This window comes from Aquarana catesbeiana, linkage group LG05, assembly GCF_042186555.1.
Source record: "Aquarana catesbeiana isolate 2022-GZ linkage group LG05, ASM4218655v1, whole genome shotgun sequence".
In the NCBI taxonomy this organism is placed as follows: domain Eukaryota; kingdom Metazoa; phylum Chordata; class Amphibia; order Anura; family Ranidae; genus Aquarana; species Aquarana catesbeiana.
In genome coordinates this window covers 182,164,105-182,236,193 of record NC_133328.1, presented here as the reverse complement: position 1 = coordinate 182,236,193, position 72,089 = coordinate 182,164,105, and the positions used below count along the sequence as shown (strand labels likewise).

The window sequence follows — 72,089 nt, the reverse complement described above, 5'->3', positions numbered from 1 at the left end:
GTGAAAATGTCCAAATTGGGCCCAAAGTGTCAATATTTTGTATGGCCACCATTATTTTCCAGTACTGCCTTAACCCTCTTGGGCATGGAGTTCACCAGAGCTTCACATGTTGCCACTGGAGTCCTCTTCTACTCCTCCATGATGACATCACGGAGCTAGTGGATGTTAGAGACCTTGCGCTCCTCCATCTTCCATTTGAGGATGCCCCACAGATGCTCAATAGGGTTTAGGTCTGGAGACATGCTTGGCCATTCCATCGCCTTTACCCTCAGCTTCTTTAGTAAGGCAGTGGTCATCTTGGAGGTGTGTTTGGAGTCGTTATCATGTTGGAATACTGCCCTGCGGCCCAGTCTCCGAAGGGAAGGGATCATGCTCTGCTTCAGTATGTCACAGTACATGTTGGCATTCATGGTTCCCTCAATGAACTGTAGCTCCCCAGTGCCGGCAGCACTCATGCAGCCCCAGACCACGACACTCCCACCACCATGCTTGACTGTAGGCAAGACACACTTGTCTTTGTACTCCTCACCTGGTTCCCACCACACATGCTTGACACCATCTGAACCAAATAAGTTTTTCTTGGTCTTATCAGACCACTGGACATGGTTCCAGTAATCCATGTCCTTAGTCTGCTTGTCTTCAGCAAACTGTTTGCGGGCTTTCTTGTGCATCATCTTTAATAGAGGCTTCCTTCTGGGACAACAGCCATGCAGACCAATTTGATGCAGTGTGCGGCATACGGTCTGAGCACTGACAGGCTGACCCCCCCACCCCTTCAACCTCTGCAGCAATGCTGGCAGCACGCATACATCTATTTCCCAAAGACAACCTCTGGATATGATGCTAAGCATGTGTACTCAACTTCTTTGGTCGACCATGGCGAGGCCTGTTCTGAGTGGAACCTGTCCTGTTAAATTGCTATATGGTCTTGGCCACTGTGCTGCAGCTCAGTTTCAGGGTCTTGCCAATCTTCTTATAGCCTAGACCATCTTTATGTAGAGCATATTTTTTCAGATCCTCAGAGAGTTCTTTGCCATGAGGTACCATGTTGAACTTCCAATGACCAGTTTGAGAGTGTGAGAGGGATAACACCAAATTTAACACACCTGCTCCCCATTCACAGCTGAGATCTTGTAACACTAACGAGTCACATGACACTGGGTAGGGAAAATGGCTAATAGGGCCCAATTTGGTTATTTTCACTTAGGGATGTACTCACTTTTGTTGCAAGCGGTTTAGACATTAATGGCTGTGTGTTATTTTGAGGGGACAGCAAATTTATACTGTTATACAAGCTGTATACTCACTACTTTACATTGTAGCAAAGTGTAATTTCTTCAGTGTTGTCACATGAAAAGATATAAAAAATGAGAGGTGTACTTACTTTTGTGAGATAAGTTCATACCCTCACCAAAAAGATCCAGATGTGTTAGGGATCTGAAATTTAGTCCACTGACTCTTCCTTCTCTACATATCCACCTCCTATGGTTACACACTTCTCACATCTGTGTAACAGACCTTTAATACCATCTGCGTAGAAGTATGCAGATTTGGAGGAAAATCAGCTATCAACTTCAGTAATGACTGCCTCATCATTGTGGAAACGTCTTCTCTGTAAATGTTTCTTCAGATTTGGAAACAGGAAACAGGAAGAAGTCCAAAGGTGCCAGGTCAGGTGAGTAAGGTGGATGGGGCAATGGCGAACAAAATTGACAGTTTCTGCAGCTCGACATGCAGGTGAATAATCCGCTATCAGCAACACACCTTTTGATAGCAAACCTCGTCTTTTTCTTTGATAGCATCCTGTAGCTTTCGTAGTAAGTTCCTGTAGTATGCTCCTGTTATTGTAGACCTTTTTTGTAAGAAATTTGTCAAAATTATATCCTTGCAATCCCAAAACACTGACAACATGACCTTTCTGGATGAATGTTGCGATTTAGCCTTTTTGGGGGTGGGTGATGAAGCATGTTTCCATTTTTTACTAATTTCTTTAGTCTCAGGATCATATAGATATACCCAGCTTTCATCCATGGTCACTAATCTGTTATAAAAGTTCTCCTCATCTTTGTGGTAGAGGTCCAAAATGCTTTGTGCACATTCTATGCTGTTTTTGGAAAGATGTCAGTAACCTGGGAACCCGACTTGCAGCCACTTTGCTCATATGTAAGATGTTATGTAATATGTTGTAAACGGACCCCCTACTAATGTTCACCTCCCTAGCTAAGAAATGAATAGTCATACGTCTATCTTCAATCTTCAAGCACTAGCTGCTCAACTTTCGCCATTACACTTGGTTCTGTGGCAGTTGACAGACGACCTTCCCTTGGGTCATCCTGTATATTTGTGTAACCACACTTGAATTCTCTCTTCGGTCATTTGACAGTCTCATATGATGGACAATCCTCTCCATACACAGCGAAGTCTCTTCATGGATTATTTGGGCAGATTTCCCTTGAAGATGGAGGAACCTAATCATGGCTCGGTATTCAACTTTGTCTGGCATGACACCTACTCCATTCCTCTTGGCTCTAACTATAATTCACCACAACCTACAAACAAATTGGCATGCATATTACTAAGATATCCACCTATAAACCTGCAAAATTTCAGATCCCTAGCACATCTAGATCATAGTGAGGGTAAGAACCTATTGGCCTCCCCGTGTGTGTGTGTGTGTGTGTATATGTATATATATATATATATATATATACACATACACACACACACACACACACACACACACACACACACACACACACAGTTGTGCTCATAAGTTTACATACCCTGGCAGAATTTAGGATTTCTTGGCCATTTTTCAGAGAATATGAATGATAACACAAAAACATTTATTTCAATCATGGTTAGTGTTTTAACGATTAAAACTACCCAAATAACCCTGATCAAAAGTTTACATACCCTGGTGATTTTGGCCTGATAACATGCACACAAGTTGACACAAAGGGGTTTGAATGGCTATTAAAGGTAACCATCCTCACCTGTGATCTGCTTGCTTGTAATTAGTGTGTGTGTATAAAAGGTCAATGAGTTTCTGGACTCCTGACAGACCCTTGCACCTTTCATCCAGTGCTGCACTGACATTTCTGGATTCTGAGTCATGGGGAAAGCAAAAGAATTGTCAAAGGATCTGCGGAAAAGGTAGTTGAACTGTATAAAACAGGAAAGGGATATAAAAAGAGATCAAAGGAATTGGGAATGCCAATCGGCAGTGTTCAAACTCTAATCAAGAAGTGGAAAATGATGGGTTCTGTTGAAACCAAACCACGGTCAGGTAGACCAACTAAGATTTCATCCACAACCAGAGGCGGCTCTCTAATTAGGCAAAGAAGGCGGTCGCCTAAGGCCCCGCTCTCCAAGGGGCCTCACGGCTGCCTTATTTGCCTGATCTGCGTGTGGAAGAATGGGAGGGAATGTCCCCGGCCAGTGTCCCCAAGTTGGCAGGGTGAGCGGGGTGGGATGGTAAAGCGTTTAGTAAACAGCGCTGCTGCAGACGAATTGTAGAGGAGGCTGAACCCGCCAGGAGGGCAGGGGGGGGCCCTCGTAAAAATGGCGCTTGCTCTGCACCGCTGCAGACAGCCGTAACACCCGCCGGCCGCCGCTGCACTGTGTTAAATCTGCAGCAGAGTGGTGCGAGTATGCTATGGGTCCGTCCAACCGACGCATTAACTTCCCTGTCAGTCGGAGTGATCTCCGCCCGACAGGAGCTTCCTAGTCCCGCCCGGCGTGATGTCATTCACAGGCCGGGAGGCGGGATGAAAATGCAGAGGAGAGTGCTTCTTCCAAGACCTGCGAGGAGCCAGTGAAGCCCCATGCAACAGTGCAAGTAAGTTTGAAGTTGGTATTTGTAATATGCAGCATGGAGGGGGTTAATGCATTAGTATACATTAGTGGCCAGTGGAAGTTAATTAACCCCTTTGTGCTGCATTAGTGACAACAGTATCAGTGTTAATTAACCCCTATATGGTGCAGCATGAAAGGCTTCATAAACACTGATACTGTTGCCACTAATGCAGCACAAAGGGGTTAATTAACTGCCAATGGTCACTAATGCATCAATGGTGTATTTGATACTACCCCCCACCATTCACTCCGCACCCCTCTCATGTACATACCCCCCACCATACACTCCGCACCCCTCTCATGTACATACCCCCCACCATACCCCCCACCATACACTCCGCACCCCTCTCATGTACATACCCCCCACCATACACTCCTCACCCCTCTCATGTACATACCCCCCACCATACACTCTGCACCCCTCTCATGTTTATACTACCCACCTCCATACACTCCGCACCCCTCTCCTCTATATACTACTTTCCTCCATAGACTCTGCACCCCTCTCATGTACATATTACCCGCTGTCATACCCTCCACTTTCCTCTCCTACTGAAATTTACCGCCATTGTATACTAGGGCCCCCTACCAGGGAGATGGTGACCCATGGCATACAGAAAAAACAGTGAGTGTGGATAAATTATGCTACCTATTGGGCATGGCTTTTTAGTTTGATTAGAAATTTTAGTCTGTTTTTTTTTAATATTCTTTACAGTTTTATTTTTAATTTTTTTTACAATCTTTTTTTTTTTTTTTTAACGTTTTTTGGTGAGAGTTTTTGGTTTCTTTGGTGAGATATCAGGGGTCTAAACGGACCCCTGAAGTCTCACTTTTGAGACAGAGAAAGGAAATGAGGAAACACATTCCCCAGTTCCTTTCTCTATAGCTCAGCTGCACTGCAGATGAATGAACAGGAGACAGAGGCTCCTGTTAATTCATAAACTAAAGCATAGTATGCTATGAATGAACACAGTGAGTGATCAGTTCCAACCACTCACTGTGTTCTTTTGGAAAAGGTAGGGGCTGGTAAATGTAATTTACCAGTCCCTTTTCCCGGCCTCCATCCTGAAGATCCCCCCACAGCAGTCAGCTGGAGAGCAGAGGAGGGAAGTCGGCAGGGCTGTGGGGGGGGGCACACCGTTATTTTTTATCGCTTGAATTATTTTTCCCTGAATGGGCATGAGTGGGGCCTAATGTCTAAGTTTTGCCTAAGGCCTCACAAAACCTAGAGCCGCCTCTGGCCACAACTGCCAGGAAAATTGTTCGGGATGCAAAGAAAAACCCACAAATAACTTCAGGTGAAATACAGGACTCTCTGAAAACAGTTGTGGCTGAAATTGTAGTTGGTCTACCTGACCGTGGTTTGGTTCCAACAGAACCCCTCATTTTCCACTACTTGATTAGAGTTTGAACACTGCTGATTGGCATTCTCAATTCCTTGGATATCTTTTTATATCCCTTTTTCTGTTTTATACAGTTCAACTACCTTTTGTTGCAGATCCTTTCATGATTCTTTTGCTTTCCCAATGACTCAGAATCCAGAAACATCAGTGCAGCACTGGATGAAAGATGCAAGGGTCTGTCAGGAGTCCCGAAACGCATTGGCCTTTTATACACACACACTAATTACAAGCACACAGATCACAGGTAAGGATGGTTAGGATGGTTACCTTTAATAGCCATTTAAACCCCTTTGTGTCAAATTGTATGCATGTTATCAGGCCAAAATCACCAGGGTATGTAAACTTTTAAACAGGGTCATTTGGGTAGTTTCTGTTATGATTTAAAAAGAGTAAACACAGTTGATTGATAATAAATGCCTTCAGGCCAAACACTAACCTCGAGTGAAAGAAATGTTTTTGTGTTATTAATAGTCTCTGAAAAATGGCCAAGAAATCATAAATTCTGCCAGGGTATGTAAACTTATGAGCACAACTGTATATTAGAAGCTAAAGCCATTTAGCTTGGAAAATGTATTTATCAGCCATGTAACCATAGTGGTCTCAGGGCACTAACTAAATCCGGCCATAAACAGTTTGAATCTTGGCCGAATCTCGGTTCGAACCACGTATGGGCAGGCTAAATGTACCCAAGTTTATCAATCAACTTGGGTACAACTAGTCTGTCAGATTTTACATGTGATTATTGCTAGCAGAAACCATAGTAATCACAATGGCTCCGCAGGAGGTTGCAGGAAAGAAAATCGCTCCATTTATAGCAGGCTTAACTCATTAAAGCCAGCCATAGATGCAGCAATTTTTCTTCCTGCAACCACGAGTTGCAGGAAAGAAAATCGCTTGATTCCCCCATTATCACAGTCTGTGTTGATGGGGGAATCTCTCCCGGGGAGCTATTGTGTTCTCCCAGCGGGGGCGGGGCACAGGGAGCTGTCCCCGCCAGGAGAACAGTGATTATCGCTAGCGGCTATAGCTGCTGGCAATAATTGCATGCTGAAAATCCAACATGCTGGTTGTACCATGCTGGTTGTACCATCAATCAACTTGGGTACAGCCAGCATGTTGGATTTTCAGCATGCGATTATTCAGCCTGCCAATAGATGGTTCAAATCTCGTCCGGTCCCTGCTGAACCAGCTGAGATTCAAGCCATCTATGGCCGGCTTAAGGATCCTCTCTCTAGCCAACCATCCAACAATGCTGCTAGCAAGAAGAAGGCTGCTTTGACAAATAGCACTTTTATCTTTTTTCTAAACATCTTAGCACCTTCCCCCTGCATTCCTTGTGGGGCCCTTGTCTCAGGCAAGTGCCTGGAGATAAAGAAAAATTCAGTCTTTTAAAGTTGCCTTCTCCTTCCTAGCTGTGTTGTCGGATGGCCATGTAAGAAAGAGGGGTGCCCTGTCCAACCACAAGGAAAATAGGAAAAAGTACTACGTGTACTTTGTCCCCTGGAGAACAAAACACTTTAATAAAAACTGAAGTGAGACCTCTTCTTTAGGGAGCAACTAATACTTCAACATTTGGCACTTTGTAAAGTATATTTCAGGGCAAAATAAAAAATATTGTTTCATGTTAAAGATAAGAAGTAAAGGGGAACACTAAGGGCTCATGCACACAGGACATTTTAAAAACGCCAGTGCTACAGTCAGGGGCGTACCTAGAGTATTTAGCACTCGGGGCGGATCCTATATCTGGAACCCTCCCATCTGGCACCCTCCTTCACTGATCATGCCTGTACACACTCAACCCCTTCGTCACACCTCTACGCACTCAGTCCCCCTCACACCTCTACGCACTCAGCCCCCTCACACCTCTACGCACTTAGTCACCTTCACACCTCTACACACTCAGTCCCCCTCACACCTCTACGCACTCAGTCCCCCTCACACCTCTACGCACTCAGCCCCCCTCACACCTCTACGCACTCAGCCCCCCTCACACCTCTACGCACTCAGTCCCCCTCACACCTCTACGCACTAAGTCCCCCTCACACCTCTACGCACTCAGCCCCCCCCACACCGCTACGCACTCAGCCCCCCTCACACCTCTACGTGTACTTTGTCCCCTGGAGAACAAAACACTTTAATAAAAACTGAAGTGAGACCTCTTCTTTAGGGAGCAACTAATACTTCAACATTTGGCACTTTGTAAAGTATATTTCAGGGCAAAATAAAAAATATTGTTTCATGTTAAAGATAAGAAGTAAAGGGGAACACTAAGGGCTCATGCACACAGGACATTTTAAAAACGCCAGTGCTACAGTCAGGGGCGTACCTAGAGTATTTAGCACTCGGGGCGGATCCTATATCTGGAACCCTCCCATCTGGCACCCTCCTTCACTGATCATGCCTGTACACACTCAACCCCTTCGTCACACCTCTACGCACTCAGTCCCCCTCACACCTCTACGCACTTAGTCCCCCTCACACCTCTACGCACTCAGTCCCCCTCACACCTCTACGCACTCAGCCCCCCTCACACCGCTACGCACTCAGCCCCCCTCACACCTCTACGCACTCAGTCCCCCTCACACCGATACGCACTCAGCCCCCCTCACACCGATACGCACTCAGTCCCCCTCACACCGATACGCACTCAGTCCCCCTCACACCTCTACGCACTCAGTCCCCCTCACACCTCTACGCACTCAGCCCCCCTCACACCTCTACGCACTCAGCCCCCCTCACACCTCTACGCACTCAGTCCCCCTCACACCTCTACGCACTCAGTCCCCCTCACACCTCTACGCACTCAGTCACCCTCACACCTCTACGCACTCAGCCCCCCTCACACCTCTACGCACTCAGTCCCCCTCACACCTCTACGCACTCAGCCCCCTCACACCTCTACGCACTCAGTCCCCCTCACACCTCTACGTACTCAGCCCCCCTCACACCTCTACGCACTCAGCCCCCCTCACACCTCTACGCACTCAGTCCCCCTCACACCTCTACGCACTCAGTCCCCCTCACACCTCTACGCACTCAGCCCCCTCACACCTCTATGCACTCAGCCCCCTCACACCTCTACGCACTTAGTCACCTTCACACCTCTATGCACTCAGTCCCCCTCACACCTCTACGCACTCAGTCCCCCTCACACCTCTACGCACTCAGTCCCCCTCACACCTCTACGCACTCAGTCCCCCTCACACCTCTACACACTCAGCCCCCCTCACACCGCTACGCACACAGTTCCCCTCACACCTCTACGCACTCAGTCCCCCTCACACCTCTACGCACTAAGTCCCCCTCACACCTCTACGCACTAAGTCCCCCTCACACCTCTATGCACTCAGTCCCCCTCACACCTCTACGCACTCAGTCCCCCTCACACCTCTACGCACTCAGTCCCCCTCACACCTCTACGCACTCAGCCCCCCTCACACCTCTACGCACTCAGCCCCCCTCACACCTCTACGCACTCAGCCCCCCTCACACCTCTACGCACTCAGTCCCCCTCACACCTCTACGCACTCAGTCCCCCTCACACCGCTACGCACTCAGCCCCCTCACACCTCTACGCACTCAGTCCCCCTCACACCTCTACGCACTCAGTCCCCCTCACACCTCTACGCACTCAGCCCCCTCACACCTCTACGCACTTAGTCACCTTCACACCTCTATGCACTCAGTCCCCCTCACACCTCTACGCACTCAGTCCCCCTCACACCTCTACGCACTCAGTCCCCCTCACACCTCTACGCACTCAGCCCCCCTCACACCGCTACGCACTCAGTCCCCCTCACACCTCTACGCACTCAGTCCCCCTCACACCTCTACGCACTAAGTCCCCCTCACACCTCTACGCACTCAGTCCCCCTCACACCTCTACGCACTCAGCCCCCCTCACACCTCTACGCACTCAGCCCCCCTCACACCGCTACGCACTCAGCCCCCCTCACACCTCTACGCACTCAGCCCCCCTCACACCTCTACGCACTCAGCCCCCCTCACACCTCTACGCACTCAGTCCCCCTCACACCTTTACGCACTCAGTCCCCCTCACACCTCTACGCACTCAGTCACCCTCACACTTCTACGCACTCAGCCTCCCAACACACCAGTAGACACTCAGCTGCCCCCTCACACACACACACCTGTACACACTCAGCTGCCCCCCCACACACACACCTGTACAGACTCAGCTGCCCCCCCACACACACCTGTACAGACTCAGCTGCCCCCCCACACCTGTACACACTCAGCTGCCCCCCCCAACACACCTGTACACACTCAACTCCCCCCCCCACACACACACACACCTGTACACACTCAGTTTCCCCCCACACACCTGTGCACACTCAGCTTCCCCTCCACACACACCTGTACACACTCAGCTGCCCCCCTAACACACACCTGTACACACTCCACACTCAGCTGCCCCCCCCACACACACCTGTACACACTCAGCTGCCCCCCACACACGCCTGTACACACTGAGCTGCTCCTCCACACACACCTGTACACACTCAGCTGCCCCCCCCAAACACACCTGTACACACTCAGCTGCCCCCCCACACACACACCTGTACACACTCAGCTGCCCCCCCACACACACACCTGTACACACTCAGCTGCCCCCCCCCCACACATACCTTTACATACTCAGCTGCTCCCCCCCCCACACACACACACACACCTTTACATACTCAGCTGCCCCCCACACACCTGTACACACTCAGCTGCCCCCCCACACACACCTGTACACACTCAGCTGCCCCCCCACTCACACCTGTACACACTCAGCTGCCCCCCCACACACCTGTATACACTCAGCTGCCCCCCCCACACACACCTGTACACACTCAGTTGCCCCCCCACACACACACACACACCTTTACATACTCAGCTGCCCCCCTCACACACACCTGTACACACTCATCTGCCCCCCCACACACACCTGTACACACTCATCTGCCCCCCACACACACACCTGTGCACACTCATCTGCCCCCCACACACACACCTGTGCACACTCATCTGCCCCCCACACACACACCTGTGCACACTCAGCTGCCCCCCCCACACACCTGTACACACTCAGCCTCCCCCCCCCCCCCCACACACACACACAAACCTGTGCACAGTTTGGCCGCGTTTTTACATTAGCGTCATTGCGCGTTTTCCCGCATTTTTTGGCGTTAGCTTTTTTCATTAAAAACACTCCCTATAATGTAAAAACGCCTAAAAACATCAAACGCAGCTAAACTCGTTTTTTGCCGTTTTTCCAGCTAATTTTTACTGCTCCTGGAATCACAGGCTGTCGTTTTTTTAATAGTGCTCCTAAACACTTATGCCTCCAAACGCCTCTGACAGTTTATGGACACATAGGCTAACATGGAGGGGCTTTTAGAGGCAGTTAAAACAAACGTCAAACACCCCTAACAGCAGATGTAAATATGTCCTGTGTGCATGAGCCCTTAGGCCCCTTTCACATGGGACGGATCCGTGTTGATCCGCCCCGTGTTTATCCGCTGCTCAGCGGGGATCGCTCCGTTCTCCCCAGCTGCGCAGGCAGATGACAGGGCGGGACCCGCACACTGTGCAGGGACCGCCCTGTCAGATCTCCGCTCTCTCCTATGGGGGATCGGAGGAACACGGACCGTCTGTCCGTGTTCATCCGATCCGCTCTGCAGACGGATAGAAAAATAGGATTTTCTTCCGTCCGCAGAATCGGATGAGAGCGGAGCAGGACGACATCGGGTGTTTGGGGATTTACATCCGCTGACACCCGCTATCCCATAGGGATGCATGTATGTCCGTATTTCATCCGAAAATGGATGGATGAAATACGGACATACTGTCCGCATGTGTGAAAGGGGCCTAATGTGTAAAAAAAATTCCGAGCTCACATGCACAAAGCTGGAATAGAAGCTCTGTGGGTGAATCTTTTGACAGCAGTCATTAACCACAGGATATCAGAATGGGGTTGTAAACCCTCGTTTTTTTTTTTAAATAACAAACATATCACACTTACCTCCACTGTGCAGTTCGTTTTGCACAGAGTGGTCCTGATCCTCGTCTTCTGGGGTCCCCCAATGGTGCTTGCAGCTCCTCTCCGCATTGGCAAACTCCCTAGGAGAAGCGCTCTCCCTGGGGGTTATCGTGCGGGGGCACTCCTGAGTCCAGCATTTGCGCCTATAGACACAGAATGCCGGACTTGGCCCCGCCCCCGACATTGGATTTGATTGACAGCAGCAGGAGCCAATGGCTGCACTGCTATCAATCTATCCAATCAAGAGCCGAGACCCCAGCCAGAGAGGGTGTGCGTGTCTCCAGCGTGGGAACGAATGGGCTCAGGTGAGTAAAACAAGGGAGCTCAGGGGCTGGTCAGTGACAGAAATGTTTTCACCTTAATGCATAGGATGTATTAAGGTGAAAAAAACACGAGGGTTTACAACCCCTTTAAGAGTGGATGCAACATTTGGCCAATGAGTCAATGCAGGTGTCTTGCCGAGAATGTTCCCTCAGCGGATAAGTTCCCCCCCTGTACTGCGCAGGCGCAGCGCCTGCGCAGTACATACTACTCTCAGCCGCCGGAGATAGCCGAAGCTCAAATGCTTCAATCAGCTGTACACGGCGCCTGCGCTCTGGGTCCAGGTTCCTTCCCCACCATCCAAGTGGACCTAGAGGGGGGAATCTAAAAGTGCCGAGCGCAGCGAGGCCGTGCCCGAAGCGTGGCGAGCGAAGCGTGGCGAGCGAAGCGAGCCCGCGAGGGGCCCTCTTACAGGCGCCGTGTACAGCTGATTTTCAGCTGTTCTGCTTCGGCTATTTCCGCCGATACCTACTGCGCAGGCGCAGTAGAGGGGGGAACTTATACGCCGAGCGGAACTTTCTCGGCAGAACACAGGAATAACAATGCACAGTATGTTAGTATAGAACAGTGGTCAACCTTTCGGAACTCACGGACCACTAAATTCACACTTTTGAATCCTGCAGACCACTAACATGAATTTTACATACCTTATACACACAATGCTCCGGCTCACTCTCCTACTTCCCCTGGATCACACTGCTGCTTTATACACACAATGCTCCGGCTCCTTGACCCCCTCTGACTCCTCCCCATCCCCTCGCACTCTGCATCACACTGCTGCCTTACACAGACTAATCATTGAATCTCACCTCCTTATCCAGCCATGTGCTCGAGCTCCATGCTCCTTCCCACTGTCTGTGTTCAGCGCTGCCATTGGTGGTCCCCTCCTTCACCTCCTGCTCTCTGCACTACTCTGGCACCTCCCTCTGAGTTCACAGGAGCCAGAACTACAGAGGAGGCATCATGTATCAACGTGCGCTGACAGTTTTGACTGTCAGTGCGCATTGAGAACAACACTGAAAACAACATTGGGCGGTACAAATATTATTAGTAAGAGCTTACAATAAAGTAGGGGTGAGGCAAATGGTACAAAAGGATATAACTGTGGGGGACGAGCTGGTGGAAGTGATATAAGATTAGTTGGTGGCATGATAGGCTTCCCTGAAGAGATGAGTTTTCAAGGATCGCCTAAAGGCCACCAGAGTAGGAGATAGCCAGACAGATTGAGGTAGAGAGTTCCAGATAATGGGAGAGCCTCTGGAGAAGTCCTGGAAATGAGCATAGGAGGAGGAGACAAGAAAGCTTAAAAGCAGAATGTCTTGAGAGGAGCGGAGAGGACGGTTCAGGTAATATTTGGAGACAGGATTGTTGATGTAGCTCCGGGCAGAGTTGTGAATGGCTTTGTATGTTGTAGTTAGTATTTTGAATTTATTTGCTTGGCAATCAGAAGCCAGTGTAGGGATTGGCGGAGAGGGGCAGCAGACACTGAGCGGGTGGTAAGGAAGATGAGTCTGGCAGCAGTTTTCATGATAGACTGAAGAGAGGACAGCCTATGAAGAGGTAGGCCTATGAGAAGGGAGTTGCAATAGTCAAGGCAAGAGATAACAAGGGAGTGAATGAGTAGCTTGATTTTCGGCAGAACTGCTAGGGACCACCAACATTTTCTCATGGACCATCAGTGGTCCACGGATCACTGGCTGGCGACTGCTGGTATAGAGAGAATGGTACTGGGTCCAGTGGTGAACATGAAGAAACAATGGAATGGATGCCAATAAGACTAGTAGGCAGCAGACAGAGGAAGGGGGGGGGACTACATTTTTAGATTAATAAGTGCAATTTAGATTAAGAAGAAAGAGGAAGGTCAATTTAAGAATCATTGGTAAAGAGTCCAAGTTGATACCATTGAGCATTTGTGTTATATTTAATCACCGCTGAGATAAAGTTTATAGTATAAAAAAAAAGATGAACTATCACTTTAAGGCATTTTTCTTTTCATCTGTAGCAATCCTTTTTCCATAGAAGTGGATGCAGACACAGCGGCTGCATGGACACAATTGCAAGGTTGAAATCTGACATGCGGGCAGGAGCCGCTGCATGGATCGCAATGCACAGTGTATGCATTGAGACTTGTGCACCCGCTCCTGCCCACATGTCAAATTTTGACATGTGACTGTGTTCAAGCAGCTGCTGAGTCTGCATCCACTTCTATGGACTGTCCGCACGTAGTTCCAAGGGGGATGCACACGCAGCAAAAAGCAATTCAGCACGAAGAATGAGTCGCAGTGCCCATCTGAATGAGACCTTAACACCTTCCCGCCCGGCCTATAGCAAAATACGTCCGGGCGGTGGTTCAGTTATCCTGACTGGATGTCATATGACGTCTTTCAGGATAACAGCCGGCGTGCGCCTATGATCGGTGGTGCAGCGTATCAGTCTGGGTGACAGCGCTAAAAGCTGAAAATTTACCTGGGAAGGAAGGGTGGAAAGTGCCTGGTATTGAAGTGGTTAATTAATATTGGTCCCAACTGAGAAAGCCTCCTATGTACCTAAATAGTGCTGCCTACCATGGTAAAACTGCCACAGTTCTGCTACTTTGGTGCCATAACAGCTTAGAAAGTGAACTAGACATAGAACCCTCAATATATTTTTACTCTTTAGCTCTCCTTCTGTCAGCAGAGGCTGACTGACAGTACAATACTAGTGTCATGTGACTACATTGCATTACCAACCTTAGCTTCTGCAGTGATCTCAAATAGGAAGCAGACCAGCAGCATCATTTGACCTGATTTTAAAAGCAAAATGATGGTACTTTCATTATTTTTAGGAGTGAAGATTTTCAATGCATATATCAAGGGTTTCTTTGCTGACTTACGCCTTTAATATGGTGGCTTGATTTCCAGTTTAAATAATTTAATAACAAAGATAAATTGGCTTCTCCCCAAACTGTCCCACGGTGTTTGTTTGCCAAAGTGTTTTAGAAATTAACATGAATGGTTCCGTATTCTCTGCTGTTCTATTCTATACGCCGCCGGTGCTTCAAATATTTACTCAGCTTTGCCCTAGCGTTAATAAATGTGTTCTTGGAAGGACAGGCAGAAGAAATCCAGGTGTATGTGGCATGCACTTTTCTAAATGGACACATTTTATATGACACATTTCCATGAGTCATTTGCAAATAGTACGAGACGATTCCGGTTTTCCCAGACTGAAAAACTGAGCTGTAAAAAAATAGGTTTATGGCATTTTAGTGCAACAAATGTGTACAGGCATGACAAAGAAAGCATAGATTGTGAAACGAAAGCAGTGCATACAGTGTCCCCCTGAATCGTTTAGCTAGTGTGTTAAACTTACTGATTACAATTTACAAGTGTTATTTTGTGTCTTGTTAGCATTACATGTGTTTATCCTGCCTTGTTATAGCCCTAACATTATGCTTTATAAAATAGGCTACATGTGTTAGAAAAGCCTATATTTAAAGCTGAACTCCTGGATAAACAAATATTGTTTAAACACAAGTGACGTGTATTATCACTTGAATCTTGGTGTACTTGTGCATTGCTTTCAGATCTGTGCAGTAATCCAGCATGGAACTTTACCTCTGTGCAGAGGTTTCCTTTAATAAAGACCAGCCACTGCTGCCCTCTCCCCTTGTGCCAGGTGATTGGTCTTATCTCCGCCCCCTGTGCTTCTCTGTAGGCAGATCAGGTCCCGCCCACAGCTCTGCTCTTAGCACACGCTATACACAGCACAGTGATGATGTCACCATTAACCACTTCAGCCCTGGAAGATTTTACCCCCTTCCTGACCAGAGCACTTTTTGCAATAGGGCACTGAGTCGCTTTAACTGACAATTGCACGGTCATGCGACGTTGCTCCCAAACAAAACTGATGCCTTTTTTTTCCCACAAATAGAGCTTTCTTTTGGTGGTATTTGATTACCTCTGCAGTTTTTATTTTTTGCACTATAAACAAAAAAAAAAAGAGCGACGATTTTGAAAAAAAAGCAATATTCTTTACTTTTTGCTATAACAAATATCCCTAAAAAATATATATAAAAAATAAATTTTTTCCTCAGTTTAGGCCTACATATTTTTGGTAAAAAAAAAAATCGCAATAAGCATATGTTGATTGGTTTGTGCAAAAGTTATAGCGTCTACAAAATAGGGGATAGATTTATAGCATTTTTATTTATTTTTTTTTATTAGTAATGGCGGCGATCTGCGATATTTATTGTGACTGCGACATTATAGCGGACACATTGGACACTTTTGACACTATTTTGGAACCATTGTCATTTATACAGCTATCAGAGCTATAAAAACGCACTGATTACTATATAAATGACACTGGCAGGGAAGGGGTTAAACACTAGGGGGCGATCAAGGGGTTAAGTATGTCCTAGGGAGTGATTCTAACTGTGGGGGGATGGGCTACCTAGGACATGACATGGATCACTGCTCCCGATGACAGGGAGCAGTAGATCTCTGTCTTGTCACTAGGCAGAATGGGGAAATGCCTTGTTTACATAGGCATTTCACCGTTCTGCTGTTCCGTGACACGATAGCGGGACACCGGCGGACATCATGTCCACGGGTCCCGCAGGCACGTTCACACGGTACGTGGCGGGCACTAACCCCACCAATTAAAGGGGACGTGCAGGTACGCCCTTTGGCAACTGCTGCCATTGTGCCGACGTATATCGGCGTGCAGTGGTCGGCAAGTGGTTAATAAAGACCAGCTACTGCTGCCTCTCCCCTTGTGCCAGGTGATTGGTCCCACCCACAGTTCTGTTCTTAGCACACACTATACACAGCACAGTGATGATGTCACCATTAAGGTATAGTGTGTGGATAAAAAAATAAAAATAAACATACAAACTCACTTCAATGGCCGACTCCAAGCCCCAGAACTGAGTGATCAGATGACTGCTGATCGCTCTGTTCTCAGTCAGCTCTGAGCACAGAGCGATGGCTGTCAGTCATTGCGCTCTGCTCTGCCCCTCCAGCGCTCACACAACAGCGCAATGGGAGGCTGAGCCAGCTGCCGATCAGGCATCTGAGTGGATCCCAACATTAATGTCAGGATCCTTCCAGAGTCTGAAGCAGTTTTGTGATGTCAGCTGACAGTGGCTTTAGCCAGCTATCGGCTATTTCTGGGTCACAAGTGTGCAAAAGTAAGTACACTCCCGTGACCTAGAAGAGGAGGAGTATGGCCAGACAAGTTTTGGTCATACTTCTCTTTTAGGCTCATAAGGTAATAACTGGGTATACAAAGGCATTTGGTGCAAAGCTACCATATGTCTATACATATTGGGGTTGATTTACTAAAACTGGAGAGTGCAAAATCCGGTGCAGCTCTGCATAATAACCAATCAGCTTCCAGGTTCTTTTGTAAAGCTTCAGGCGGTTTACACTATAGCGATGTCAGACATCGCTTTTGATTCTAGGGTTGCCACCTCATTCCTTTACACCCAAACACATATGAATTACACAGGTTATGAGGCTAATTTATTGCAGATAAGGCACCAAGTGAGTTTAATTACCATCTTAAGCAGCCACAGAACCTGTGTAATTAATATATGTTCGGTTTTAAAGGGATGAGGTGGCAACCCTATGTGATTTGCACTGAACTGCTATGCAGATCACATGCGATGTCTGTGCGATGCAAATTTAGCCATACAGATTGCATGGCTGAATTTGCATCGCATTCGGACCAAAATGGCGCACACACCACACTGAAATCGGATCACATGGGTGTTCACACCACATGTGATCCGATTCCTGTCCAAATTCACAGTTTGCACTGCACTCTGGGGGTGTCATTAAACTTCGTATTGACACCCACAGCGTTTCGCATAGGGCAGTGTGAACCACCAGCGATTCACCCGCACTGGGTTTGTAGGGTTTCCCACATCGCACAAGTGTGAACCAAGCCTAAATAATGATGCCGAAGTTAGATGCTGATTGGCTAGCATACACAGCTGCACCAGATTTTTCCCTGTCCCGTTTTAGTAAATCAACCCTATTGCTGTTATTAAAAACAAAAAAAGTCCTGTTCTAAATCTGGGTGATCAAATCACCAAAATGCGCAAAAAGATCAAACATAATTTATAATGATTCAAAGACAACACATATCAAAATAAATATGTACCAAAATATGTGCAGGGAAAGATATACGATTAACAAAATATGTTCAGCTTGTGGGTCAGTTTAGTTCCGCTTTAAATATCAATATAAAATGGATTTACCCATCTTATACTCTGACAAAATATGATTTTACTTTGCTTTCAGAACAAAACATGCATTTAGAATTGTTCCAAAAAAAAAAAACAAAAAGAAGAAAAAAGAATAACTAAATTTCCTGCAAGGATAACACAAGCAAGTGGTCCAACAATCTACTTTTTATTAATTTTCTTTATTTGTAACATTTATGCTTGAAGATGGGCCTGTGTTTAATCCAAGCCTGTTTAACCACTAGCCGACCAGCGCACGACGATGTACGTCGGCAAAATGGCATGGCTGGGGAAATGGGCGTACAGGTACGTCCCCTTTATATCGCGGCATTGTGGGCGTGCCCACCGCATGCTCCATGACCGTGCCCGCGGGCCCCGCAGACTCGATGTCTGTCGGTCTCCCAGCGATCGTGTCACAGAGCGGAAGAATGGGGAAGTGCCTATGTAAAAAAGGCATTTCCCAGTTCTGCCTTGTGACATGACAAGGATCACTGCTCCCTGTGATCGGGAGCAGTGATCGCTGTCATGTGAGTGGTAGCCCATCCCCCCCACAGTTAGAACACCTCCCTAGGACACACTTAACCCCTTCATTGCCCCCTAGTGTTTAACCCCTTCCCTGCCAGTGACATTTACACAGTAATCAGTGCATTTTTATAGCACTGATCGCTGTATAAATGACAATAGTCCCAAAATGGTGTCAAAAGTGTCCGATGTGTCCGCCATAATGTTGCAGTCAAGCTAAAAATCTCAGATCGCTGCCATTACTAATAAAAAAAAATTAATAATAAAAATCCCATAAATCTATCCCCTATTTTGTAGACACTATAACTTTTGTGCAAACCAATAATATGCTTATTGCGATTTATTTTACCAAAAATGTTTAGAAGAATACATATCGGCCTAAACTGAGGAAGAAATTTGTTTTTTAATATATTTTTTGGGGATATTTACTATAGCAAAAAGTAAAAAATATCGATTTTTTTTCAAAATTGTCGCTCTTTTTTTGTTTATAGCGCAAAAAATAAAAACCGCAGAGGTGATCAAATACCACCAAAAGAAAGCTCTATTTGTGAGAAAAAAAGGACGTCAATTTTGTTTGGGTGCAACATCGCACGACCGCGCAATTGTCAGTTAAAGCGACGCAGTGCCGTATCGCAAAAAGTGCTCTGGTTAGAAAGGGGGTAAATCCTTCCGGGGCTGAAGCGGGTAAAGAGATAGTCATCTTGCCCATATAAAAGGGACCCCCCTTCCCCCACCCTAGAATCCACACAAGCCTCGGATTTTTGGCCATTCCTACTGAATTGGCTGAACATCGGTTCTATCAGATGCAATCACTGAAAATATCTACACATGTATGGCTAGCTTTATACTCACAGTACCTGCACTCCCTTGCAGCTCCTTCTCTTCTCCACAGCTATTAATACCTGGCACTTCCAGGTACTGGAAAGAATCAGTTAAGACGGCTGCCATAGGGAAAGATTAAATTTGACATGCCATGCGACTTGGGGTCTCACAAGTCAGATCCCATGTTGCAGAGGTGTGAACTGAGCCAATAGTCAATTCACAAAAAAAAAAAAAAAAAAAAAAACAACACCCATATCATGGTACAAGGCAGTCAAAATTTTAGGAATGCAGAAAATAACAATGAGAACTCTGAACTGAAAAGAATACAATGTATCAATGTTCTGCCCTGAGCTCACGAATGTAAATAAATTGTAACATTTTACTACAGGGAGATTAATCTGCATAAGAAGGCACACCAAGAATGTTTTTATAGTTTTACAGTATTTCTGGGGGACTTCATTCATAGAAAAATCTTACTCTAGTCAGTGCCTGTGAAAAAATTTCAAATAAAATGTAAAAAATAACACTAGATTTTAAAGTGATATTACCTACTTGCCTATGGGGCATTTTTACCCCCTTCCTGCCCAGGCCAATCTTCAGCTTTTAGCGCTGTCATAATGACAATTGCGAGGTCATGCAACGCTGTACCAAAACAACATTTTTATCAGTTTTTTTTTAGGCAGATAGAGCTTTTTTGGTGGTATTTAATCACCACTGGGTTTTTTATTTTATGCTAAAAAAATTTTAACAGAACAGAGAAAGTCTGAGAGCAGCTCCCTAACATGAGACAACTCCATCCCTAATATTCACAGAGAAACAAAATTCGCCCGTGGGACTTTAAATGAAGTGTCCATGGTGATCACAGATAAGTAAGTAAAAGGAGTATAGAAATGACAAAATTTATTGAAATAAATACCATCCAGTACAAGTCATGAACATGGTGATAAATACATAAGAACAACAGCATGATACATTGGTCCTAAAAACATAGCCATAATGACATAACATCAAAATATGAAAAGTACAGATATATATAATACATCTCTAACTGACGCGTTTCGCGAGCTCTCCTCGCTTCATCAGGGGCTGATGTGTATATCTGATGTCTGTAACAAGTAAAATGTATTGGAGTATAGGTTATGATTGGACAACAACATGAAGCCAGAGCTGGTAATCTGGTACCTACTTGTCAGGTAGAAGGCCCCAAGGGGGTGGCCCCAGGCAGGGGGCAGCGGAAAATACATCTCCCCCGGGAGCCGAGGGGGAGGAGACTATAGAATGGAAGCCCAGGGTCAGGCACAGGGCAGGCATGTCAGAAGAACAGAAAGGAGAGAGATGGACCCTACTGTCACCCATAACGGTTGCAGCGCGTACTCACTGTAATGAAATACATATAACAAAAATATATATGTATCTGAGATAATGGCTATGACCATATCTTAAAAATAAAATAATATTCTTGAGTATGAAGGGTGCAGGGTGACCAACAAAGCATGAAAAAGGGAGCAAGAACAGAGCAAAAAGCAGAGAAAAGGTGAAAAAAATGTGAGCCCAAGTGTTACCCATGAATCTGGCAGGGCATGCTCCCTATAATGGAATATATAGATGTATGTATATATATATTAAGGTAGTGGATGACACGATCTCCTAAATAAGCCATAGAGTCTACATGGCCTGTACACCATGGTAAAGGTGCCTGAAAGTGCAAAAGTAAGTGTACCCCAGTGACCCTGAAGAGAAATCTGGCCAAAAAAAAGCTTTCTCCAAAAGCTACCTTCTTTTATTTCCAAACCTGTTGACTGATGTCGTTTTTTTTTTTTTTTTCAGGGAACCAGTACTTTGTTTTTGATGGTATCCACTCCCCTTTCCTCATTCCTTGTCTAGGCCAGGATAATAATTATAATGGAAAGGCGCTAAATCCATATACAATAAATAGTGCTAACATATAAAATATACATATAAGATGACTTCAAGCATGTAAAAAACACAAAATGAATATCACTTATGAGTGATTAACATAAATAAAGTTCCAGTGAGTAGAATACATTACAAATAAAAGTGTCAATATAACTAATCAAAAAATCTTGGTATTAAAGTAATAGTCCGAAACATCAAAGTGTTCACAAAATAAGCTGAGTAGTGGTGCTAGGAAAAATCACATATATATATATAATATGTGTCTTAGAAATCCAGTGATGGAAATTAGCGATCGACCTATATAGTTTTTTCGGTGCCAATACGATACCGATATTTCGGCCAGCTCTCAGGCCGATAGCCGATATTGTCTGACGATATTCTGTACATTTAAAAAAAAAAAAATTTACATTTTTTTTAAATCATTGTTATTGCTGTCATGAGGAATGTAAACTACAGCCCCTGATGAAGCGAGGAGAGCTTGCGAAACGCGTCAGTTTAGAGATGTATCATATATATCTGTACTTTTCATTATTTGATGTTATGTCATTATGGCTATGTTTTTAGGACCAATGTATCATGCTGCTGTTCTTATGTATTTGTCACCATGTTCATGACTTGTACTGGGTGATATTTATTTCAAAAGGGGCGGAGCCACCAGTGCATCGGCGTCATGCTGCATGCTACAGTGGGAGACTTCCGCATGTAGCGGTGTCCCCACCCCTTGAGCACAGTAAACATCCGGGTGATGGGCAGGGACCTCTGCTGCGTCCCGCCGCACGCTGGCGGGCGCGATGTGAGCCATCCCCCTCACCGACAATTGCATGACGTTGGGGGCGGAGGCTTTGGCGGATGTCCGGGTATTTAGGCGGGGGGGTCGGGCATGGTCAGTTTCTTTCTCATTTGGCTCCTTCCACACACGGGCGAGAGATTATACTGGTAGGCACCATCTCATACTCACATTCATATATGTCACCCCACCAGTGCACCTATCATTCATATAGGTACACCCCGGAGAATCACTTGCATTTGATCACTTTTTATTCATTCAACCATTTTTCATGTCTTTGGTTGTCTGTCTTTCTCTCTTTTCTTCCCTCTGCAGCTTCCTTTGTCCTCTTTCTTTGCTAATATTCCTCCCTTTTTTCCTTCTCCTTTCTCTCTTCTTCCCTTTCCTTTTTTCTTTCACCATTCCCTCACTCTTTCTTTCACATCCTCTTTCTCCTCACATCACATCTCTCCATGCTCTGCAGGACACTCAGGCATTCCCTGCACCCTAGCCCATTATTCTATATTCCTATTACATTATGACATTAACTATTTCAGTTCTACAATACACATACTCAGGCATGATGGGAATTGTAGTTCCTGAACAACTGTAAGGCCATAGTTTGAAGACCCCTGGGCTGAGCGATCATTGGTCATGTGATCGCTCCATTCTCTTGTCTTAGAGGTGGTGGGGGACAGCCGCAGAATTGAGGTGAGTATGGATGTTTGTGTTTATACATAGATTTCAAACTTCTCCTTTCATTTCCACGTAATCGTCCTCCGGTCGCTCTTGATGTGTCTCATCCGTCAGGGCTTTGCACCATTTTCTGAATCCCTTCAGAAGTGGACTAAATGAGGTCTCTGCAGCTCCCTATGGATGAATTAGGAGCTCCTTGTGGCAATCCATCCAATGATACACCCCTACAATGTAAGTGACAGCAAGGAAGGAGGCTGTAGACAAGATGGCTGGGGGTTACAGACAATGCTTCTTATCATTTGGAGTTGTGTGTGGACAAGGGAAAAGTTTGTGTTGGTGTCGGAGGGGTTAATGTTCTCCCCATCCCCCCTCCCTCTTTGTTTCTGGCTCTGCCTTCCTCCAGCTCACATTCCAACCCGGGGGAAAGGTGCGTGGGCCGCATCACCAGTCTGGGATCACTCCGCCGGAGAGCCGGCTCTCCAATCCTGACAATGAGCGGCGGGTACAGCGCACACCGTGTTCCTCCGCCCTTCACCTGAGAGGGAGCGAGCTGTGTGTGTGTCTGTACCGTGTATACTCAGCACTGCGCTCCGTGTATTATATCACTTCTATGTGCTCACCACAACTTCCTATATTCTACTCGTCCCCTACATGTATGTGTCACTCAGTAACCCCTCATGTAGTGCACATACAATAGTATACTGCCTGTAATTATGTATGATTCCTCGGCAGCCCTCCCTTCCTTCTCCGCCCTATAATATATTCATCCCACACCCGGACCGGCCAACCTGCGCTATACTTACCAGCGCTCAGCCGCAGAAAGCAAAGGTAGGCGGGACTACTTTTCGTATCACTCCGCCCTCCTCGCCGTGCTGTGTGTGTGGAAGGCAGGAGGAGGCGGCGGAAGGATACACGGAGCCGGCGAAGGGAGCTGCTATAAAACTAGAGTGTACGGCGCCATTTTAAGCCTGTGTGTCGCGGTGTGGAGAGGGAGTGAAGGCGGAGTTGTGAGTGTGTGTGGCCGGGCGGACACAGGGGGAGAAAACGCGGACATATACTGCTAGACTGACGTACCTGTTCGGTACAGCACAACGCGGGACGTCACCCGTATAGGTGGTGCGGGGATTACGGAGAACGGGGGTTGGTGGAGGAGGAGGAGGCCAACACCGGACGACATTGTTTTATAACAGCGGAACCAGGACACCGCCACCGTACGGTACGTATACTGTATGTGTGGGGGAGGGGAGGTGACCCGGGGTGTGATCGGTGCAGGGCGGCCTCTTATATAACGTGCAGGGTGTGGAGCTCTCTCTCCAGCTTCCTGCCGGGGTCCTGCAGTGCGGAGGGGATCCTCCCGGGGATCGGATCAGCCCCCATCATCGGACTGCAGCCCCCCGATCTCCTCCTCCTGCCCATCCGATCGTGTATGGAGGAGCCCAGGACTTCCTCCGAAGGAGACCACCCCATGGCCCTTCTATAGGGAGGACACCAACTCCCCTCTGTTTTCCTTGTGTAATATCATCTGATTGCGGCTGAGCGACTTTGTTTCTATTTATCTGACGATTGTAAAGTGCTGCTGTCCCTGACATCCACGTCCTGATTACCAGATCATAGCCATGGGGATCTGTATTTACAGACATCTATGTCTTGACTGCCAGATCATAGAGCAGATCTATATTTACTGACATATACCTCCTGATTACCAGGTCCAGATCATAGCGATGGGGGTCTGTATTTACTGACATCTATGTCCTGATTACCAGATCATAGAGCAGATCTATATTTACTGATTACCTGATCATAGAGGGGAGGGGGGGGCTATATTTACTGACACATACCTCCTGTTTACCAGGTCATAGAGATCTGCTGACTGCTACCTCCTGATTACCAGGTCCAGATCATAGAGAGTAGTGGGATCTGTGTTTACTGACATCTATGTCCTGATTACCAGAACATAGAGCGGATTTATATTTATGGATTACCAGATCATAGTGGGGGGGGACTATATTTACTGACATCTACCTCCAGATTACCAGATCATAGATCTATAGTGACATCTACTTCCTGATGACCAGATCATAGAGATGGGGGAGTCTATATTTACTGACATCTTTGTCCCGATGACCAGATCATAGAGATCTGTATTTACTGACATCCATGCCTTGATTACTAGATCTATATTTACTGATTACCAGGTCATAGAGCAGGATCTGTATTTGCTGACATCTACCTCCTGTTTACCAGATCATAGAGATCAGTATTTACTGACATCATCTGATTACTAGATTCAGATCATAGAGATGAGGATCTTCACTGAAATCTACCTCCTGTTTACCAGATCAGAGGGAATCTGTATTTACTGACCTATATGTCCTGTTTACCCATCTTTTAGGTCCAGATCATAGAGGAGGGAATCTGTATTTACTTATGTCTGGTTTACCAGTCTTTAGCTCCCAGATTACTGAGATGTTGTATCGGTTATTTTAGCCATGTGACTTTACCATTTGAATTTTATTGGCAGATAACTTTTTGGTCTCCTTTAGGTCTGGAGTGGACCATCGGCATCCTGCTAGCTGGGGTTTTTTTTATATAAAAAGCTCCCTCTGCATCTTCAGTTATAGAGCTTGGTCCTTGCAGACTGCTAACTTTTCCTCCTATTGTGTGCTGGAGGACTGTAATCCCATAGTCCTACTGAAACTTTTTTTTTTTTTTTTTTTAATGGCTTTGTCTAGGGCGGAGGTGCAGACAAGTCAGGATATCCCTCCTCCCCCTTCCCTTATATAGAGTTTCTTCCCAAACTGAGAGAGTAGACTCAGGCTTTTGTCTTTTGAATCGCTGTGGAGTCATCTATGGAATGTATAAGGAGGGATGTTTAATGGAAACTTGAAATTTTAAAGTCTTGTCTTAAAGCTTGGTGTGTAAACTCCCTGGACTGTGTTTTGTTAGGAGAGAAGTAGTGGCAGATGTGGTGGTTTATGCCATTACTTGATGTAAAGAAGTTGGGTGGTGGTGCTATGTGAAGCTATACAGAGAATTGTGTGTACTCAGATTTCTAAGTTTCATGTCAGTGGAGGCGTTCAGAGGCTGGGTTGATGCACTGATTTTGTGTGTGGTTTTTAGTTCATGCGTATGTCTAGGAGACATCCGCCATCCAAGCTACTTTAGAGAGCACATAGTGTTGGGATAAGCTGCAAAGTTTTAGCTTCCTCCAATATCAAGGGTTTCCTTGTTTGTCATCCATTTTCCTCTGGACAGGAAGTGTTCTAATTGCATTTGAACCAGAGTGCAGTAAGCTTTAGTACATCAAGAGACCTGCCAAGACTACTTTACAGCTGCCCCACACCCTCCAACAACATCCTCTCATTTAATAGAATTAGGGAATTCAGTGTGTGGCATGCTTTTAGGTTGTCTACATGGAGTATTGAAATGCATTTGGTATACATGCTATCCTCTTTCCCCGGTGGTATATATTTGAATCTGGGCAGGTTGCTGTATTTCTCACTTATCAGTAGTATCTCATCCGGATGCTGCTGATTACCTCTCTGGGATATTTGGGGTGCATAGCTGGCAAGAATTCAGCTACAGTTGATTTGCTTGCAGTGTAGAAAACTGCTTATGTGAGCAAATGTGAAATTCCATTCCTGACTGCTGAGAATGCAGAGAGACTCAAAACCTCATTGTGTCTTGTGCTGTAGCCTGCTATAAAAAAAAATATGCAACTGAGTTTTTGGTCAAACCTAGTCGCTGAAATGGCATCTGGTTGCTTTTAATTTTGTTTGTATAGCTCTTCCCTCTAGCAGAAGGTGTTCTTATGTTCAACATAGTAAGTAAATATTTTTATGATCCATATCATATTTTGTACATGGAAAGGTAATTGTCCTTAGCAGATTGCCATAGACAGTAACTTTTGATCAGTTATTAGACTTGTGCTCTGACATTTGTCTGCATAACATCCGGTGCTTTGCATTGGCTAAAATCTGTGGTAAAGTACGTCTGATAGGGATGATTGTATATGAACAGCACACCCGGCTTGGTTTCTACTAGAATTCTGCAATCTCTCATTTGCAAGAATGTTTGCTGGTTCCTGAATTTTTTTTCCCCCCCCCCCCCCCCTTGCCAAAGCCTCATTTGGGAAAATGTGGCTTCACATTACTGAAAGTGGACTAGTCTCTAGCAGTTTGCCAGAGCATTGACGGATGAGTTTCTGTGGCTGTAAAGAGTAGTGCTGTCAATGTACCTCATATACCGATTGTACAGATATTTTATTACACTAGGTTTGGGTTGAGCACAAGAGAAGTGGTTACATTTAGAAACTTGTCTACATGGATAGCTCTGTGATAAGTGTGGCATTTGTAGGAAGTACACTACTGACATTGCAGCCTGTGGCCTTTTCACAGTATGTATGATGGCTTGTTACTGCATAAGAATGAATATTTCCAACATATGAACTGTTCTAGTTCTGGAGCAAAAATATTCATTTTTAATGTTAAATGAAGAAAGTTTCTAAATCAATGGGTCTCATGATGTGCTTCTGTTATTGGGGTGGATTTGATTTAAATCACTAGTAAAAAGGCTTGATTTTAAATAATTCTTAAAGAGCAGCTGTCATCTCTGATCGGCTGACTCCCTGACAGTCCCATTCACTTTATTGCAGCTGGTGATGTGCCGGTGAGGGACGTGGCAGCAGGTGAGTGGATGCCCGCTAACAGGCGCTGCCATGATGGCTCTAAAATGACAGGTGCTCTTTAAATGTAAAGACTTATTCTTGCTGGTAGTTAAAATATTCAGTATTTGCAAACAAAATTAAGGTTTCCTATTTAGAATAAGCTGTCAGGTTAGTAAAACGGCTAGATCAGATTCAATTCAATCATTCAGTTTGTAGTGTACATAGATTTGCAAAATAATAAAGGAATATTCCTGAACTTTATTTTTTCTCATGGTTACTGTGAAATTGTGTGAATGCATCAATGCAGTGCACGTTATCTCAGCTTGCTGAGCTTGGATTAATTGAATGAGTTTACCAAAAAAGTAAATATTGCAGAATATTATGCTACACGATCCAGTTCATGCTGAATAAACTAAATTAATGTATTTTGAATGGAAAACTATCTTTTTTTTTTTAGGGTTTTTTTTTCTTTCCTCAAAGCATTTTATTAAAAAAAAAATGATCAAAATCTGATTTAAATTAAACACTTTTTTTTTATTAAAAAGCAATATAATTTTTTTTTTTTTGTATTCACCCTAGTTCTTATGGAGTTCCCCACCAACAAGTCTGTTTAGAGACTGATACTCGGTGGTGGTTCACTTTGGTAGCGGTGTACAGGGCCTGGATGCTCGGGTAACCGTTTTGTAGCCTAATCAAATCCTAGTATAAATAGCATGTGGTTTTGGGTTGAGCATTTTATGCCATTTACAGCAGACTTGTGTGGCAGGCAATCCAGTGACTTTGCAGTTGGCACTTGCATTGTTATGATCTAGAGTTTTTCCTATTGATGCAAACTTGTAGCTATATGGTCTTAGTTTTTGAATTCTAGCAAGAAGCAGAACAAACTTCCTTGTAGGTTAATGTACAGATTGAAGAATCCATTTCTGACTTTTTTTTTTTTTTTTTTTCATCACTAGTTCCCTGGCTGGCATGAATACATTAGAACACTGACTAAACTGCAGGTTGTTTTTGACTTCAGAGATGATGCCTTTAGATTGATAGAACACTCACTCTTTTTTCCTTGCTATGAGCACATCAGTTTTGGGTAGGTATGGATACAACTGCATAGAAGTGGTTACATTTTAGTATTCGAGATTTAATTGCCTATGTAGCCCTGTGTCATGGGTAGGAACTGAATGGATTGGTAAACTCTGCAAGTAGTTTTAAAAAGCCATATGTGTAATGTATTTCAATGGCTTCTTGCTATTCTAATTCTGGTGTTTGCTCATGGCAACCAAATATTTAGCTTTCATTTTACAATTTAATCCATCATGAGACCTGACTGCTATAGTCTACTTTTTTGTACATCCATTGACTGTACTATTTTCTAACAAGTTACTGTAAATTTTCAAGATAATGTCCTGCAGGTGTGACTTTAATTCATGGCATTAGCTAATTGGCTAGAAACCATGCTAGCCATGTATGAGCAGAGTTTGGGGTTTGACCTTTAGGAAGCATACATTAGTTGCTATGTGTTTCCAACTTGTACTACTGCATACAATTTGATACTTTTTAAAAAGTATAGCACGATTTGATGTCTGTTTCAGATTTGTCAGATATGCAGTGTTATCGCTAGCCTTTGGATTTTGAACAAAACTGCCAAATAGAACTAGTGAAATGGAAAACTTGTTCAGTTGTCTTGGTAAATTGTCCTGTTTGGACCACTAGCTGGTTTAAAAGAGCAGATTTTACACATGTAGATTTTCTTCACATCCCTTGCCAATAACCAGTAATTTTGGGGGATAATAACTTTGCATATGCAGAGAATGTTTCATCTATACACACAATGAACCATCAATGGGGATGCATAGCTTAATGTGTAGATGTGACCAACAGCTCTGGCATTTCCATTGCCATTTTAGCAAAATCTTGGTGTTGGCTTGACTTAATTTCTGGTTTTGGCAATGCTGCCTTTTTGGAAGTTGTTTTAATCATAACCTGACTCTGTATGCATGATAGTGCTTGGCATTTGGTTTTGGCTAAGCCTACATTGTAGCCCAGATAGCAGTGTTTCTCTGTAGTGATTTGTTTGGCACAAACTGTATACAGATAGCTGTGTTTAGCCATTGTTGAAAACTGCATGCTGTCTGCTCTGATGGGGAGTAGCTGAACTACTGGATACTGACATCTGAATTTTTTTTTTTTTTTTTTTTAATGCATATAAGGTGTGTGGTTTTTACTCCCCCCCGAAGGATTTTAGTTTTGACCCAGACCTTGCTTTTCACTATTGTAAACAGTGGGCTTTACAAAGAAAATTAGAAGCCATCTTCACTTCTGCAATAGATGCTTTGCTCCTAAATGCGGGCCATTTAATGCCAGAGTTGAGCATTGCATTATCACACTTAAAATTCATTGACCCTATATCTTCCTACAGGGCCAACTGATAAAGGTGGGGCTTTTGACCATAGCATGGTTTCCTTAGAGTGGTGTGGGGTTTTTGAGGTTCTAGTCTCAATATTTCAGGAAATAAAGGTAACATATGGCAGCTCGCCCGTCCTTGGATATGGTGGCTGCATCAGTTTTTCTTAGCATGCCTCCACTTTGGATGAAGCAGCACTTTTTTTTGGACAACATCATTGTCAGTCTAGGGGAGTATTGGATGTACAAACTGATTTAAAAAAAAAAAAAAAAAAAAAAACTTACAAATTGAAGTCAAACTCCAACTAATACTTCATAAGCAGTTTATAGCAAACTTTTTTGGGGGGGTTAAAGGTTTTGCATGAAAGCTGATCATTTTAAGCATACTGTCAGCAGTAACTGGTTTGTCTCAACCCTCTGATTGCTACACCTGCAGGACAGCTTTTTCTCTTGCAAAACAGACTTATGGCAGGATCATCAGGTGAAAATAAAAGCCTTAAGAAAACAAATCGACCATTTTTTATCTAAAAATGTATACGCTTCCTTCTGTATGGTATGCTGCAATGGGTTTGATTTTTGGTTGTAATACCGCTTTAAGGCTTTTATCACTTATAAAGGCCCTGACAAGTGGCGCTTTGTCAAAAGGTTATTATTGCTATAGAATTCATTCCCTTCCTCTATCTATAATTGCACTTTGGACAGACTTCAGCCTCATATATACTGTTTAGTGTGCATATGGATTGCATGTGGCCAGTTGTCAAGCAGGCGTTCAGAATTTTTCAAAACTGGTAAATGAAGTTGCTGGGATTTTTTCCAACATATGGTTACAAGAGCGGATGTAACCAAGGAGATGGGTTATTGGTTCTAGATCTCCACCTGGAAATTGTAAATGGGCTTTCCTTAAGTATTGGTAAATTGATGGCTACCTCTTAGCTTTCTGAAAGCTGCTAAATATGTGAGAATGGTAATGGTGTACATATTTGTCTTTAACCCAATAGTAAAGTCCAAAGAAATCAAAACAGACTGTTGGCTCCAAATAGTTCTCCAAAATGTAGTCTGTTAATCCTCTTCCGGCTTATAAAGGTATGCTAAATGAAGCCCAGCAGTCAAAAATGAGCTTGCTTTTAATGCCATCTTTAGGAAGGGCGTGGGGGGGTTTATCTCTGCTTTAATATACATAGATGCTGATGGCAACACTGCATTTAAATTGCACAGCGTTTAAACAAAAGTTGGTTACATTTAAAATTTAGGAGTGAGGCAGTTGTATAAACTTGCCATAAAATAAAAGGTGGGGAAGGGCAGATAGTAAAGCCAGCCATAAATTATGTGACCACGGATTGCAGGATATAAAATCCCATTGGTTCCCCCATCTACAGTTGGTGTAGATTGGGGAATCCCTCCTGCAGCACTATTGTGTTCTCCTGGCGGTGGGAGGGATGAGTGTGGTGAGCCTTATTGCTGGGAGAACACTGATTACTGCCAGCAGCTATGGCCACTATTTGTAATCACATGCTTTAAAAATACAACATGGTGGTTGTACCCAAGTCAGTCCAATCAATCTGCCCATAGATCCCTGCTGAACTGACTGACAATCGATCCATCTATGTCCAGCTTTAGAGTCGCTCAAATCCAGGAAGGAGCATTCATTCAACAGCTGAGCCTGAACTTTGTTGTGGGATTGGCATATGCACATCGGTATATGTTTAAATTGTCAGCCCCTGTGCATCAATTCAGCTAGCCCATATTCTATAAATTGTGTTGACAACTTCACCTGGAGAATGTCAACTTTGTATATAGGTAGAACCCTATTGTCACTGCCCATGTGTATCATTATGTGAGTGGGAAGCTTCAATTTTAGCAATCTCCCATTTATCTTAGAAAGCTGTATAGAAAATAACTTGCCAGCCATGGTATGCTATACCTATTAGCATGATTGGGTTCATTCCCAGTGTCAGACCTTCAACTGTTTATGGGGTCAATCATGTCTCCCTAAAAGATCTGAAGTAGGACAAACTTGTACCGCATGGGTGACGGTGTCTACCTACAGTGCCACACTGATGTCCTGTTGCCCCAAAGGATAGGAAATGTGGGGTATAGTAAGCTTGATGCCAGAACTTGAGCTGTATAATCCTGTCTCTGGCAAAAAAAACAAAACTCCTGCTTCTGAAAGATTGCAGCCTAAGGCTCCAGGCACACTGGGTTAAGACTCCCTATAGTGTTCTTTGTACACAGTTTAGGTGAGTTTAATGTGGGGTGTTTTTGCCAGAAACACAAACCAGAAGGTTTTTTTTTCTGCCTCTAAACATTGAGCTTAAGATTCCTGTAATTGTCCTAATGTGCATGGGCATAGGATAACATTGAGCTGCTTCTACAGGCAAAACACACAACTCTTGTAGAAGCAGTGATTTTTTTTTTTTTTTTTCCCTTCCTTTGTTTCATAATGGGAATTGCAATTCAGTCAGTTTCTGTGGTACTTTTAACATCTTGGTAAAGTAAAAGTTGCTATCTGATGAAATTGTGTATTGGTTTCTAGCACCTTTTACTTTTGTTTTACCATGCATTCAGCTATGTTTTAAATGGACAGCTACTACTCAAAATCATCACAAATAAAGTGATCATCATAACTCTAAAGTGCACATCCTTACCGATCAACCCACCTGAAAAGTGCTTCTGCTAGGGTCAATCAGTTTGTTTAGTAGATGTAAGCACCTAAGCTGAACCCTATTCATAACACTTGTGTTGGTGGCAGTTTCACGTTGCTTCTCTTTTGTTGTTGCCTAAATTGGGAACTGAAGTAAATCTGTCTAAAGAGGCTTGAACATTTCTTTTTTAAAGGGGCTGTAAACCCTCATAAAACCAAAAAACCTATCGTACTTCCACTGTGCAGTTCGTTTTTCAGAGTGGCCCCGAAGAGAGAATCTTTCCACTGTGTCACTAAATTCTGACAGTGGGGAGGGAGGCTCGATAGGAAATTTCCCAGCGGGGCGGTTGTACAGAAGCTGATTGGTAGATCAACATCTACAGTGCCAGTATATGGATCGAAATTTATCTGGTCTCTACTGAACCAACCAAATTTTGATCCATTTATTCAGCTTAATGGTGGCCATACACGGTTCAAATTTCGAAAATCGTATTTAAGAATTTTCATACGAATTTTGCTGCAGCAACAGCCGATTTTTGTGCGGCAATCAAATTTGAGGAATCGGACATGTTGGAAATTTTTAGAAAAACGAAAAATTTTCTAATGGAAGAATCGTGCGAGAAATGTAATAGAAAAAAAATTTACAGAGATTTCCGGCCACAAATTCTATTCTGTAGCAACATGAGGTGAAATTGAAGGCTTGGTCGGTCGAATTTTGAAAATCAATGGTGGCATCTTATCACGAAAAAATCAAACTTTCTGACTTTGAAAAGAAAATTTGTTTGAAATTCGACCAAGTATGGCCTGCTTTACTCTAGAGCTGGACTTTAAAAGTTTTCAAGATGCATGTGCTTCATCATAGGTGTGGTGGTCAGGTCACTAAGGCCTAGTTTCTGGCATGTCAGCTGCATGCCAGGATATAGGCAGAGCAAGAAAAGCAAACGTGCAGCAAATTTCAGTATGTGTGTGTATAGAAGGACTGTTCACATACCAATCGTGCAGGTTGCCACTTTTCTTCCCATCTCTGAATGTGCCATGCAAGCTCAGGCATTGATCAACCTCTGGCTCTCAGCTAATGTGTCAAGCTTTTTAAAAAAAAAAAAAAAAAAAAAAAAAAAAAACCAAATGGGAGTAAAGGTGTGACATTTCTAGTCTAAACAAGTTTTTAAGACTAGGTTTAAATATTTAAACCTAGTTCTTGCACTTCTGTCCCTCTGATATATATTTATATTTTTCCCTTTCTCTCACTACAGCCATGGATGTCCTGCTGGGTTCTTTACTTTTGATAAAGAATGTAACTGCATGAGAACTTGGACCATAGGTTGATCTCTCTCCAGCTTGGTTTTAGTTGGGTAATCCTCCTAAGGGCCTGCATATATTAAAGGGAAAATAAATTGCAGTTATGTAAATTCAAAATCCAGTAGTTTTTGAACTTTTATGGCTCCTTTATCTGTTCAACACTTATGAGATTGGTATTATTCTTTAACGTGAAATCTGCTTCTTGTGGTGTGTTAATCATTTGGGTTGAGGTGTATTGAGCAGATGGATGATAAAAAATTTGTAGCAAACGGTTGTGTGCCTCTGTTTGCATAGTCTTTGCAACAGGTTTGTTTTCGTGTGATTGATTTTTTTTTTTTTTTTTTTGCACCAAGAGCATTGTGCAGATCTGTGGCAGTAATAACCCTGCAGTTGAGACAGATTTTCAACACCATTTCATGCAAAACAAATGTGTTTTTTGAAGTTAGTCTTTTTTTTTTTTAATTCTCCACCCCCCCCCCCCCCCCCACCACCACCACCACCACATATGTGCACTGTTCACATTCCTGTATTTGTCTGCTTGCATTTTAATTAATGTCTGTATTGACTATGGTCTTTGCATTTCAGGTTCTTTGAAGCACAACAGTGGTTGCTGAACACAGAACCATGGCTACTCAAGGTATGTTTTTGATAAAGTGAATATTGATCTGCAAATGAAACACCGGCTTTAAATCTTTGGAGTAAGGGATGGTCGACACTCTGGATGACATCCAAAATGGTATTCCTTTTTATTAAAAACATGTACAGAGCTGTAAAATGGCCGTGACTAAGGACTAACGTCAAACATGTAGGCTGTTTTATTGCTCTGTATATGTATTTAATAAAGGAATACTATTTTGGATGTCGTCCTGAGTGCGGACCATCCCTTTCCTTTATTCTGGTACGTTGGTGGTGCCAGCAGCCTCAAGGTCTGAGCACCGGGCGGGGCTTTTATGTGGGAATGTGTTGCAGCACCTATACACTTTTTCCACAAATCTTTGGAGTGAAGAACCTGAGTGGTTCACACAATAGTGTTGGCCTTCAGGAATTATATATTGTAGCGATTTTGGTGCCAGCCCCTTGATGGGTTTGTGTGTGATTGAGTAAAGATGGTTGCGCTATGAATTTTGAGGGGAAAACTTGACTTGTCTTTATAGTTTATTTTATATTTGCTTTAAAATGGCATTTTTCAGGTCTTTCTTTCCTCTCACATCTATTGTAATCTGTCTACTAGATGTTGCGTTTTATGAGCACGTACTACTTCCAGAACTTGACAAAATGGTGACCTGTAATCTGACGCAGGTTTGATGTATGCTTTACTTTTAATGGGGTAATTTTGTTCTGTTTTAGCTGACCTAATGGAACTAGACATGGCGATGGAGCCAGATCGCAAAGCAGCAGTCAGCCACTGGCAGCAACAGTCTTATTTAGATTCTGGCATTCATTCTGGAGCCACAACTACTGCTCCATCTCTGAGTGGCAAGGGAAATCCAGATGATGAAGATGTGGATACATCCCAAGTACTGTATGAATGGGAGCAGGGATTTTCGCAGCCTTTCACTCAAGATCAAGTATCTGGTAAGCACTCATCTTGGCAAAAATGTATGCGGTGGCAATGTTACTGAAAATTGGTTTTCATTTTCTTTATCTTCCCCTCCACAATAGATATTGATGGGCAGTTTGCAATGACCCGAGCTCAGAGAGTTCGGGCTGCCATGTTTCCTGAAACCCTAGATGAAGGCATGCAAATTCCATCCACACAGTTTGATTCTGCCCACCCCACAAACGTGCAGCGCTTGGCTGAGCCTTCACAGATGCTTAAACATGCTGTGGTGAACTTGATAAACTACCAAGATGATGCTGAGCTTGCAACCCGTGCTATCCCAGAGCTAACCAAACTACTCAATGATGAGGACCAGGTATGATTTCGAGTTCTAAACTTTTTAATCCATTGCAGCTTTATTTAAAATGTCTAATCTAGCTAGCATTAAAGTGGGGTTCCACACAAAAATACCTGGAAAAATTCTAAAAAAACAAAACATTTGGATTTTTTTTTCCCACTTACCTCCTAAATGCCTGTTGCTAGGTGGTCCCTCGTAGTCTGCCTGTTCCTTTGCCTGGGCTGGTGACATCACTCCCCCCCCCCCCCCCCCCCCCGGCACAGGAAGGGCTCCGCTCTGCACCCTCCCTCCTGTCATTCTGGGACCCATTACAGGTCCCAGGTGATTGAGCGGCCAATCACGGCGTGCCGCTCGCGCATGCGCTGTGGGTGCCAGGCTGTGAAGCCACAGCCCGGCGCCCAAAGTTGAAATGCCGACGAGCGTAGGGGGGGACGAGCGGGGCTTCGATCCCCCGCATCGCTGGACCCAGGGACAGGTGAGTGCCCAATTAAAAGTCAGCAGCTGCAGTATTTGTAGCTGCTGACTTTTAATTTTTTTTTTTTTTTTTTTTTTTTTTACGGCCCCCCTGGGTGGAACTCCTCTTTAAGTATCGCTTTCTTTCAAGTGTTTATTGGAATGGAACATCTTGCATTGTTTAGAACAAACTTTTTTTTTTTTTTTTCTCAGGTTGTTGTCAACAAGGCTGCAGTTATGGTTCATCAGCTTTCCAAGAAAGAAGCCTCACGCCATGCCATCATGCGCTCACCACAGATGGTGTCTGCAATTGTTCGCACAATGCAAAACACAAATGATGTTGAAACAGCGCGGTGTACTGCTGGAACTCTCCACAATCTTTCTCACCACCGTGAGGGCTTATTGGCCATCTTTAAATCTGGAGGCATTCCTGCTTTGGTCAAAATGCTTGGGTATGTGTACTAGTTCTATGAAGGATTGATGTTGTATGGCAAGATGTTTTTTTTTATATGTTATAATTTTCAGGAGCTTAATGTGATCCATATTCAAGAATAAGGCAATGCATATGGCACATCTTCATATGATCTGCACAAACTTGAGCTGTTTAGAAGATCCATTAGGATTTTTACTGTACAATGATTGAGATGCATGATGTCTATCGCAGAGCAGTGGGCGAAGACAGATTGCTGCAGCATAAGAATCCTTGGACTCATCACCATATCCTGTCCTCCCAATACTTTAGGGAGGAAGATGGTTGTCCAGCATGGGTCTGGGTAGAGCGATCTGTAAACATGGGCTTCACTGCTTATTTATACAAACAACCCTTTGCCAGTAATGGATGGTTTGCAAGTCTATGGCATGTCACTAATTCAATTGTACTTTAACGCTGCTATGTTGAGGGGAGGACTTGTGTTTAACTTTATAATAGAAATTATGATATCTGATTAGTAAGTTCAGATCTTCTTTCACTGAAGTGGAGAACCTTGCTTTTCATGATAAAAATGACAAGATTTTCTAATGCTGTGCATGACTTACAGGTCACCGGTGGACTCTGTGCTGTTCTATGCCATCACAACTCTGCACAATCTGTTGTTGCATCAAGAAGGTGCCAAAATGGCTGTCCGTTTGGCTGGTGGTCTTCAGAAAATGGTTGCCTTGCTGAACAAAACAAATGTAAAATTTCTAGCCATTACTACAGACTGTCTTCAAATATTGGCTTATGGAAATCAAGAAAGCAAGGTATGTATCATCTATAATTGTTATGCAACTTAGGATTTGGAGAATGGCAGCAGATATAAGGTAAAGTTGTGCAAATAGCAGGTGCAGAAACTTAAAGCAGCGCTCCATCAAAAAGGGGAAATTCCACCCTTCTGTGCCCAATTAAACGACACCCCCCCCCCAGCCTTCTGAGACACATCACAGGTCCCAGAAGACTGCGAGAACAATCACAAAGCACGGCTCACACATGCAGTTGGAAGCTGGCTGTGAAGCTGCAACGCTTCTCTGCTGGGTTTCCTTAGTGAAGATGCTGGCGCCGGCACCTAAAGCTGATTGAAGAATCAGCTTGGGTGAGTACATTGCTGGATCCAGGGGGCAGGTAAATGTCCTTATATTAATCCCGCAGCTACAGCATTTGTAGCATGTGTGGTTTGTTTTTTTTTTTTTTTTTTGTTTTTTTGGGGGGGGGGGGGATGAAGAGAGGCTAGGCTCATCCTTTAACTTGGCAGGGGGTGCCTAATCCAGCATATGTAGATATTTGGTTACCTGTTTGTACAAGCTTTTGGAAAATTAAGGAGAGTTGTAGTAAAGATATGACTGTACTTGCAGTAAGTATTCTATGTCAAATGGGCTTTATTTTAAATAACTAGTTCCATTCAACTCTAGACTGTCCAGTAGAAGTTATGCTGCCAGGTGTGCTTAAGCAGTGACATGAAAACTAAAGGTTTGTTCCAACCCATTGTTTGCACCAAAAATAGAAAAATCATGTGTTTTGGGGGGCATTTTTCCCACTTTTTTTTTTTTTTTTTTTTTTTTTTTTTTTTTTTTTTAGCAGTATTGATGAAAGTTGTTGCATAACACTAGTGTGAAGCAAGGAATCTGCTTCCATAATGTTTTTGCGTCAGAACAGTCCTGTTGTGTGGGCATGTCTAATATTTCCATTTTAGTCATAATCCTCACTGAGGATGAAATTGAATGAACCTTCATCTTTTTCTGCAGTTGATTATCCTTGCAAGTGGGGGACCTCAAGCCTTGGTGACAATAATGCGCACTTACAGTTATGAGAAACTTCTGTGGACCACAAGCCGTGTACTGAAGGTTCTTTCTGTATGCTCCAGCAATAAGCCTGCTATTGTTGAAGCTGGTGAGTTTTGCATTTAAATCGAACATGGCAAATTTCCTTTATAAAAAGGGAAAAAAATTTTAAAAATGGCCAATTGAATACTCAAGCAACATGCATAACAATTTCTGCTCAACCAGCGTGGCATCAAGTGACTAAACTGTAGGCAATGTCTGCAAGCTGGTGTTTTGAGGACGCATCCCCCCCCCCTTCTGAGGGCTGAAACTATTCCAGAGGAAATCTAGATCACACATATTGTCCTGATCTGGTGACCATCCTTTTGAGCACTGGAGTGTTGGTAGTTTTTCTATGTCCCTCTTCTGGTAATGGTGTCAAAAGAATGACAAATGGTATTCAGATTTTGCTTTGCCCCACTTTAAGATGAGATTACATTCTATGCGTTTAAGATAAACCTGTGTGCAGGTGCCCCATCTAGATCCAGTGTTGCAGGAGTGTCTCTGCTGCCCAGGACTCATTTGCTGAGACGGCGGCGTGGTGCCATTGGCTGACTGAGAGCAGCAAGAGCCATGAGGAGAAAAGGGGTGGGGCTGAACTGCAGCTACATGTCTGGGCACAGGGAGCTGTGGCTCGGGTGCCCCCATAGCCAACTGCTTGTTATGGGGGCACTCAACAGGTGGGAGGGGCCAGGAGCACAGAAGACTATTTGGGCTGCTCTGTACAGAGCAGGTAAGTATGATATATTTAACAAAGAAATTTAAGTATTTTAAGGATCCATTTCAGGCTAATAAGTACTTCAAGTTGCCAGTCACTGCACCTAAAGGAAATTTGTCAAAATCGCTTACTGCTTTTAAAAAGCTGTAGTATGGAAGTGAAGATGTGCTTCCAATAAAGTTTGAGGCTGCATTTCAAAGCTGCGCAGTTTTACTGGGATTTTGTACAAGTCACCAATGTAAAAGTAAAAAGCAGAAATGCATGTAATCTGCCCCAAAGAAGCTAATGTTGTTTTTGAGTTTAAGGCGTTTTGCTTCAGGTGACACAATGCTCAGATGTGAACAGGTGCCATTGAAATTAATGGGATTTTGATTGTTGGGCTTTTTTACAAGCTGAATTCACTCAGGTGTGAATGCATCCTTGGGTTTTAAAATGTGTAATGTATCATTGTATTTTGGTAGGTGGTATGCAAGCTTTGGGGTTACACCTCACAGACCCAAGCCAGCGTCTCGTTCAAAATTGCCTCTGGACTCTAAGAAATCTTTCAGATGCTGCAACTAAGCAGGTAAGTGTGGTGTTCTTTTTTTTTTTTTTTTTTTTTTTTTTTTTTTGTTTCTCTTCTCTCTCCCCCCCCCCCCCCCCAAATGTAGTTTGGATAACTGACCTAACGCACTTTGTTTCCCCCTGCAGGAGGGAATGGAAGGTCTTCTAGGAACCCTTGTTCAACTTCTTGGATCAGATGATATCAATGTTGTAACTTGTGCAGCTGGTATACTGTCAAACCTCACATGTAACAATTACAAAAACAAAATGATGGTCTGCCAAGTTGGTGGTATTGAAGCCCTGGTCCGCACAGTTCTTCGTGCTGGTGATAGGGAAGATATTACTGAACCTGCTATATGTGCCCTTCGTCACCTTACCAGCAGGCATCAGGAAGCTGAGATGGCACAAAATGCTGTTCGTCTCCACTATGGACTACCAGTTGTTGTAAAGCTATTACATCCGCCTTCCCACTGGCCGTTAATCAAGGTAAAGCTCTTTTTTTTGTTGCCAATCCTTTGGGTAAATGCACACTGGCTTAAAGATCAATGTTATCCTGCGTCAATGCACATTAGGACTTTTGGAGGCATATTTTGAGCTCAGTGTTTAGCGGCAGGAAAACATTCTGGTCTTTTTTTTTTTTTTTTTTTTTTTTTTTTTTTTTTTTTTTTTTGTTCTTAGATCACGATTCTCGTGGTGTAACATCTTTTACATTAAAGCAAAAAATAGGGCTAACTTTTTTCTTCCCCAAAAAAGCGTTTGAAAGACCGCTGGGCAAAATGCAAATACGGTGACATAAAGTATTGCAGCAATTGACATTTTATTCCCTAGGGTCTCTGCTAAAAAAGTGTATGTATGTGTCAGAAAAAGATTTAAACTTTAAGTGGTTAAACTTCCTGCATTTACACGTTTAAAAACTAGGCAGACTGCCTGGATTTTTTTTCTATGTTTTCTTTTGACAGCTGAGTGAGAAGATAAGTCTCTCCACTTGTTATATGAAAGAATCGGCAAACTCTGCAATAGAGATGGTCAGGGGGATGAATTGAGATCATGATTTTTTTGAATGATTGTGCAGCTCTGCTTTCTGACAGGAAAAAACCCATAAACTCCCCTAAATATGTATACAAAAATGCTGTTTGGTTTTTTTTTTTTTTTTCTCCTCTGAAAGTGGGCTGAATTGTGTGGTGTTCTTGTCAGCTAATGGTCCAGCTTTCCATTAAAGGCTTGTAGACTTGATGTGTTGCATGCATATTTAACAGTGTTTTTTTTTTTTTATTTTCTTTCCTTTTTTAGGCCACTGTTGGATTAATACGTAATCTGGCACTTTGCCCAGCTAATCATGCACCTCTACGGGAACAAGGTGCTATTCCAAGACTGGTCCAATTGTTAGTTCGTGCACACCAAGACACACAGCGCCGCACATCCATGGGTGGAACACAGCAACAATTTGTGGTAGGCTGTTAGTGCTTATTCTAATTTTGTAACTTTCATTTTGCCCCTCCTTGGACTGGGTTCCATGACCTGATAGCATTTTGGGCTAAAAGGTAGTCACTCCAGTTTGCACAGTGGGTAATCGGACCAAATTGGGAAAACTGTGTACCATCCTGGTTACACGTGTGTGTGTGTGTTCATTTTATGCTAAATGTCATGTTTGACTGACCTGTTAAAATGTGCTCCTTGCGGTACTTATTACTAAGGATAGTTTGGAACTTCTTATTCCTTTGGATGGCCGTCCCTGCTTTTAACTGGTTCCTGACTGGCTCACTCAGATATACTGTGGCAGAATGGCTCTCCTGGGTAAACATATTTATTATATTCTCTTTGCCCAAGTGAGCCACCAGAGGGCCTGCGAGCGCTGCCAGAGGCGCACACACGGTCACCCGCTACACAGCGAGGGTGCCGGTGCAATCGTGTGTACACACAAATCCCTGTGCTGTCAGAGAAGACTGATCGTGTGTTCCTACAAAGTAGGGACAGCCATCTGTCATGTCTCCTAGTCCCATCCCCCACACAGTGGGAGCAGTTAACCCCTTGATCGCCCCCTAGTGTCAACCCCTTCCCTGCCAGTGACATTTATACAGTAACCAGTGCATATTATAGCACTGATTGCTCTATAAATGTCAATGGTCCCAAAGGTTGCCAATCTGTGTTTCTCTTTCTCTCTCTCTCTCCCCCCCCTTTTTTTTTTTTTTTTTTTTTTTTTTAACATTTTGGTGATATTTTGAGGTTCGTATCTTCGCTGGTCTCACGATTCGATTATGAATATCTGGTTAACTATTCGATTCCGTGATGCATCACAATTACTGATGAGCTTCTGCTTGGGCTGCCTAGGCGGCCCTTCCTCCTTGCAATCTTTTACAGGTCCCAGAAGATTGCCTGGTCATTCAGGACCGCGCAGTGAGACATGAGCAACCTGCTGTGAAGATGCAAGCTATCACAGCCGGATGCCCACATTAGTATTGCTAGTGCTGTGGACAGGCGGAGGGAGGGTTTGGGTGGCCACGTCGCTGGCTTGTGGGACAGGTGAGGTTTTTTTAAGTCAGAAAATGCACTTTCGTAGCTGCTGACATTTAATAAACAAAATTGACTGGAACTCCGCTTTTAATTAAAAATAACCTCACTCCTTTTAAAGTGCACTACTGGGATTCACAGGGAATGTGCAAATGGGGAAGCTGGGGAACTATCAGCACTCAGTTTACTCATATGGAATGTGGCTAAAAGATGTTGGAAAGACTCAAAATGGGTTTAAGTGTATAATTGTAATTTTTAAATTGTGAACTTTTCAGAAAACCTGGGCCCCCCCCCCCAGTACAATAAACTTGGTGGTTTTAAAGATGGTTTTCTTATCTTGATTCAGTGCTGTCCCTGCTGCAGGAGCTCTTCTCCCTGCTCACGGGCTTGGCTGAGAGTCATTAAAATCTGAGGGCCAAGCTGCACCCTATGTCTATGGACACTCGCACGCAAATATGTCAGCTCTCCTCCCCTTGCTGACCTGGAAGTGATGTGTAAGTCTCTTCTGGGTCCCCCTTTTTCTTTCCTGGGGAAAGAATTGCATGTCACACTAAATTTAGACATTGGAGAACATGTGAGAAATTGGGTTACTTTAGACCCCAGATTGTCTCTAAGAAAACCTTTCACCAAAATCTTCCAATGGGAACTTTTTCATGGGTAGGCGCCTGCACCTGCTATCACTTGTTGAAAAGAGCAGGCTCTGCCCACACACTGCCTTTTAGTTGGAATGACGAGGCTAACTGCTTATGGTTCTTAATAGGATGCTTGGGCATGGAGTGCTCTCATAGTCTGACACTACTTCCGGCTTACAAACCAAAACCTCCTGTACAGGCTGAATCACACCTACTGATTGGTGTAATGCTTTCCAGGCTCCTGCTGGGGAAAAAATGCGAATTGCTTTGTGTAAAGACATGTTTTCCATACAGGTTTTCCATTGATGGGAAAACACAAATATGTAAGTACTGTTCATCAACCCAACCACATCTACTACTAAAACCTTTCACATATCAAGTTTTTCAGCTTGCACCCCAGTGTCATATTCAAAAACCTCCCATCAATTTACCAAGAAGTTATGCAGGCGTCAAGACATTCATTCTTATCCAAAACATCAGATAAAAGCATTGGGTGAAAAGTTATGAAATATTAATACATTTCTTGGACCAACAGTAAATTTGTTTAGGAGGCTGACAAGTTTGTGTATCATAAAATGGTTAAAGCCATCAGTAAGGGAATACTTATATATATGCTGGGGAATCTAAAATCTCATTGGATCCTATCGCCACTAAATCCTCAGTCCACCTGGAACTTTATCACCCCCAGGTGAACACAAAGGGCATTCTGACTTTAAACAAAGTATGTTGTCCTAAGTTGTAATCTAAAATTATTTTGGTTTTGGGTGTAGCATTGGTGCCCCCCCGAGCAGCCTTTTCTACTAGGCGGGAAGGCTTTTCTGGGGGGAATACTGAAGCTGCTAATGCTACACCTAATATCAATTTATCCCATGTTTAACTTTTTTGGATGTTCTTATAATAAAGACGCATCCATATGCACATGTGTATTGTCATTCTGTAGTTTTGAAAAGCAGGCTTTTACTTGGTTATCTTTTTGCTTTTACAGGAAGGTGTGCGTATGGAAGAAATTGTTGAAGGATGCACAGGAGCCCTACACATCCTTGCACGTGATGTACACAACAGAATTGTGATCAGAGGCTTGAATACCATTCCATTGTTTGTACAGGTAAATGGGGCCACTGGTTCACCCTTAAAGCGGGGTTCCACTCAAATTTTTAACTTAATCTTACCCCCTTCAGTTAATTGAATAGATGTTCAAATGACACACACAAATTTTTATCGCTGTAATTGCCTTTTATATTGTACTTTATTGTGGCACTTCCTGTCTCTCCTCCCATGGGAGTAGGCGTGTTTATTTCCTTTTACCGGCGCCGCACTGTCTCCTGGGAGCTTAGTGTCAGGCTTGCCAAGATTCAGTGCGTGTGAACAAGCTGTGAATGAACAGCATTCACCGCATCCAGGAAATCAATGGTTGTGGGCTTCACATACCCACAAGCAAGATGGAAACGGCCAGCATCACATTTTTTAAGTTATTCTTCAGTACGAAAACAGACAGAGGGGGAAATATTACACCCAAACTGTATTTTGGGATTAGCAAAGTGTCTCAATGACCTTTAATAAAAAAAAAAAAAATAAATAAATTGGTCGCCAGACTCCTGCTTTAATATAGCATAATCTTTTTGAAAGACTTTAATTTTGTTTTTGTTTTTTTTTTTTTGTTTTTTTCCTCCTAGCTGTTGTACTCTCCTATTGAAAACATCCAGAGAGTTGCAGCTGGTGTGCTTTGTGAGCTGGCCCAGGACAAGGAGGCTGCAGAAGCTATTGAAGCTGAAGGAGCTACAGCACCACTTACAGAGCTGCTTCATTCACGAAATGAGGGAGTTGGTAAGATATTTTATTTGGGTCTTGAGCTCATCAACAATGTGTTTTGTTTTTTTTTTATAAATTGTAAGCCACGGCTTCAACCGTAAGACTATAGAGATTTTTGTGACAACTACCCAAAAGTGTATTTTTGCTATCTATGTAATGGTGTTCCCTTTTGGAGTATAGCCTTTAAACCAGGGGTCTCAAACTGGCTGCCCTCCAGCTGTTGCGAAACTAAAAGTCCCATGAGGCATTGCAAGGGTGACAGTTACAAGCATGACTCCCACAGGCAGAGGCTTGATGGGACTTGTAGTTTTGCAACAGCTGGAGGGCCGCCAGTTTGAGACCCCTGCTTTAAACCAATAGACCTCAATGAAATGACTTGTGCGATAAGAGGCAACAAACGGCCAATCCTAAAATTTTATAGCAGTTTTTAAGATGGGTTTAGTTATTGGTTCCATTTACCACTGCTCTAACCTGTAAAGCATAACTATGTTATTTTTCTAATGTTAACTTTATTCCCTATGACAGCAACATATGCAGCAGCTGTGCTGTTCCGCATGTCTGAAGACAAACCTCAGGACTACAAGAAGCGGTTGTCTGTTGAACTGACCAGCTCTCTGTTCAGGACTGAGCCCATGCCTTGGAATGAGGTTGGCGCTTTCAGCTTTTTTTTTTTTTTTTTAAATATATCTGCTCTGAGTCCATCACTTAATTACTTTGATCTGTCTTTCCAGGCTGGAGATCTCGGTGTAGATATTTGTGCCCAGGGAGAGCCTCTTGGATACAGACAAGATGGTGAGTTTCACTTTTAGAGAGGTACTAAAATGTAATCTTGGCTATAAATTTGTAAGAGCTGCCAGGAGGGGGAGGAACATCAACTGCTTGGTAGTACATGTCAGGAGTCCAGAGGTCAGGCCCATTCAGTTCTGGCATGTATGGCCCATAGGTGCTTTGGCATGCAATGCCTAGGTTCATGGGCCACTTAAACATCACCGTTAAGTGGGTTCACTGGGCAAAGATCTGAAGCTGCTGACAAGTGTGCAGTTTACCAATGTGTAGTGTTTAGAGTAGGCAACAAGGTAGTAAAAGCTGGGATAGCAGTCAGTAAAGTTTTTTTTTTTTTTGTTTTTTCTTAAAAAAAAATTGAAATGCAGGTTTTCATTGAAGTATCTGGAGGTCCTAATGTGAGGCATCCTCCTTGCTTTTTAGGGGCCTTGCGCAATGGGCAGGCTCCATTAAATCTGTCAGCTGATACCCCCCCCCCCCCCCCCCAACTGAACAGGCAGATGGCTGGCCCAGGGCTACTCTGCTTATGCAGAGGACAGACACAATCCACTCATCTATGGGCAGACTGATGTAAATGGGTCACCTGTCAATTTACACCTGCCTGCCCAGCTGATCCACCAGATGGATGGGGAACAGGTCTCCATCTGTTTTTAGTGGACAGGGTCAGATTTTGGCAGGACACCTGTCTGACACCTGCTGCTCCATAGAGGAGACTGGATGGTCTGATCAGTCCACCTGGTGTGAAAGGGCCCTTAAACCTAGTACACACACACCTTTTGGACAAATGTGCATATCCAAAAAGTTTACTAAAGCATACATTTTTGCTTCCAAAAAAATTCGGAAGGAATGTGTTTTGTATTGTATTTTCAGACAAACTGTACTGATTCAAACCGTACAAGAAATTTTCGTGTTTGTCCCTTTGGAAAATTTTGGCCGACAGCTGTGTAATATCAGATTATCGTACAATTGCTTAGAAAGCTTTTTTTTTTTTTTTTTTTTTTTTTTTTTTAACGAGTTCTCCTAATCCTTGCCATTTCTGTCCAGCGATGTCCACGAGTGTCTTGGCCGTCCGACTCCCCTTCCTGATTGGTTCCTGCTGCTGTTAACTTGGTCAGCCAAGAGAGGGGGCCGGGCCACAGCTCCATGTTAATGTTCAGGGTTTTTAAATAGTCATACTTGCCTCCGCTGTGCAGTTGGTTTTGCAGAGTGGCCCCAATCCTCTTCTGGTGTCCCTCAGCGGCGCTCCTGGCCCTTAAGTGCCCACTTTAGAAGCGCTCTCCTTCGTTGACACCCATGCGGGCACGCACCCATGTCCTGCTTCTGTCTATTCACACAAAGCAGCACTCGGCCCCAGGGCCTGCATCATTGGATTTGATTGACAGCAGCAGGAGCCAATGGCTGCACTGCTATCCATCCAATTGGGACCCGAGATGCTAGCTTTTGCTGGTGTGCTCAACCCTGGCACGAGAGGGGGGGGGGGGGGTACAGGTAAGTAAAAGGGGGGGCTGCAGCATTACAAGAGGTTTTCACCTGAATGCATTGAGGTGAAGAAAAAACTTGAGGGTTTACAACCCTTTTAATGGACACAAGGAGCTGTGACTTTGGCTCGGGTGCCCCCAAAGCAAGCTGCTTGCTGTGGGGACAGGAAAACAGAAGACCCTCAAGAAAAGTAAGATCCAAGCAGATATAACGTGTTATTAACAATCATTAATGTGTTCTCATTCTAGAAGAGAACTTTACCATCATTAACATAGTTGTGTACATTTTTGAAAGCTACAGTTATGGAATTGATACACTTTTTTTATGCCTTCAGTGTTTGAGTTTTTATTTTTATTTATTTTTTTTAAGATCCCAGTTACAGGTCTTTCCATGCTGGAGGGTATGGGCAAGATGCAATGGGAATGGACCCAATGATGGACCATGACATGGGAGGTCATCATCCAGGAGCAGAGTACCCAGTTGATGGTCTGCCAGACTTAGGCCATGCTCAGGATCTTATGGATGGACTGCCACCAGGTGACAGCAATCAGTTGGCCTGGTTTGATACTGACTTGTAAATATATATATTTTCGGTGAGTATTACAGCTAATTAAATGTATTTGGAGACATTCAAGTTTTATTAGTATAACTGGCAACACTATACAGCTAGAATGCATGCTAATGCTGGTTTAGCTTGTATGGCTCCCCAGCATGTCTCCTAGTAATGTTATGGGAGGTCATATTCTGTCAAGTATGCTTTTGTCTTTGTGATTCAGCTTTGTTCAGTTTTGTCTGTTTTGATAACAGCAGAATGTATGCTGTTTGAGGATGCAAGTTAGTGCAGTTTGGCTACATAAACCCTTAACTTACCTGGCGGTATGATTATTTCAGATTTTAGGTGCTGAAAGTGGTACAATTATTTCGCATGGGGAAATTGGCGTTTTTATATTGTAGGCCTGTAATTCTTAAATCTGTCCAAACCAGAGTCTAGTAGACATCCCGGGTATGATAGTTTGAAAAACAAAATCATAAATTATAATAACTATATAATTATACCTAATATAATAATAAAAAATATTCAATGTAATCAAATCAAACACTGAAATTGGCTCAGTTGCAGAATTGTCACTGTCATTACTTTTCAGTGTTTGACGTATCGCCCCACAAATCACTATTGCTCAATTCTGCGAGTGATTCTAATTTTATTATCGCTGTTTTCTAGTTGGTCTAAAACCACTTTTGATGTAAAGGGACTGTTTTGGTTGCTTTGGGCAATCTCCAGTTTCCAGGCAGAAAACAGTTTTTATAATAAACTGCAAGCAGGGCACTGGACAAACCACTAGGGACAAAGGGGATGTGTAATTTGACAGTACTGTAATCTGTAAGATTACTGTATCTTTACTGTGTTTTACTCTTTGAATTTGGCGCCAAACTCCGTCCCCGTGCGTCGCAATACTCACAGGGAACGGAGCTGGGCACTGTATCGAGCGAGACATGGCGGCTCGCAGATAAGTGGGGAGACATCGCGGGATCCAGGGGACAAGGTAAGTAACCTCTACAAGCATCCTGCAATGCGATCCCGAGTCTGGCTCGGGGTGGTTTTTCAATACCAAAAGCGTTAACCCCAAGCCAGACTCTAATACCACTAGGGGGGTTAACAGATACATTTTACTTTACTATTACAGAAAACATGCCTTGGGATGCATGTGACTGGCAGTATAATTTCTTAGCGGTAGTAAAGTTTTTCTGTAGAATGATGTAAATGGTGGAAGATGGTTTCGGAACATCCAAAAAACCAGTTTTGCCTCCTGCCAGTTGGGGTTTTTTTTTTTTTTCCTCCAGGTTTCGAAACCTATTGACTAGAGTGCTAGACCTTCTAAAGTGTTTAGGCTACTTTCACACTGAGGCGCTAAAAATAGTGCCTGTAAAGATCCTCTCCTGTCTCTCCAGTGTGAAAGCCCGAGTGCTTGCAGGATGGTAAAAGTCCTGCAAGCAGCATCTTTGCAGCGCTGTATGAGGGGCGGTGGCGCTTTGCAGGCTGCTTTAACCCCTTTTTCAGCTGCTAGCAGAGGTTAAAACAGCACTAAAAATAGTGCTGCTTTACTGCCGTCGCCTGCCCAAGTGTGAAAGTAGCCTAAGTGGTCTTGTCCACTCTCTGCAGGCACCATGGTTCATAAAGATGTGCTCGGTCCTGCATCTTGGGATGCCTAATCAACCATAGCAACTTCATTTGTGTATTTCACAGACCTGCATCTTGTACCGCAAAAAATAAAGTATATGTGGTTACAAACCTATGTTTTAGTGTCTAAGCTTTATATAAATAGAAGTTCATAGATTATTATTTTTCTCTTGCAGTTATCGTCAGAATGAATTTGCATTGTGATTGGCCTGTAGAGTTGCTGAGATGGCTCATGGGGTGGGCTGGTTATCTCCAGAAAGTGCCTGACACACTAACCAAGCTGAGTTTCCTATGGGAACAATGGAAGCTAACTTCATGTTCTGGTCCTTTATATATAATTTTTTTTTTTTTTTTTATTTGTTTTTTGGTCGGAGGAACAATACCATTTGGATTTTGGAAGTGACTCGTACATCAAGAATGCACAAGAACAGTTTGCAAGCTGGAACTTATCAAACACTAGCCTTGCTTGTTTTTAAATAACTTTTTTTTTTTTTAATTTTTTTTTTTTCTATTTTTTTTTAATCTGTAATGGTACTGACCTAGCTTGCTTTTCTTAGTATTTAGATTTATTTTCCTTTCTGCGGTAACATTTTAAGTCTCTGTAGTGTTCAGTTAGTGCTTATTGCTAAAGCGGTTTCTAATTTTTAAGGATCCAAGTAAGTGTAGAACACTAATTCATAATCACTCTAATTGTATCCTGAATAAAGTGGAACATTGTGTAGCCTTTTTGTATAAAAAAAAAAAAAATAGACAAATAGAAATGGTCCAAAAAGTTTTCTTTTAATATGCTTAATAAGCAGATGGATCGATTTTTGATCAAAGCTTTTATCTGGGATATGTCTGGGTAGGGGCCAGTAAGAACTTATTTGGAACCTGTAATGGACAGTTTACCAGTTGCCTTTTATCCCAAAGTTATGTACTCTGAGGCCACAGATGCTTAATGAAAAATCATGAAATGGCTCAGAAGAATTAAAAGTGGACTTTTAATGCATTCTGCTGTGTCAAGTTATTTTAAGCAAGTCCATGTGGAATGGGTTTCTGTGGTCTTGAGGAACGAACCTAAATGTTTGTAAATGGAATGAACAAAGTAAAGTTATTTTTAAATTCAGATATGCAGTTTGAGCAAGACTATCATTTCTTTTCACTGTTGTATGATGTATATGCTGCAATGCTAATGACTAGTGTACTTCATGGTATCCATTCTGTCATCATACATTTAGGCTGGATTCAAAAGCAAATGTTGCCTAGATTGGTGGTATTTTGATTGAATGACAATACGGGTCAACGTGCCAAAATATTCAATGGGATGTTTCATAGTACTGTAGGGGTGGACTATGTATTTTCTCTTGCATGTATTTTGCTTCACTGGAAATGTAGTATAATGTGCAGTGAACATCCATAAAAAAACAAGTGCATTTAGACATCTGAATTCACACTTGCAACCTACATGAAAGTCACAAAGAAATATGAACAATCATTTTACAATCGCAGCAGTTGATTGGGCACCCACTTCTTAATGGTAATAGCAGAAAAAAAGGACACTTGCTGATATGTGGCTACTCGGATATATTCTGTGAGTCTTTCTGCCTTCACTACACTAAGCTTGCGAAGATGTCGGTTGTAAATTCTAACATGCAGGGGTGTGGCACTATAAAGTGTGGGTGACTTCACTAACCCTTTAGTGAGGGTGAAAAATGTTAATGCCTGAACACCATTTTGCAACTATGATATGTAACACTTTATGCATCCAAGTGGTTTATGCCTTGTCTGACCCAGTACCAGGCCTCACAATTGTTGCTTGTGGGACTCGAGGCTTCCAGTGAGAGCCTGGCCTAAAGGCCAACTTCTTTTAGGCCACATCTATGCATGTCGGTGGCTAGAGGGTAAAGCTTCAAGCATTTCACTCCCTGAGCTGGCTTGGCTCGGGTGGGGCGGTCAGGTTGGTCTTTAAAGGGTTGTAAACCCCTTTTCACAACCACTTTTTACTACACGCAAGCCTATAATTATTTAATTATATAAAATATAAATATTTACTACAGGCAAGCCTATAATTAAAACTTTCCTATAATTAGGCTTGCCTGTAGCTACACTGGATATCTCCTAAACCTGCATGGTTTAGGAGCTATCCCTGTATTTGCATGAGCCGGCGTCATCGGTACTGAAGCAAGGGCACGTACGTGCCCTTGATTCGGTTAGACTGTGCCATTACTGGTGACTCCGCATGCATCTGTGGGAGTGATGTCATCGTGGCTCCGGCCAATCAGTGCTGGAGCCGGGAGTGATGTCGGCCGCCAGAGCAGTGAACGAGGACCGCTGCAGGGGCTTCGATCTCGGGTAAGTAATTCATAATGAGCTTAATGTGCACACCTGTCATTCTATGAAATGACTAGTTGCCCTGTAAATCTCAGACCCACAGCATGCAGCATATGGGTGAGATTTAAGTTACTGACCATGAAGAGGTATTAAGCTAAAGCAAACAGGAGGGCAATATGCTTTCTTGGGGGTCAGTGATACCAGCCTACTTTACAATATGATGAACTAATGTACTTTGCAATTGCTGTACAATAAAATATCTAAGATTTTATTTAGTGCTTTCAGTGTTTCAGATGTATGTTATGCTTACCACTTTGTAAAGGCACTATATGTAAAAGTATCTTCTGGTGAGATTGCAATACTGCTTCACGATTACATTGAGACTTTTAGCTTGCAGGCTTTGTACAAATTTTTTTTTTTTTTTTCCCCTCCCCCTAGCACTGGTACAAAAATTGTATGATATTGAACACTGTTTTCTGGCACCTTGGATTATACCACTGCCTTAGATTGGACACTGCAAATTTAGGGAAATCTTACTAAACACTTCCCATGGTAGACTTTTTTTTTTTGCCATTTTCCTTAGAATATAATCTCTCTGGGTTGATAGAAGCAAACTTTCTACTGTCAAGATTCTTAAGCAGCTACAGAACCACTGGCTTTTTTGTAAATATCCAGATTGACTATGCCTCACTTTGCCCTGGACAACTGTACCTTGACCCCACCAGGAAGATGCAAGATTGGTGTTTAATGGACCCCCTGCATTACATGCTCACCTAGGCATGTGGTGCAATACAGTGAGCTTGCTGTAGGGTGCTCTACAGCAATGTTTCTCAAGTACCCCCAATAGGTCATGTTATCAGGCTTTCCATTTTTGCACAGGTGATTTGGTCAGTTTCACTGCCTTAGTAATTACCACAGCTGTGTTTCATCTGAGGGAAAACATGACCTATTGGGGGTACTTGAGGACTGGAGTTGAGAAACATTGCTGTACTGTTCTAGGGATGTGCTAAACATGCTTGGTGAGAACCCTGTTGATTCTATAGAGCAGAGATATGCAATTAGCGGACCTCCAGCTGTTCCAAAACTACAAGCCCCATCATGCCTCTGGGTATAATGCTTGTGGCGGTCAGTCTTGCTATGCCTCATGGGACTTGTAGTTCTGCAACAGATGGAGGTCTGCTAATTGCATATCCCTGCTCTAGAGGATGTCCACTGGCAGGGTGAAGAGTTCTGGATAGGGCTGTTCTAACTACTCTGGCTGGGGTAAGCCAGGACTGCAACCCCCCCAAGATGTGTTGTGCACTAGTCTTCTATGGGTTAGCATTCGAAGCTCCAGTTGGTGAAATTGGTGCTCCCCCCCCCCCCCCCCCCCCCCCTTTGCCTAAGCACACTTATTTTGTGCAGTCTCCTTTTTTAAATGTGGACAGACATATGGACCCTGTTGAACTTCTTACCCCTCCATTAAAATAGTGCAGGGATGTTCCTGGCTCCCTGCTGCCTACGCTGATAAGGGTAGTCTAACCTTCCTTGCACAGTTTTGCTTTAACCTTGTCAGATGACTTGCCTCATCTGAAAAGATGAATGTCCAGCAGTGACTTGTATAGGAGGGGCTTTGCCCTGGTTGTAGACCCAGCAAAAACCTTAATGGTCCCTGTAGAGGGGGATTTAACTGTTCAAGAACCCTGTGGGCAAAAGGCTTACACTCGCCAAGATCTTGGTCTCCCTTGCCCTACCTCGTATGCAACCAGCTGTTGCACCCATGTCTGTATAGTCCAGGTTCTTGGCATGGGGTTCTTCTTTCCTCAAACTGGAGCTCTTACCCATGGCACTGTGCTATGAAGTTGATGGGTTAGAAGATGATTTGCAAGTATCCACACTGTGCTTCCTGTTTGGTACATTTGCCCTTTCCATCTGCTTTTGAGAAAGAATTCTCTACTTATTGTCCTGCTTCCTGACACCAAAAGTGCCTTGCATTTTGTAAAGCTTCTGCGCTGAAAAGAGTTCCTTTTTAATGTGTTGTCAGGCTTCCTTTTCAAAGCTTGGAACTCAGTTCTGCAGTAAGACCTGGGCCCTCCAAATTCTGCCATGTTGGGAAGCAGTCACTCCTTGCAATTAAGGGTGGCTGTTTTGGTCCTGGAACATGTCAAACATCCCAACAAAAGTTGACATATCTTCATTCTGCTGTAGAGAGACTATGACCCCCTAGCTAGAGGAGTTTGCTGGAGATGTTACAGGGTTTCAAGTCAAATCTTTTGACTGCATGAGGGGGTTGGGGGGGGGGGGGGGGACACCCCTGTGTACAGATTTTTATATATATATATATATATATATATATATTAAAAAAAAAAAAAAAAAAGAGAGAGTTCAAAAGTTGGCATGGACTCTATGCAGTTAGTCATTGCTTTCTTTTACCTGGGAGTTCTTCCTGCCTCTGGACATCAAGGATATGCATACGTGAACATCCCGGCAAAGCTATGATAACTCTGCTTTGCTGTAGCGATCCAACATTACTAATTTGTTCTTTTTTTTTTTTTTTTTTTTTTAGACTGTTCACTGCAGCTCAGGTTTTATCAATGTGTTGACCTCCTGTTCTAGTTCAGTCCCAGGGTCTCCCCATTGTGAAAACACTGGTTTAGACCAATGTCTGACTGCAGACCCTACAAACATTCAGATGGATCCTAAATCTCCACAAATTGGTGCTGGGTCTGATTCATCACCTGAACAATAAAATAACCTAGTGTGGGGTTTTTAAGGCAATGAAAATTAGTTTTTTTTTTTAGAAAAAAAAAAAAATCATCTATTGTACAAACAATAGACAAAGCTCCATAGAAATTCCAAATGTGCTATAAGATTTTTTTTTTTTTTAAATGTTGTATATTGAAAATAGTATAAAGTTATACTTTAATCCAGTGTGTATTACAATATCCCTGATGAAGATTCTATCACTAAGAGTCAAAGAATACAACATTTAGAAATTAAGCAATGACAATCATATCTGATACACTTAGGCTTCAAAAGAATAATAACTCACTTTTCAACATAAAATAGAACAATTAGCAGATGCATTCCCCATGGTGTCAGCAAGCCCACATAGTTATACCCCCTTTTCGTACAGGAAGGCTGGATATACAAAGGATCCAAAAATATATGGTGCATTAAAAGACCTATAGTCCGGGTGTTCTAAGAGGCAAAAAACAATAGAGCAGAGTTTTATAATCATTTACCAAGCCTTAGTTGGCAAAAAAGCCGAAATCGGGTTCAATAAACACTGCAGAGTTTCATATGCCAGAACGCTCCGCAGTGGTTGAGCTCCTTCAGCTGACATGCCAGGAAGATGCCAACTGGTGTCTCTTTCCTTTTTATTCTAGGAGAGAGTTCAATATGGAGATGCACACATAAAAGGTTTCTTATGGATTGTAATATATTTATAGGTTCAAATGTAACCCTCCTCTCTATTATTTGGACATCCAAAAACAGGATCAGGATGGTCCACTAGAAAGGATGTTTACATGTTATATGTGGTATTTTTGATCTGATATGTACAGCAGTATGGCATTTCCCTTGTGTAAAACAGCAAGAAAAACAGTCCTCACTCCCTTAAATTAGGGAATGAGGATATGGGTCCTATATGCCCAAAAGTTCCACCAGAACCTACCTGGCACAAAAGGGCCCCTATGGCCTTCGGGACCTGTGGGGCTCATTATTTTCCTCCATAGGAGTGGAATTTCCACCCCTTGAGGTAAACAGTGTCGGCGGTTTTAGTCCTTGGGGCCCTTTTTCTTTATGCTGTGGATATTGTCCAGACGGCAGGGAATTCTGGCCCCATTATGTTGCAATTCTTTGCAACATAATTTCGTGGGATTCCTTGTGTGCTCCATAATTTTTTTTTTTTTTTTTTTTTAACCGGTCCATCCAACGTGAGCATTCCCCCCTATGTCCCGGATGTTTACATTTGGGGGGTGGGAGGAGCTCCTAGATGTGCGTCGCGTCTGGACTGCTACAGTTACGGCTGGGCGTGCCACGTCGTCATGACCATACTAGCGTCACTGTTGGCGCGTTGTTTACCTTCTGGCCGTGATGGTCGCAGTTGGACATGCTGCGTCGCCATGACCGCGTGACTTGGTGCTGATGACGCGCCGTGTCATCAGGAAGAGGTGGAGCATCACAACGACCTACGGAACACACATAAAAGGACGCCAAGGAAGACGAATGGCGCCATTCCTCTCCTCAGCATGTCAGCTGAAAGAGCTCAACCACCTCCAGAGTGTTCTGGCATATGAAACTCTGCAGTGTTTATTGGACCCGATTTCGGCTTTTTTTGCCAAGTAAGTACTCTTTGCCAACTAAAACTTGGTAAATGAGGATTACAAAACTCCGCTCTGACTATTGTTTTTTTTGCCTCTTAGAACACCTGGACTATAGGTCTTTTAAAGCGCCATATTTTTGGATCCTTTGTATATCCAGCCCTCCTGTACGAAATGGGGGTATAACTATGTGGGCTTGCTGACACCATGGGGAATGCATCTGCTAATTGATCAATTTTATGTTGAAAAGTGAGTTATCATTCTTTGGAAGCCTAAGTGTATCAGATATGATTGTCATTGCTTAATTTCTAAATGTTGTATTCTTTGACTCTTAGTGATACAATATCCCTGATGAAGATTCTATCTATAACAACTATTACCCATTGAAACGCGTTGGATTAAAGTATCACTTTATACTATTTTCAATATACAATGTTTTTTTAAAAAAAAGTCTTATCACATGTTTGGAGTTTCTATGGAGCTTTTTCTATTGTTTGTATAATAAATTCATTTTTTTTCTAAAAAACCTTTTTTCATTGCCTTAAAAACCCACAATAGAGGTTTTTTATTGTTCAGATCAGAAGGGATGATGGCAATTTCATGTCCAATTACATGAGTCTTCCTTTTGATTACTGATTCATCACCTATTCTTGGAAATTGCCCTTTCCAGTGTCTTCCTTCCCCCTAGAAAAAAAAGTTGCTTTGTTCCCATGTTAAAACCCTTCCTGATCAATATTCTGGAACCCATGGCAATTTGGTTGCGTCTTCGACGCTGGACCCCTCGGCTGTATGATCATCTGACCAGCTCTAACGGCTGTGTACATTCCAAAATTAAAAAATTGGCGGATGGACTAATTCAGTCATCAACACATAGAATCCTTACATACGCGGCAGGTTTGAGATGAGGGCATTCCCCTGATCCTCATTGCATTGAACTGCCCAGGAGCATGTGGTACTTGGACATAGTCAAACTTCTGTAAAAAGTGTTGCAACCATCATAAAATGCAGTTTATCGCAAACCAAAAAGACTAGAAGGTGTGTCCAGAAAGTAATGAGAATATTATTAAAAATGATTTTATTGAACATTTTTTAATTAAACATTGTGTCCTTCAAAGTATACATCTTGTGAGTGTACACGATGCTCCCAGCAATTTTGCCATTCTTCATAGCATCCCTGGAAGTCTTCAAGTGGGATGGCATTCAGGGCCTGCATATTGGCTATTTGGACATTATCTACACTACCAAAATTGTGTCCTTTCCCATGTTCAAATCCTGAGTCACAATTGCATGAACAATTGACTTGGTATTTCCTGTTTCCACTACAATCATTCTAATAGTGAGCTGTCGAAACAGAATGTGGATGCAGTGACGGCTGTTCTCACCCGTGACTATTATAATGATTGCAGTGGAAACAGAAATCGCTAGGAGCGTTGTGTACACTCACAAGGTACATACGTTGATGGAGAAAATGTTTTGTAAAATTTTTCAGTGAAATAATTTTTAAAATATTCTTATTACTTTCTGGACACATCTCGTATATCAGAAATAACAAGAAATGTTAAGGGATAATTACAAAAGGTTTATTGTGTTTAAGTTTATTACTCAAAGCAGGATGGATACCCTCAGACCAATTTCCCACTGTAACATTGTAATTAAAATAATGACAACATTGTCAACCCCCCTTTGAAGGTTCCACATCGCTCTATATACAATCAGAGAAACACAACAGCACATTGTTTAAACGCCAACCGGTTTCATCCACTTTCTCAAGGTGGCAATGTTGGCGTGGAAGTGGATGAAACTTATTGGTGTACCTGAACCCACAATCCAGCTGAGTTTTAGGTAAATGAGAACCACTATTTATATTGATGGGTATTTTATCCCTCCATATGCAGCAGAGGCAATAGCATGATATGCAGTGTGGCTGCATCCAATGAGCATGGAATACACAGGTCTATGGCATAGGACTATTTATCTCATGGATAAACAGGGAGATCTACAGTATGAGTGTGATTTATATACAGGCAACACAGTGACAGTGTATTTCAGTACTGTGGCATTGCCTTGTCAGTAGAAGCCTTGGGATCAGTTGATTATTTCTAATGCATTTCACCTTATTTACCTGCTAGCTTGTGTCCATCGATCCTGCCAGTGATGTGTCTGCCTGTTCACATGCTCATTGCAGTTTTGCTTTCACTGTGTAATGACAGCTGTATAGACGTGCTGTCTATCTGAGACTTTCCAAGTAATGATTCGATACAGTATGCTACATTCATTGTTGACATGTTGCTTGTAAAGACAGATACAGGTATTCTGTGCATAGCATTAGATACATAGGTGAGGTTGAAAAAAGACACACGTCCATCCTATGTGTGTGTTGTTATGTCCGTATTACATTGTATATCCCTGTATGTTGTGGTTGTTCAGGTGCTTATCTAATAGTTTTTAAAATTATCGATGCTCCCTGCTGAAACCACTGCCTGTGGAAGAGAACATCCTAACCGCTCTTACAGTAAAGAATCCTCTACATAATTTAAGGTTAAACCGCTTTTCTTCTAATTTGAGTGAATCTTATTAAATTCCCTTTCGCAGAAAAGTTTTATCCCTATTGTGGGGTCACCAGTACGGTATTTGTAATCATATCCCCTCAAGTGTCTCCTCTCCAGAGAGAACAAGTTCAGTGTTTGTAATCTAATCCCCTTTTTAATGCATGCCAGTATTCTGTTTGCTTTGCTTGCAGCAGCTTGGCATTGCTGAGCCTGTCATCTACTAGGACCCCTAGGTCCTTTTCCATCCTAGATTCCCTCAGAGGTTCTCCCCCTAGTGAGTAGATTGCATTCATATTTTTGCCACCCAAATGCATTATTTTACATTTTTCTACATTAAACCTCATTCACCATGTAGTTGCCCACCCCATTAATTTGTTCAGATCTTCTTGCAAGGTTTCCACATCCTGCAGAGAAGTTATTGCCCTGCTTAACCTCCCTGGCAGTATGATTATTTCGGATTTTAGGTGCCGAAAGCGGTACAATTATTTTGCATGGAAATTTGGCGTTTTGTATTGTAGGCCTGTAATTCTTAACAATAACACACTTAAATCTGTCCAAACAAGAGTCTAGTAGATATACCGGGTATGATGAAGTTTGAAACACAAAAACATAAATTATAATATAATAAATAAATATAAATAATTTTAAAAAATAATAATATAGTAATAAAATAAATGTCCCCACTATTCACTATCTCTCAATTCTGCAAGTGTTCTCATTTACTATCGCTGTTTTCTGGGTGGTCTAAAGCCACTTTGATGTAAAGGAACACTTTTTGGTTGCTATGGACAATCTCGTTTCCAGGCAGAAAGAACAGTATATATAAAACATAAAACTGCATGCAGGGCATGGGCCAAAACACTGGGGACAAAAGGGAAGTGAAATGATTTCATACAGTACTGTAATCTGTAAGATTACAGTACTGTATGTGTTATGGTTTTTACATTTTTTTTAATTTGCCGCCAGGCTCCACCCCTGTGCCTCGCAACGCTTGCAGGGAACGGAGCCTGGCACAGAGAGGCTTCGGAGGAGACAGACCCCGCAGACACAGCGGGGGACATCGCAGGATCCTGGGGACAAGGTAACACGCACCAGGATCCTGCAATGTAATCCCGAGTGTGGCTCGAGGTTACCGCTGATGGGACTGATATTTAACCCCGAGCCACACTCGGGAAAACTGCCAGGGAGGCTACCTTGGTTTTGTCTGCAAATACAGAGGTTGAACTGTTTACCTCATCCTCCAGGTCGTTTATGTATAAATTAAATAGGATTGGTCCCAGGACAGAACCCTGGGGGACCCCACTTTCCACTCCGGACCATTCCGAGTACTCACCATTTATCACTACCCTCTGGACTCGGCCCTGTAGCCAGTTTTAAATCCATGTATTCGCCCTATGGTCCATGCTAACGGACCTTACTTTATACAGTAAATGTTTATGGGGAACTGTGTCAAATGCTTTTGCAAAATCCAGATATACCACGTCTACGGGCCTTCCTTTAGATGGCTGCTCACCTCCTCATAGAAGAGTAATAGATTGGTTTGGCAGGAAAGATTCTTCATGAATCCATCTTGATTACTGCTAAAGATACTGTTGTCATTACTAAAATTTTGTATATAGTCCCCTCCAAGAGCTTGCATACAATTGATGTTAGGCTAACTGGTCTGTAATTCTCAGGGATGTATTTTTTAAATATTGGTGCTACATTGGCTTTTCTCTAATCAGCTGGTACCATTCCAGTCAGCAGACTGTTAGTCAATTGCCAGACCATTGTTCCTAATTTTTACATTTCCTTAACCGCTTCAGCCCCGGAAGATTTTACCTCCTTCCTGACCAGAGCACTTTTTGCGATTTGTCACTGCATCGCTTTAACTGACAATTGCGCAGTCGTGCGACGTGGCTCTCAAACAAAATTGATGTTCTTTTTTTCCCACAAATAGAGCTGTCTTTTGGTGGTATTTGATCACCTCTGCGAATTTTTTTTTTGCGCTATAAACAAAAGAGCGACAATTTTGAAAAAAACGCATTATTTTTTACATTTTGCTATAATAAATATTCCTCAAAAATATATAAAAAAAAAACGTTTTTTCCCTCAATTTAGGCCGATCATATTCTTCTACATATTTTTGGTAAAAAAAAAATCGCAATAAGCATTTATTGATTGGTTTGCACAAAAGTTATAGCGTTTACAAAATAGGGGATAGTTTTATGGCATTTTTATTAATAATTTTTTTTTTTTACTAGTAATGGCGGCGATCAGCGATTTTTTTTTTTTTGTGACTGCGACGTTATGGCGGGCATGTCGGACATTTTTAACACATTTTTGGGACCATTGTTATTTAAACAGCGATCAGTGCGATTAAAAATGCACTGATTACTGTGTAAATGACACTGGCAGTGAAGGGGTTAACCACTAGGGGGCGGGGAGGGGTTAAGTATGTCCTAGGGGAGTGATTCTAACTGTAGGGGGGATGGGCTATGTGTGTCACTACGCTGATCACTGCTCCCGATTACAGGGAGCAGTGATCAGTGACACTTGTCACTAGGCAGAACGGGGAGATGCTGTTTACATCAGCATCTCCCTGTTCGTCCTCTCCTTGAGGCGATCGCGGGTATCCCCGCGGCGATCGAGTCTGCGGGACCCGCGACCCGACTCACGGAGCTCCCGGCCGGCGTGCACGCAATGGCACGGTGGGGAATTCAAATGGACGTACCTGTAAGTCCATTTGCCCAGCCGTGCCATTCTGCCGACGTACATGGGCATGTGCCAGTCGGGAAGTGGTTAAGGATCGTCTGGCACAAGCAACATGTGACCTGCAAATTTTGCAGGCTGTACTTGATTCAAACATTATTGTATCAACTTGGCTTCATTGGCTTGGCTATTAATTTGGTTTGCCTTTACATACTTGTTCTAGTCTCTGCTCAACCATAGCTGCTTACGTGGTTTATATTTGCTACATCTTTCAGGATGTTCCATGATTATATGCTTTGTTTATACTCCGTTCTATGACCACGTTTAACCATGTGTTGTGTTTTTCTGATTGTATACGAATCTATGTGAGACATTTAACTACTTGACCACCGAAGTTTTTCCCCTCTTCATGACTAGGGCATTTTTTCTTTATCGTACACCATGGGACACAGATCCTTAAGTAATTACTTAATGGGTTATAGGCCACCTTCAGGTGATGGACACTGGTTATACCCAATCCAAGAAGTTCACTCCCTATATAACCCCTCCTCCTTCCAGGAGCACATGTTTTTTTTCGCCAGTGTCTAAGGTGTTGGTCACGAGTGAAGATGTGCTCTGAGGATTGATCCATGCTGGATTTAAATAGCCTCCATAAAGACCAGATCCATCCAAAGTGCCACTAAGGCCTAAAAGGATGGTACCTGGAGCCTCGTATCCGAAGCACAAGGTTTTGCCTGTTACGCCTGTCTTTGAAGGGCTGGACCCCAGGAACCCAGGGCTTTGGTCTTACTACATTACCTGGCTTTCCTGGTGGGGTGCTTTTACAGTTCCAAGGGAGTTGGAACCCCGTTTTAGGGACCCGGTCCTTGGAGGTTTGCTAAACGCAGCCTGCCATGATGGGTGACGGTTGGATTGTCTGTTAATTCAGCAAATCCCGCGGTGGGGATAAGGTAAGGGAAGAAACTTGGGTATTAAAAACACCTAGGTATTCTTCCATTAGGGAAAAAATGTTGTCATGCCTTAGTTCTCCACTAAAGGGAGTCTATACATATACCCAACTCTGTTGTCTTCACTGTAAAGCTCAGTCAGTCTGTGTGTGGCCGCAGCAGCACGTGCAGGGAGATACCTCTCAGGTAAAAGAAATATGCCATATGTTTTCTTTTCTCTGCCCTGAAGAGACCAGGGGTTAGGGGGACATCATCGGTGTACCCCCTCACACCCCCCCCGCCGCAGGGGGGTGTGGAGGTCCCACTGGTATTGCTAATGTTGTTAACTGTTTAAATACTGTTTCTGTTTTATGTACCTGCTACAAACAGGTCTCTGCCTCCCCCCCCACCCCCCCCAGCTTGAGGTGGGTCTGTGGACTCAAACGCCGCGCACAAGTGCAGGAACATTTTAAATGTAAAAAGGGCGGAATTTTTTCTCAAGGGGGGTGGGGCCTAAGGGCGGTGCCGTGAACGTCCATGAGGAAGCACGGCAGGCATACACAGATAAACTACAGCTGTGACAGCCTGCAACACAAGGACTCGAGCTGTGGGACATGTGAGGGTTGCAAACTGGCATTCCCGATAGAGGAATGACACCTTTTCCCAACACTGCGCTGAACTTTATAGCGGCTTTAAATGTCATGACTATTTTCAGCGATTAAGTGCAATTTGTATAGTGCCTCTGTTTTTGTACTTCGGACTATGCCTACCAAAAAAGACACCACAAGTAAAGGTTTCACCCCCAGGCGTTAGGATCTCGAGTCGCATTTCCACATTGTTATCCTCGCCTGAATTACCAGTTATGGCAAACCAGGGTGAGCCATTGTAACAAATTGATGGTGCAACTGCTTCTCAAATCTCGGCCCCTGTATACGTGACTGAAGATCCTTTCCTCCTCCCTGCAGGGTCTGGAAGAAAGATTAGCGGCTTTAATAGCATCCTCCATTTAAATGGATAGGAAGCGTGCTAGATCCCCCTCCCCCACTTCAGAACCTTTGCAAGGGGAACAGTGGGCACAGGATGAGGTGTTATCCTCAGTCGATCAGGAGGAAAAACAAACCGATGTTTCCTCCTTTGCAGAGGAAACAACGGTAGATGAACCTTTTTCAGCCTCTCAAGCTGAGAAATTGCTGATATCTCTTACGAGATGGTAAGCTCCACTTTCATGCTACCCCTAACGGAGTCTCCTGAAAGCTTGGTTTCTTCCTTGGGATCCTTAAAACCTTCTCAATCTTTGCATGCGTTTCCTGCATATGCATTACTAGAACAGCTTATTTTTGAAGAATGGGATCACCCGGATAAGCATTTTCTCCCTCCTAAGAGATTTGCAATTCTCTATCCCCAGGAGGAGAAATTCTCCAAAAGATGGAAAATACCAGCAGTTGACGCTACGATTTCCAATGTGAATAAAGGCCTAAAGATCCAGAGAAAAGACAATCTCTGTTTCAGGCACTAGACCGATTAATATCTCAAGGGGTGATCATACAGATCCCCACAAAAGAGCAAGGTTTGGGGTTCTATTCAAACCTTTTTATGGTACCGAAACCAAATGGAGATGTCAGACCCATTCCAGATCTAAAAAACCTTAATCAGTTCCTGAAGATCTGCTCCTTTTGCATGGAGACGATCAGATTAGTAGTTTCTATCCTTCTAGGAGGAGAACTTCTGGCATCAATCGACATCAGGGATGCATATCTGCATGTCCCTATATTTCCCGCTCATCAAAAGTTTCTGTGGTTCAAGTTAGAACAGCAGCATTTTCAGTTTGTAGCCCTGCCCTTCGGGCTAGCCACAGCACCCCGGGTGCTCACCAAGGTGCTGGCCCTACCTCTAGCCAGGTTAAGGGCACAGGGCATAACAGTCGTAGCGTACCTAGACGATCTATTGCTAATAGATCAGTTAGTGGCTCATTTGGAGCAAAGCGTACGCACTACAACCAATCATCTGGAAAGTTTGGGTTGGATTCTCAACCTAGAGAAATCTTCCTTAATACCGCTAAAAAGGCTGGAGTACTTGGGTCTGATCATAGACAGCCCAGGAAAAGGCGTTCTTGCCTCAGGCAAAGATCAACTCTATAAGAGAGCTGGTGCAGATGGTCAGGTCAAACGGCGATCCCTCCATTCGCTTTTGCATGAGGTTGCTAGGAACCATGATGGCTACATTCGAAGCAGTTCCCTATGCCCAGTTTCATTCAAGACTGTTGCAAAACAGTATTGTCTGCTTGGAACAAAACAATTCAAGCTTTAGAGTTGCCAATGCAGCTGTCCCCAATAGTGTTCCAAAGCCTCACTTGGTTGTTACTAAATCCAGAATCTGCTGAAAGGAAAATCCTTCAGACCAGTCATCTGGAAAGTGGTAACGACTAGAGGTCGACCGATATGGGTTTTTCTCTGGCCGATGCCAAAGCCGATATATTTAGAAATCGCGGTGGCCGATGGCCGATATATGATGCCGATTTTTTTGGGCCGATATATTAGGCCGATTTCTTTTTTTTTTTTCCCCTTCATCGCATAAAATCTAACAGTTAGACCCCTTTCACACTGGGGCATTTTTCAGGCGCTTTTGGGCTAAAAATAGCGCCTGTAAAACGGCTCCCCTGCAGTCTATGTGAAAGCTCGAGTGCTTTCACACTGAGGCGATGCGCTGGCAGGATGTTAAAAAAAAAGTCCTGCAAGCGGCATCTTTGGAGCGGTGTATACCGCTCCTCCACCACTCCTGCCCATTGAAATGAATGCGCACCGCTGCCGAAGCGCCTGCAAAGCGTTTCAGCAGCAGCGCTTCAAGGGGGCATTTAACCCCTTCGGCCGCTAGCTGGGTTATAAACGCCCCGCTAGCAGCCGAATAGCGCCACTAAAGTGACGGTAAAGCGCAGCTAAAACTAACAGCGTTTTACCGTCAACGCATGCCCGCTTCAGTGTGAAAGCAGCCTTAAGTAATAAGTGATACAGAAAATTTTTTATATTTAAACATTTATTAAACAAAACAAACCTCCAATCAGTTCACTTGTATGTATAATTTAGATTAAAAAAAAAATAACTATCTTAAATATTAAATACACAAAAACAGGTAATCAAAACTTTTGGACGAAAAAAAATGGGCTAACTTTACTGCTTTTTTTTTTTTTTTTTATTTCATTAGTGTATTTTTTCAAAAAAAATTGCGTTTGAAAGACCGCTGCACAAATACCGTGTGACATAAATTATTGCAACAACCGCTATTTTATTCCCTAGGGTCTCTGCTAGAAAAAATATATATATAATGTTTGGGGGTTCTAAGTGATTTTTTAGCAGAAAATACAGGATTTTTACTTGTAAGCAACAAGTGTCAGAAAAGATTTAGTCTTTAAATGGTTAAACTGAGAACTTCTCCATGGAGTTCAGTCTATTGATAAAAGAACCTGAAAGAGATACAATGTATCTTCTTATCAGACTTGGCAGGCTGCCCAGAGGAGGAGAGAAGAAAACTTCAGAAAACTTGCATTGACTTCTATTACAGAAGTCATTTGCAAGTCCCGCTGAAGGTATAATCGGCTTTTTTTATCAGCACAATCGGCCGATGCCGATTAAGTAAAAAAAGCCAAATATCGGCCGATATATCGGCTGACCTCTAGTAACAACGGATGCCAGCCTTTCAGGCTGGGGAGCAGTACTAGAAAAGACAACTGTCCAGGGACAGTGGTCAAGGACTGAAAGAACCTTGCTCATTAATATCCTAGAGATTCTGGCAGTATGTCTGGCTCTAAAGGTCTGGACTTTCAGGTTATGGGATTGTCCTGTCAGGATTCAATCTGACAATGCCACAGCTGTGGCCTATATCAATCACCAAGGGGGCACCAAAAGTCTCTCAGCGCAGAGAGAGGTGTACCATATTCTAACTTAGGCACAGAACATTCCTTTCTGCCCATCGGCAGTCTTCATTCCAGGAGTAGAGAATTGGCAGGCAGACTACTTAAGTCACCAGCAGTTATTCCCAGGGGGTTGGTCTCTTCACCCCGACATATTTCGGGCTGTTTGTCAAAGATGGGGGACTCCGGACGTAAATCTTCTAGCGTCCAGGTTCATCATGAAGTTAGTCAACTTTGGCCAGAACAAGGGATCCACTCGCATGCGGAACAGATGCGTTGGTGACCCCATGGGATCAGTTCTCACTGATCTATGCTTTCCCCCTATTCAGTTGCTGCCTCGACTTCTTTGCACGATCAAGCTGGAAAGAAAGCTGGTAATTCTGGTGGCATCAGCATGGCCCAGAAGGTCATGGTATGCAGAAATCGTAAAGATGGCAGTGGAGGGCCCATGGTCCCTCCCACTAGGGCCAGATCTGCTCTCACAGAGACCGATATTCCATCCTTCCTTACGGTCTCTAAATTTAACGGCTTGGCTATTGAAACCCACATTCTGAAGAAACATGGGCTTTCCGGTCAGTTATCTCTACCCTGATTAATGTAAGGAAGCCAGCTTCCAGAACTATATATTATAGAGTCTGGAGGGCTTATGTTTCCTGGTGTGAATCCAAGGGTTGGCACCCTCGGAGATATATCCTAGGCAGAATTCTTACCTTTCTACAATTAGGGGTAGAAATGAAATTGGCCTTGAGTACTATAAAGGGCCAAGTCTCGGCTTTATCGGTCTTATTTCAAAGACCGCTTGCTACACATTCTTTAGTCCAGGGTTTTATGCAAGGGGTAATGCGGCTTAATCAAACCTCCCTTAGGACTTGAATTTAGTTTTGTCTGTGTTACAAAAACAGCCATTTAAACCAATACAAAATATTCCCTTAGTCCAGGGGTCTCAAACTGGTGGCCCTCTAGCTGTTGCAAAACTACAATTACCATGAGGCATTGCAAGGCTGACAGTTACAAGCATGACTCCCACAGGTTTTCACCTGAACCAAGATATTGTCCTGCCATCATTTTTTTAAAAACCATGTTCCAGGGAGGAAAGGTCACTACATTGTCTTGATGTGGTGAGAGCAGCAAAAAGCTATTTAAAGGCAACTGTTCAGATTCGTAAGACTGATGTCTTATTTATTCTGCCAGAGGGTCCTAAGAAAGGACAGGCAGCGTCGAAATCCACTGTCGTTAGGTGGATTTGACAAGTGATAATTCAAACTTATGATTTAAGGGGTAAGATTCCCCCTTTTCAAGTTAAGGCGCACTCTACCAGGGCAGTTAGTGCTTCTTGGGCAGTGTGTCATCAGGCCTCCATGGCTCAGATCTGTAAGGCCGCAAATTGGTCTTCAGTGCATACATTCACAAAATTTTATCAGCTGGATGTAAGGAGGTATGAGGATATCGTTTTCGGGAGCAGTGTGCTGCAGGCAGCAGTATAGATCCTCAAGTTTGGGGGTACCCTCCGGGTTGTGTCTTCCTCCCCTCAAGTAGCATTGCTATGGGACGTCCCATTAAGTAATTACTTAAGGTTCTGTGTCCCATGATGTACGATAAAGAAAATTGGATTTTTATAACCGCTTACCTGTAAAATACTTTTTTTGGAGTACATCATGGGACACAAAGGTCCCTCCCCTCTTTTTTGGTATTTAAGTATATTGCTTTGCTACAAAAACTGATGTGCTCCTGGAAGGAGGAGGGGTTATATAGGGAGTGAACTTCTTGGATTGGGTATAACCAGTGTCCATCACCTGAAGGTGGCCTATAACCCATTAAGTAATTACTGTATTTATTGGCGTATAACACTCACTTTTTCACCACGAAAATCGGGTGCAAATAGTGCGTGCGTGTTATACGTCAATACTTCAGTTTTAGCTGCCTCAGAGGGGACAGGAAGGGGGGTTGGACGAGCACCATCAGATTACATAACGTGAGAATCTCCTGTTTACTTGGCGGCCTCTGTAATAGGAACTCCTGTCTCCTGGGCCACCATTGGACCACTGTTCTGCCTATCATAGGAGATTCTCACTGTATGTAATCTGTCAGCGCTCGTCCCGCCCCCCTCCCTGTCCCCTCTGGGCTGCAGATGGGCATCGATCAGGCTGCACTGATGGCAATGGTGAGGCTGCTGCATTGATGGCAATGGCAAGGCTGCATTGATGTGGACTAATGAGGCTGCATTGATGGCACTTGTGAGGCTGCAGATGGGCATCGATCAGGCTGCATTGATGGCAATGGTGAGGCTGCAGATGGGCACTGACCCTTATTTTGCTTCAAAGTTCCTTAATTAAAATTTAAGTTTTTTTCCTGAAACTTCCCTCTTAAAATGAATACGGTACTTAAGGCTCTGTGTCCCATGATGTACTCCAAGAAAAGGATTTTACAGGTAAGCTGTTATAAAAATCCTATTTTTGCTATTCAGCACTGCACTACTTTAACTGGTAATTGCTTGGTCATGCAACACTACGCAAATTAAATTTATACAATTTTTTTTCACACAAATAGAACTTTCTTTTGGTGATATTTAATAACCACTGGGTTTTTTAATTTCTGCTATATAAATGAAAAAATACTGAAATCTGGGATTTTTTTTACACTATTATTGCTTATAACAGATATGATCACTGTTATTATTAACCCTTTCGCGCCTAAGCCTATTTCTGACATTTGTTGCTTATAAGTTAAAATCCCTATTTTTTGGGAAAAAATATCTTAGAACCCCTAAACAATAAAAATATATATATATATATATATATATATGTGTGTGTGTGTATATTAGCAGAGATCCTAGAGAATAAAATGGTGATCATTGCAATATTTTGTCACACAGTATTTGCGCAGCTGTCTTTCAAACGCATTTTTTGGGGGAAAAACACATTCATGAATTTAAAAAAAAAAAACGAAACAGTAAAGTTAATGTAAAGATAGAAAGTGCAGCGCTGGACTTATGACAAAAACATATGTGAATGATAATAGATCAATTATTCAATCAATTAATTCAATTAATAAACCACAGTAAATGATTTCCATGATTTTGGAAATCATTTACTGTGGCTTATTAATTTAATTAATTAATTGATTGAATAATTGATCTTTTATCATTCACATATGTTTTTGTCATAAGTCCAGCGCTGCACTTTCTAGCTTTACATTTGTTCTATGTGCCCCCATATCGGGGTTACAGTGCACAGCAGCAGGACCTTCTTCACAATTTTTTATTTTTTAAATCTTTTCCTTTTTTCACGCACTGAGCGCAATTCTTTTTCTTGTAAACAGTAAAGTTAGCCCAATCTTTTTGTATAATGTGAAAGATGATGTTACGCAGAGTAAATAGATACCTAACATGTCATGCTTTGAAATTGCGCATACTCGTGGAATGGTGACAAACTATGGTACCTAAACTCCATAGGCAACACTTCAAAAAAAGAAATTAATGGTTACCAGGTTAGAGCGAGAGCAATAATTCTAGCAACAGACCTCCTCTAATGATTGTGGTGATACCTCACATGTGTGATTTGAACACCGTTTACATATCCGGGCCTGACCACTCCCGCTCCTTAGGGATAAAAGCCGTTCAGCTCTTAAAAGAGCCCGCTCTAAAAAAACGGTACTGGGGTGATGCACTTCACTTTTTCCACATTTTGTTATGTTACAGCCTTATTCCAAAATAGATTAAATTCATTATTTTCCACAAAATTCTACAAACAATACCCCATAATGACAATGTGAAAGAAGTTTGAAAACTTTGCAAATTTATTAAGAAATATATTTTAAAAAAATCACATGTACATAAGTATTCATAGCCTTTGTTCCAATACTTTGTTGAATTTGGGACTTTAAATGAGGTCCATGGACTGCGTGGAGGTGAATTGAATACAGTGTATTTATTGATCATAAAATGTATCAAACATATCACAACAAAAACCACATAAAGGAAAGAGCATTGTAGTGAATGTCATTCCAAAATTGTTATACACACATATGTATGTGCGCATACAAAAGGGCATAGAGAGTACATCAATTATGTCAGCAAGATGCCACATAGTGGTCGTAACTGATAAGTAAATACATACAATGAATGCATATAAAACATACACGTAAAAAACAGCACTGAGCAGTGAGGGTAAAATGAATGACACAACATAAAACCATGATTGATTGAAGAACTGTGTTCTAAATTGCTGGTAGGTTGTGAGCATATAGATGCATGACAAAAATGCCCGACGCGTTTCGTGTAACCACTCATCAGGGGAAAAATGCTCAACAGTATCTGTAAAGTGTAGTGAAAGTATCAATTAATATATGTGCTATGCGACTGTTAAAGGCAGGGAGAGATGAATAAGTCCCCTCTAAGTACTTACATGAAGTCAGTACACGGGGATGTGGCAATGATGGGACCGAGGCCAAGGTGGTGGTCCTTACCGGGAGCTGAGGTGGGAAAGACGTGCGCCGGCGGAGCGCGTGCAAGAAATGCCACACACACACACACACACACACACACACACACACACACAAATTGGGTGACTTGGTCCTGGGGTGAATCATGTATGGTACTGTGCCAAAATGGTTGCCAAAAAAGGATCTGGGAACAGAAAAAAGGGGGAAGTGCATAAATATATATATCCTGATATGCAAGAATCTAATATTGCATCAGGTTAAAGAAAAAATAAGCAGTCAAAACGAGGAAGGAAAATAAACCAAGTCCATTGCCCAAGTAGGTGGTATAACTAAGGGCAGTGGAGACAGTGCCTGATACATCAGGACTGAGTAAGTAAAAAACAAAGAAAGACAAAAAAGATGGAGTATAAAAAAGGGGTAACCAGATCCAAGCTTACATGTATCCCAAAGAGGTGGACAGTTGCTGTAATGAGGTCTGTCATCGTCAATTTCTGAACAATTTCTGAAGTGTGTGAACGGCGGCCCCACCACGCGCACGCTGACACCACCAGCATCACGCCAGGCACGGCAATTTTAGGGAGGGGCCCTGACGTGGACGGGAAGACACCGCCCAGTTGCGATGCGCTCTGCGTATCCCCCCTTCCCCCTCCCCTCCCCCCTCCAATTGGGGCGGGGAGGGAAGCGCATATGCTCAGGGGGGTGGGCGGGCGCCCACAGCGCATCGGCACCACGCCTCCTGCCTCATGTGTGACGTCACCACTGACGTCGCGTACATGCAGGCATCAGGTGTTCCATCAGTAGCCGGCTAGCTGGGTCATGTGGGCGTCTCCCCTGGGCGGTGTCTTCCTGTCCACGTCAGGGCCCCTCCCTGCAATTGCCGTGCCTGGCGTGACGCTGGTGGTATCAGCGTGCGCGTGGTGGGGGCGGGTGCATATATATATGGCCGCTGCTTATACACTTTGGGTGTTCAGAAATTGACGATGACAGACCTCATTACAGCAACTGTCCACTTCTTTGGGATACATGTAAGCTTGGATCTGGTTACCCCTTTTTTATACTCCATCTTTTTTGTCTTTCTTTGTTTTTTACTTACTCAGTCCTGATGTATCAGGCACTGTCTCCACTGCCCTTTGTTATACCACCTACTTGGGCAATGGACTTGGTTTATTTTCCTTCCTCGTTTTGACTGCTTATTTTTTCTTTAACCTGATGCAATATTAGATTCTTGCATATCAGGATATATATATTTATGCACTTCCCCCTTTTTTCTGTTCCCAGATCATTTTTTGGCAACCATTTTGGCACAGTACCATACATGATTCACCCCAGGACCAAGTCACCCAATTTATATGTGTGTGTGGGGGGGGCATTTCTTGCACGCGCTCCGCCGGCGCACGTCTTTCCCACCTCAGCTCCCGGTAAGGACCACCACCTTGGCCTCGGTCCCATCATTGCCGCATCCCCGTGTACTGACTTCATGTAAGTACTTAGGGGGGACGTATTCATCTCTCCCTGCCTTTAACAGTCGCATAGCACATATATTAATTGATACTTTCACTACACTTTACAGATACTGTTGAGCATTTTGCCCCTGATGAGTGGTCACACGAAACGCGTCGGACATTTTTGTCATGCATCTATATGCTCACAACCTACCAGCAATTTAGAACACAGTTCTTCAATCAATCATGGTTTTATGTTGTGTCATTAATTTTACCCTCACTGCTCAGTGCTGTTTTTTACGTGTATGTTTTATATGCATTCATTGTATGTATTTACTTATCAGTTACGACCACTATGTGGCGTCTTGCTGACATAACTGATGTACTCTCGATGCCCTTTTGTATGCGCACATACATATGTGTGTATAACAATTTTGGGATGACATTCACTACAATGCTCTTTCCTTTATGTGGTTTTTGTTGTGATATGTTTGATACATTTTATGATCAATAAATACACTGTATTCAATTCACCTCCAAGCTGTCCATGGACCTCATTTAAAGTCCCAAATTCCCATTTTTCTCCTTTGAACCAGGGATGGAGGCACACCACACATGTGCCTCATATTAAAGTCCC

General features: G+C 43.3%; 1 protein-coding gene across 1 annotated transcript; it reads left to right on the top strand.

The window, feature by feature from the left end:
* The first annotated feature begins 23,500 nt into the window (after positions 1–23,500).
* Positions 23,501–49,249, top strand: CTNNB1 (catenin beta 1). The gene is made up of 16 exons (XM_073630415.1): positions 23,501–23,802; positions 34,175–34,226; positions 34,937–35,164; positions 35,252–35,505; positions 36,154–36,392; positions 36,978–37,179; positions 38,158–38,302; positions 39,412–39,515; positions 39,641–39,979; positions 40,784–40,942; positions 43,619–43,738; positions 44,307–44,457; positions 44,968–45,089; positions 45,174–45,234; positions 47,074–47,297; positions 49,060–49,249. The coding sequence occupies exons 2-15, from the start codon at positions 34,214–34,216 to the stop codon at positions 47,280–47,282; spliced, it is 2,346 nt and encodes a 781-aa protein (XP_073486516.1). The 5' UTR covers positions 23,501–23,802; positions 34,175–34,213; the 3' UTR covers positions 47,283–47,297; positions 49,060–49,249.
* The last annotated feature ends 22,840 nt before the right edge of the window (positions 49,250–72,089 follow it).

Bases quoted from the DNA above. Each gene is read 5' to 3' on its own strand.
- CTNNB1 (XM_073630415.1), top strand. The intron at 40,943-43,618 runs GTAGGCTGTTAG...TTGCTTTTACAG, and splicing joins GAACACAGCAACAATTTGTG to GAAGGTGTGCGTATGGAAGA. The intron at 44,458-44,967 runs GTAAGATATTTT...TCCCTATGACAG, and splicing joins TTCACGAAATGAGGGAGTTG to CAACATATGCAGCAGCTGTG.